Genomic DNA, 60,264 nt, shown 5'->3' with positions numbered 1-60,264 from the left:
TTTCCAGTCTGCTTGGCTGCTGAAATAGATATGAAGGGATTATTATTCTTTTCTGCTGTTCCTTCATTATGATCCAGTTTCTAATACTTTTATTGAAGCCAGTCCCAATGGGATCACTCATAGAATAAAATACTTCTTAGCTGAAGAGAGGGCACCAAATGTTAAGTTCCGCTTGCTTTGAATTTAAATACCATTTTAACTAAGAGCTGTTGCATGACTTATTTGTACCTCCCATGGAAGTACCCATTTTTCTCTTGTACTTTTTGAGGTGAGCCTGGAGATACAATGAGATTTGATCTGTAAAGCTCCTGACTGTGTTTTGTCCCAGTAATTAAAATATAGTGAAGAAGTTGTTTTAGAGTGTTGGTTCCTACCTGCTTTTCTTATAGCAATATGTATTTTGAAGGATGTGAGTGTGCAACTAGCCATCCTTTATTCACTGCTTACCTCTCTGTTTACCAGCCTTTTGGCTCAGTTAAAGATAACACTTACTGGCATTCCTGAAAAGATGGATGAGGAATGATTAAACTTCACAAGGAATAGTGCAGGAAATATTCCCCTGAGCTTCATCTGGCCTTCTGTTGTCTAAATCAAGAAATGCTGGCTCACCTGGTCTGTCCTGGATGTATCTGGCATATCTGAGTAGGTCTGAAATATCCTGCTACCACGCTGCAAAGTAATTTAACTCAGTGTCAGTTTAGAGCTCCCAGAAAACTGGAGATCTAGATCCTGTCAATGTAAGAGAGCAGAGGTAAGCATCCTCTTTCAGCCCTAGTGCTGTTTAACTTTCATTTGGCAAAACTCAGTAACATCAAATTTAGATTGGAAAAAATGGGATAAAAGTCATATTTGCACAGAGCTTCAGTTTGATAAAATATCCCTCTTGCTGGGAGAGTTTAGAAAAGAAAAGAATTCAAGCAGCGTTAGTGAGTTCAAACTTTCTAGCGTGAAAACATATATTTTTATTATTTTCAGATAATAATGGTGCAATTACTAATAATAGCAACATATCTTAAGGCCTATGAATACTATGTACGTTGATCTAAATTTCAAGATCTAAATCAGTTAACTACAGTGCAAAAAAAATGAAAGAAATACGTAACTTTTGAACTTTTTCCTAACCAATTGCCATTTCTTTCTTTCTCTCATTAGCCAGCTAGCATAAAATTATTTGATTTCTACTTTTGAAAAGTCAGAAATTATTTCAAATTATTAAATACCATGCGAAATGGATTTCACAGATTAATGGGAAAGCATGGAATAAAGATTCTAATCATAGCTGTTTTCCAAAGCCCTGTAGGAGTTTGTGGTAAATGAATTGTAATTGATCAGGATGAATTTTGTTATATGGTTTAAATGTTACATGAAGTGGTGGGACAGAAGCTTTATCCGAAGGCCTTTGATTTAATATTTCTGAATTTTTGATTGTGTTAATTAAAGCTGGTGGTTATTAGTGAAATAGGAAGCCACCCTTTATGAGATAATTTGGACAAATCCCTATCTGGTAGCATAATTACTGAAACACAATTTATTTTTTTTTATCTGCTGCTTCTGTCTGAATTTAAAGAAGACATTTTATATTAAACAAGTAATATCAGCTTGCAGGATGGCTGAATTATTTTTTTATGTTGATAAAATTATTTTATGTATTTATTTCTGAAAGAGAGGACTAGAGATAAGGACATAGATATTCACCAGATTTCCTCTGTATTTCAATCTTAATCAGGTTTTTAATATTCTTGTATCTCATTTTTCTCAAACCATTAAAAGACTGTAATTGCCAGAGCAGAATGCTCCGTCTTTAAAAATGGATTATAAAGTCAATAGGATGATATTAATTTATACAAGCTGTTGGCTGCTTTTAATTAGAAACACTTAATGAAATAATTAAGTGGTTTCATATCGGGACTTTGATGTGATAGGTGGCCAGGTTTATGTGGGTTTGTTTGTTATTTTACAAGCGCTGGTTCTGTCCCGTCGCGCTTCCTTCCACTTCCGTCGTGTACAGGAGGTTTACGTCAAGGTGCCCTTTGTGTTTGTGTCCTTATCTTTAGGTTCTTAACTACTTGTGGTGTGGCAGCACGTGCCAGAGTTCAGTAAAACCCCGTGGTTTTTTCCTGGTACCCTCTGGGCTCGCAGCCTGACGGTGGGTTTGGGTTTGTCCCTGACGTGTGTCTTGTCGGGGGAGGAGGTCTGAATGCGGAGCTGTGCACTAAAGGCACGGGGTGATCTGCAGAATTCCTCCTGAGAAGGAGCCCTGGAAGGGGCCGATGGAAGGAGAAGCTCTACCTGGCTGGTTCCCAAGGTCTGCTCGGTGCCTCTCTCCTGGTGCCAAGGGGTGACTTACACGGGGAATAACCTTTTATCCTATTTACTTGTGACACGAGACACTGTAAACAGGAAGGCTTCTTTATTTTGCTTTATTTTGCTTTGCTTACTAAAGAAAGAACCTTTGTAAACAGGAAGGCTTCTTTATTTTGCTTCTGAATACTGCTCTTTCTTTAGTAACTTTTGAGTATACTTTGAAAATGCCGACAGAACTTTAATAATTTGTGGGCCACTAGTGAATTTAAATCAGGTTTTAATGAAGCACTGCCTCTGCCCTTTGCCGGTTTTGGGTACCATTTGAGAGGGGCCAGCCAATACAGGGTAGACTATGAAGAAAAGTGAGTAATTTATGGCTTTTTTTTTCTGTAAATGATGTAACAAACAAGCTACAAGAAGGCATCCATTTATTTTGCTGGCCAGCAAAATCAGTATCCTGTTTCAAATGACTTCTGAAAAATTGAGCATCGCCATTTCAATTTTAAGCCTTTTGGCTGTGAAGTTGAGAAAACATACTTTTGTTTTTTGGCGCTCTTTCTTTAGTAACTTTTGAGTATACTTTGAAAATGCCGACAGAACTTTAATAATTTGTGGGCCACTAGTGAATTTAAATCAGGTTTTAATGAAGCACTGCCTCTGCCCTTTGCCGGTTTTGGGTACCATTTGAGAGGGGCCAGCCAATACAGGGTAGACTATGAAGAAAAGTGAGTAATTTATGGCTTTTTTTTTCTGTAAATGATGTAACAAACAAGCTACAAGAAGGCATCCATTTATTTTGCTGGCCAGCAAAATCAGTATCCTGTTTCAAATGACTTCTGAAAAATTGAGCATCGCCATTTCAATTTTAAGCCTTTTGGCTGTGAAGTTGAGAAAACATACTTTTGTTTTTTGGTTTTTTTTAAATTGTGAAGAAAACAGTGATGAGGAACAGAGAAAACTCGTTAAAGGGCTACCCCAAATGAGAGTTATGAGGCAGGGTTGCAAAGCACAAAGTCATTTTAAGCCCGAGGAGTGTAGGAGTGGGATGTTGCAATCGGCTCAGCACGCAGCGTGTAAAGCATTACCACACCGGTTAGACCTAATGCGTTTAACTGGAGTATTTCATAACGTGAGTCCAGCCCAACCTCTTTTTAAGTCAGCTGAAGCTATTGCCATTGTTTTCAATAAGCAAGGGGAGAAGCCAGCGTTGCAGTGTTGACTTCAGGCTGTATATGGTGGTGGCTTGTATTTGAGGAGAATGCAAATGTCTGAAGAAGATGTCAGATTTTGGTAATATTTCATTAATCTGCTGCTGGATGAGCACGAAAGGCAAAGTGTGAAGAACTGGAGAGTGAAAAAGCTTTAGGACTGGTTTACGTATGGGCTTCGTACTTCTGCAAACCAGTTGGGAGGTTGGTGAACATGTGGCTTGTAGATGACTGCAGCGTGCAGGCCTTGGGTTTTCAGGGAGCTGTGCTTGTTTTGGGATTATTTAATAGTTAGATCTTATGAAACGAGATAGCTATTGGGCTTCCTTCTAAGCTGCATTTTAACAACTATGTGACAGAAGGATAAAATCTTCCAGTGGCAAATAAGGGCTTCTAGGCAATTAGTCCTCCTCAGCCTCATGAGTGGATGCGTTACAGCTGCAGCGTAGTCAGTTTGTGTGTGCAGAGCAGGCTGGATGCATTGGAGCACGTCAGATGTGCTCTGCACTGTGCCTGTGTCCATCCCTGTCTCCTCTCCAGGGCAGAGGATGCTGAGACTCAGCTAAGGACACACTAACCATGCACTGATTCGAGCGACGCTGGTGTGTGCAAAGGAGGCGGCACTGATTATTCTTGTCATTTTCAACGTCAGTGATATACAACGTATGTTAATGTTTTTAAACAATCATTGTCTGCTTTCTGTTAGTGTCAGCCAGCCTGCAGTTTAGGTTGGTTGAGATTAATGTGAAACATGTAAGGATCAAAGCTAGAATTATCAACAGATCATTCTAGATCAAAGCTAGAATTACTACAGGAGGCGAGAGCCAAATGACGCCCAGGCTGTGCACGGGATCAGCCTTTGCCAGCCTCTTGGCAGGACCACTGCCACCACTGGGACAAACGACTTCTTGCTCTGCTGCAGTGTTTCACTGCTGGGTGACTGTGCCAGGCTCTGTTATCCACGGGCAAGGCAGGCACGATGGACTGAGTTTGTGTCTGGGCAAAGGGGAGCCTCGAGCCCTCATTCGGGGTGGGAATGCACCGCAGCCAGGCAAGTCAAGTTTGGAAGCTGGTGGTTTTCACAGTGCCCAGAGATACTGGGATATGAACAGTGGTCAGAGCCTGCATCAGATGGGATAAAAAGTAAGGGGTCTCCAGCCAGACTGCTCCATCACCTCCGGCTGAGCCCGGTGATCTCACTGAGCCTGGCCTGAGAAGATGGTGCGAATGGCCAAGAAATCAAAGGCCATCCTCATCACTGGCAGTTTCATGGGTTCTGAAAAAAACAGCTCTTATGCTTCTCTGAGAGACTTCCTGCCAGCCTTGAAAACACACTTCAAAGGGATTGTTTTTCCTGGCTTTCGTCTAGCTGCTGTCACTTCTTTAAGTAATAATACTCTCTTTGCTATAAAATTTACCAGGTGGAGTAAGCTAATACTTTTTTTTTTTTTTAATTTACAATTATAACACAAAATGAAGGCAATAAAGAAGTTAAAGGCCTTTTTACTGTGTTACACGGTTGGTATAATAACTGGCAGCGCATTCACTGGCACTTAAATATAGTGGAAATGGCACTTCAGGAGTTCTCGGGTTTGCCTTTATAGATTTTTCTCTGCTGCACCCTTTATCACAGTAGGATTTCATCATTGAAACTTTTCTCATGCCCTGCAGAAATACTTTACAAACTCCTGAAATTTAATAATCTAAATTACTATTTCTTATGCACTATGTTCACGTGTGCCTTTTAGCCTGTTCACTGAACTCTGTCTATGTGGGTCTGTATGATAAATGAATGAGATATTTACTGGGCGTAATTTTTAATGCCACTGAAATGAAGTCATTCAGGTGATAAAAAGAGAGAATTGTCCTCAGACAGAAGGCCGAATACGTAGGCAGAGAGTGAGTTAGGTATGTGCTTTCAAGATCTACACAGTCCTTTGCTCCATTATGTAAATGTTGATTACAGGGAGCTCTGGGACCCAACGAGAGGCAATTACAGCCCTCCCAGTCTGCCAGGAGCACATGCAAGACTCCCATTCACAATGGCCAAAAAAGTCATGGCATGCTTGGTATTCCATTAGGTGATAAAGTGTTTTATTAATGAAACATTCCCCGTGCCCTGCCCATAAATAAAAAATACCAGCAATGAACAGCTTCAGAACAGTGAAGTGCAGAGGAGTAATGGTCTGGGGTACTGAGACAGCAGAGGGAACAAGCCCCGAGTTCCTCCTGCCTGTGCTATAAACCTCTGTGTGCCTCAAACTGATGGCATATGTGCATTTAGAGAATTGATAAAAAAGGGTAGTATGTCTCAAAAAATGATTATTTGTAAGCAGGATCAGGGTCTCATTTGACCAAGGGTAGTATGTCTCAAAAAATGATTATTTTGTAAGCAGGATCAGGGTCTCCTTTCAGAAGATGTCAGATTTTGGTAATATTTCATTAATCTGCTGCTGGATGAGCACGAAAGGCAAAGTGTGAAGAACTGGAGAGTGAAAAAGCTTTAGGACTGGTTTACGTATGGGCTTCGTACTTCTGCAAACCAGTTGGGAGGTTGGTGAACATGTGGCTTGTAGATGACTGCAGCGTGCAGGCCTTGGGTTTTCAGGGAGCTGTGCTTGTTTTGGGATTATTTAATAGTTAGATCTTATGAAACGAGATAGCTATTGGGCTTCCTTCTAAGCTGCATTTTAACAACTATGTGACAGAAGGATAAAATCTTCCAGTGGCAAATAAGGGCTTCTAGGCAATTAGTCCTCCTCAGCCTCATGAGTGGATGCGTTACAGCTGCAGCGTAGTCAGTTTGTGTGTGCAGAGCAGGCTGGATGCATTGGAGCACGTCAGATGTGCTCTGCACTGTGCCTGTCTCCATCCCTGTCTCCTCTCCAGGGCAGAGGATGCTGAGACTCAGCTAAGGACACACTAACCATGCACTGATTCGAGCGACGCTGGTGTGTGCAAAGGAGGCAGCACTGATTATTCTTGTCATTTTCAACGTCAGTGATATACAACGTATGTTAATGTTTTTAAACAATCATTGTCTGCTTTCTGTTAGTGTCAGCCAGCCTGCAGTTTAGGTTGGTTGAGATTAATGTGAAACATGTAAGGATCAAAGCTAGAATTATCAACAGATCATTCTAGATCAAAGCTAGAATTACTACAGGAGGCGAGAGCCAAATGACGCCCAGGCTGTGCACGGGATCAGCCTTTGCCAGCCTCTTGGCAGGACCACTGCCACCACTGGGACAAACGACTTCTTGCTCTGCTGCAGTGTTTCACTGCTGGGTGACTGTGCCAGGCTCTGTTATCCACGGGCAAGGCAGGCACGATGGACTGAGTTTGTGTCTGGGCAAAGGGGAGCCTCGAGCCCTCATTCGGGGTGGGAATGCACCGCAGCCAGGCAAGTCAAGTTTGGAAGCTGGTGGTTTTCACAGTGCCCAGAGATACTGGGATATGAACAGTGGTCAGAGCCTGCATCAGATGGGATAAAAAGTAAGGGGTCTGCAGCCAGACTGCTCCATCACCTCCGGCTGAGCCCGGTGATCTCACTGAGCCTGGCCTGAGAAGATGGTGCGAATGGCCAAGAAATCAAAGGCCATCCTCATCACTGGCAGTTTCATGGGTTCTGAAAAAAACAGCTCTTATGCTTCTCTGAGAGACTTCCTGCCAGCCTTGAAAACACACTTCAAAGGGATTGTTTTTCCTGGCTTTCGTCTAGCTGCTGTCACTTCTTTAAGTAATAATACTCTCTTTGCTATAAAATTTACCAGGTGGAGTAAGCTAATACTTTTTTTTTTTTTTAATTTACAATTATAACACAAAATGAAGGCAATAAAGAAGTTAAAGGCCTTTTTACTGTGTTACACGGTTGGTATAATAACTGGCAGCGCATTCACTGGCACTTAAATATAGTGGAAATGGCACTTCAGGAGTTCTCGGGTTTGCCTTTATAGATTTTTCTCTGCTGCACCCTTTATCACAGTAGGATTTCATCATTGAAACTTCTCTCATGCCCTGCAGAAATACTTTACAAACTCCTGAAATTTAATAATCTAAATTACTATTTCTTATGCACTATGTTCACGTGTGCCTTTTAGCCTGTTCACTGAACTCTGTCTATGTGGGTCTGTATGATAAATGAATGAGATATTTACTGGGCGTAATTTTTAATGCCACTGAAATGAAGTCATTCAGGTGATAAAAAGAGAGAATTGTCCTCAGACAGAAGGCCGAATACGTAGGCAGAGAGTGAGTTAGGTATGTGCTTTCAAGATCTACACAGTCCTTTGCTCCATTATGTAAATGTTGATTACAGGGAGCTCTGGGACCCAACGAGAGGCAATTACAGCCCTCCCAGTCTGCCAGGAGCACATGCAAGACTCCCATTCACAATGGCCAAAAAAGTCATGGCATGCTTGGTATTCCATTAGGTGATAAAGTGTTTTATTAATGAAACATTCCCCGTGCCCTGCCCATAAATAAAAAATACCAGCAATGAACAGCTTCAGAACAGTGAAGTGCAGAGGAGTAATGGTCTGGGGTACTGAGACAGCAGAGGGAACAAGCCCTGAGTTCCTCTTGCCTGTGCTATAAACCTCTGTGTGCCTCAAACTGATGGCATATGTGCATTTAGAGAATTGATAAAAAAGGGTAGTATGTCTCAAAAAATGATTATTTGTAAGCAGGATCAGGGTCTCATTTGACCAGAGGGCTCCCTGAGTAGCTGAGCTGTCCTTCCAGAATGAGGTAGGTTGATGTGTGAATACCAGCATCTCTGTCCATAGCTGAATTTGTGAAGATGCTCTGATCCCTAATTATATGTGATGATTCATCTGGAGTCGCAGCCCCAGGAAGGAATGCTTTCTGATTTCTAGGCTGGGGTCTGTGCTCTGGCAACGCTCTCATTCCATGTGGGGGCGAGACCCAGCACCCACCACCCCCTTTTCACATTGCAGCCAGCTGGGAAGAAAGCACCACAGACTGCCCCAGTCTACAAAACTAAAGAAAAAAACAGCTTTCATTTCATTGCTGAGCAGCATCACTACTTCATTATTGCCTTAAAATAGTATAGTCTTGAACAATGCATTAATTATTAGCTTCCCTCATTAGTTAGTCCCACTAGATACTTCATTATTGCCTTAAAATAGTATAGTCTGTGAACAATGCATTAATTACTAGCTTCCCTCATTAGTTAGTCCCATTAGACTGATATATGCAGGCATTTTATCAGTAAAACTGAAAGTAAATTACTAGGAACATCACTTTTCCAGTTGCATTTTAGATTGGAGAGTAGATCAATAGATGGCTTGAAAAGGCCCGGCTTTAGTGTAGTGCAAACTTGGCCTCCTAATTTCTTGTCTTCAGACCAGAGGGCGTTTGTTGGTTGAAAATGATGCTTTTGCGAAATGATGTTTTGGGGAAGAATAAGTTAAGTATATAAGATGGTAGCACTGGGCATACATTCTGGTTTTATTACCAGTTTGCAATACTGACGTTCCTGGGAAGCTTTGCTTGAAGCAGGAGTGCTTCACTAGCTGCCTAAAGGAAAAATACTTTAAAATGTCTACTTAAAAATAATTTGCAAGTAGTTTTTAACATCAGATATTAATTTCAAAACAGTATCTAAGGGCCTGAAGTACTGAAACACTTAATAAGGGTTTAGAAATGATAATAAAATATAACAGGCATGTATTAATCAGAGCAAGACACTCCTGTGAATTGAACTTGGTGGTTTGGGTCTTGAAATGTGCTTGGAGTTTCCTATGAAGCTAATAAGTGTGATTACAGATGTAGAAACCCCTCCACAGAGCAAGCATTTTACTACTCAGGACAGGTTCACCAGCCACCTGTACGTATTTTATGCAGAAGAAAAAAGCTCAGAAGTTAATATGGAGGCTCGTGAAATTGAGGGCAGCTTTGCATACACTTTAAACTCCGTTTTATAGTGTCATTTCCATCACCCTTATTGCCAGTTACCTGCATCGCAGCAGCACCTAGAGGCACAGGCACGGAAGGGAGAGGTCTTGATGCTGATGCAACCGGTAGTGTCATTTCCATCACCCTTATTGCCAGTTACCTGCATCGCAGCAGCACCTAGAGGCACAGGCATGGAAGGGAGAGGTCTTGATGCTGATGCAGCCGAAATGAAGAGGAGGGATGGAGGAAGCAGAGACAGAGAGAGATGAACCAAGTGAAGTATGAGATGGTTGACAGCCGGTCATTGCTGCCTGCCTCGTTAGCTGTCAGCAGTTAATGGGATTCTCTAGGTAAAACTGTGCTGCAGCGTCTCTTAGGAGGATTTCAGGGAATCAGAGATGACAACTGGCCTGGCATTTTTATCCCTTCATATTTACTGTTTTATGACATTTCTTCTATGAAATTTATTCTCGTTCATACTTCTGTTCTCACATATGAAAAGCTAGAGCTGGTTGAATTGGTTGAATGTTTTAAGAATGGGAATCAAGGCTTAAATGAGATGAGCGACACTTTGCTGCTTCTCATGTCTGAATAATAAAACTGTAATGCCTTATTTCCTTGCAGAAATTGCAAGTGAGAAGTTGCATGTTAACATGTTAACTTGCTCAAAAAAAAAAAAAAAGGAAAAATCCCTCAAAACTACATTTTTGGTAGGAAGCAGATCCTGTTTGAAAACAAAATGGTGCTACTCAGTGGAGTACACATTCTACAGAAGTACCATATTTGAAATCAAATCAAATCTAGGAGTGTTGGCTCTGCAACAGCAATATTTGCATACAACCATATAGCCACAAATGGCTGTTGCATGTTGTTATTGGAGTTTAGGACATAAGTATGTAACAGTACATTTGAAATCTTTGAAGTGGCATATACAGGTGTACACATACAGGTGGCATATACTAGTATCTTCTATCTGGTAAAGAATTACAATTTATGTTATTTGAATCCTCCAAGGGAATAAAAAGCTCTATTTACATGCATTCAATTCAATGGGAATAAATCAGACCCAGAGCAATATGATCTTCAAATACGTCTGATTTCTTTTATATATATATTTGCTTGAGTATTTCCTGAGAAGCACTAGCATGAACCATTTGATTTAAATAATTGTATTGAAGATACAGTCGGAGACAACTGTATTTAAATGATTTTCACTAATCTATTGGTTGAGGTAGTTTCCCTGGAAACTTGAGAAGGATCCTTCACACTCCAGTCTTTTTTAATTATTATTATTATTTATGTGCGCTATTTTGTTTGATGAAATTAATGAGAATATATACTGATTGGATGAGTGTTTATTTTCATTGATTCTGGCATATTTACAGCCAGGAGCCAGAGTTAGGGTTTACATTTCTGAGCGTGACAAAGAGCTGGATAACAGCTGGTACTCAAAAATATCCTCCTGTGAGAGTGCAGGTTGGGTTTTTTTGTTTGTTTCATTGATAATTTTTCTTTACACCTGGTTACCTAAGGGAAGAGAACATGACTCTCTACTTAGTTTCACAACTTTATTATGCTCTTTGAGCTGCCCCAGTCACCGCTGAGCCAATAATGCCAGCCTTGATCTGTTTGTTCACCTCTCCTGCCGCGCACATCCTCCTACTAAGCCACTCCTAGTCCCAGAACTTGTGCTTGGTGTCTACTCTCCTCACTTATCCCCTTCCTACACATCGCCTGTGAAGCATTCCTCTGCTTCAGTTCATGTGTAAGTATCATAAGGATGCACTCGGCTCCTCTGGGGGCACCTCTGTAGCCTCACTACAGGAGCATCACTTGTCCTCCCGTTGTTGTGCACTTGTGCTTCCTGCTGGTGACTGAAATGAGATTTTTAGCTCTTCTGTGATGCCATAGAATAATGGAATAGTTAGAGTTGGAAAGGACCTTAAAGATCATTGGGTTGCAATCTCCCTGCCCTGGGCAGGGACACCTCCCACCAGACCAGGTTGCTCAAAGCCCCATCCAGCCTGGCCTTGAACCCCTCCAGGGATGGGGCAGCCACAGCTTCCCTGGGCAACCTGGGCCAGGCTCTCACCACCCTCACTGGAAAGAATTTCTTTCTAGTACCTAATCTAAATCTCCCTTTCAATTTAAAACCATTACCCCTCGCCCTGTCGCTCCACTCCCTGACAAAGAGTCCCTCCCCAGCTCTCCTGTAGCCCCTTCAGATACTGGAAGGTGCTGTAAGGTCTCCCCGGAGCCTTCTCTTCTCCAGGCTGAACAACCCCAGCTCTCTCAGCCTGTCTTCACAGGAGAAGTGTTCCAGCCCTCTGATCATTTTCATGGCCCTCCTGTGTAATGTGTCTGTGCCATAAATACATGTGAAGGCTCTAAATTTATAGGCAATACATTTTGTGTGAAGATTATGTCTGTGTCTACCTGTATAAAGAGTTCTAGTGCCCTTATGCATGTGGGGTGGCATCCAGGGACCTGCTTTAAAGTTTCTGAACTTCAGTGGGAAGTGCTGTGGTGGGGTGTTGGAGCTGAGCCACCATCAGAGAGGTAAATTTGATCCATTCTGGGGATCATACAGATTTTCCAAATCTTTTACATTCTTCTGAACTTGATGGTGGTGCTCTCTAGTGGGCGAGTTTGAAAAATTTGTTAGCATAAGCATCTGAAAGATGCCTAGAAAAAAAATGGTGCTGAGGATACAGGTAGGTAAGGGAAACAGAAAAAGAAAAGATGCCTAAAATAAGTGAGCAAATTTAGAAAACTCAGAATGAAAAAATCTTTTTGAAGGAGCCAAAAAAGGATTAAGGGACTGGAAAAAAGGATTAGAACTCATTTATGTCTTGGTCTCCTTCTTGTGTATTAAGCTTGTAAGTATTAAGGAATCATTAAGATAAATCATATATGCTTGGTTATAGATGTACAGGCATGAATAGAAGACAAGGCTGAGTTGTATATTTTGGAAGTTAATTTCTGAAAAATCTCTCCACTTGTTGGTATTTACTACTGCGTTCAGTTTAGTAGCTTCTCCTCGGTAAAGGATTTCTGGTTAAAGGAAGAAGTGCTGCAGAGTTTTTAACGAATATCACAACTATTACTGTTAATCCTAGACCATTTTCTCACGAGGCATAGGTTCATACCACCACCTAGTGCAAGTCATGTTTCAATGCAACAGAATTATACAGTATGATGTCTTTATTATTATTGAATTCCTCTGAATAATTAATCTAGCTGATGTACTTATTGACTAGAGTAATAACTCTATATTAATGGAAGAAACAGGACATGATTGTTCTTCTCCCTCTAAGCCCTCTGTAAATAGTTGACTGACTTCCATACTTTCTCTGCCTATTTTCTCATATGTCTATAGTAATTTCAAGACCATAATCATTCCCCTAGCACAATAATACACACCTACACTCCTGCTGGAATTAGGCAGCTTTGAGTTTAGACGAATGAACAGTGGTTGGTTTGTACAAGCACCCTGGCAATATTTGAAGTGTGATTTGAAAAAGGAGAGTGAATTGTCGTGATCCCATGTGCTGTGGAATGTAAAACCACAGTAAGTCTCTACGTTTGGAGGTATTAGCATTCTGATCTTAACAAAGAACAGTATGGATTAAACTGTTAATTCCTGGTGTGTGGCTATTACTTTGGTGCCATTCCAGTCATGAAACAGTCCATTTTTTTAAAAGGTATGTCAAAGAGCTTCCATATATTGTTTCTGGTTTGTATTTGGAAAGAAACATGGTAATGTGCTCATTCCACTGAATTAATTAATAAGGAAGGAAGAAGTTAGGCATCTGCTAGGGATAAGGTTTTTCAAAATGATGAAGTTTGGATCATTCACACTTGAAATTCAATAAAGAAAATCCTTTTGGCTGAAGCACTTCACATACGCTAACCAGCTTTTGAAATGAATTTTGGAGTGCTGGGGAAATTGCAGAAGCAGGAAAGCTGTGAATAGCTTACAAGTATTTGAAAAGGACTTGTAGCTAAATGGCCTGTTAACCTGACTTGAGCTCTGGGTGAAATAGTGGGAAAGGGCAAAGGATTTTGTTGGTAAAGAATTAAATGATAGGAATGCAATTAATGCTGATCGGTGTGATTTTATTGAAAATAGGCCTGATTTAATTCTTCAAGAAATTACAGATGTGATCATACTGCGTAGCTATCGTATGCTTTAACTGCTGGAAGAGGTTCAGCTGGCACATTATACTGCTGGTCATTTAAAATAAGTAGCCCTGTAGCACATACAGTCTATAGGCAATGAATTAGAATCTGAAACTGATGGTTTTGAAAATAATGCCACTGAGAAATAATAATCCATTGAAGGTGTTTACGACTGTGTCTTACAAAGAATGCTCAAGCAAAGTAATGCTTGTTTTATGCATAACCTGGACTTAATACAAACTCACCACTGATAAAATATGCAGGTAACACCGAAATTGACATTAGGATAGATAATGATGCTAAAGCCACACAGAGTAACATGGATACTTTGGTAAACAGAACGAACACGTGCAATTAGCTACTGTCTTAATATTCACATGCAGAGCTGTATATCTCAAAAAATGCAGTTTAAAAGCGTGGAGGGGAGGACAGCATCTTTGAAAACAGAAACTTTGAAAAGTGCTTATAAATCATCTTGAACAACTGAGTCAACATGGACTTCTAATATGAGGTGTGAGGTAAAAAGGTTTAACGAGGATTTGTAAATCTATTCAGGAGGGCAGTGTGGGGGAGGAGGAAGGCAGTTTTACCTTTATATAAGCACTGATGAAGCCAGCACTAGAATATTGCTTACAAGTCAGATGTCAGTGTTTCTATCAGCGCAAGAAATGGAGAAGGTGTAAGAAGAAAGCCACAGAGATTATCTGAGCACTAGAAAAATGCCTCACTGTGAAGGGCAGAAAGAATACAATTTGTTAAGCTTATCAAAGAAGAGTCTGAAAGGTAACTTGATTGTAGCACAGATGTATTAATACAGGGAGAACATACCGGGTATGAAAAGGCCTTTTAATCTCAGAGAAGAAAGCATCTTCAAACTATCAATTAGACAAAGATCAGCGTGCCAGTTCGTCAGCAGAACAGGTCTGATGCATCTCCCCTCTTGGGGTCTTCAAACTGAAGCTGAGTTCTTTCCAAAAGATGGGTTTTGCCTGGATGGATTATTGGTCTCAGCATCACAGTGTGGTTCCTCCCCCTTGTACAGAATATAGTTTATTCCCACACAGTGTGATATTTTTTCTATTTTTGCACATAAATAGTGTGTCCTTAGACAGAGCTAATAGAAATATTTCAAAGGTAATGTGTCCAACATCGTTATCTATAAAAGATGAGGAAAAATTAAGCATATAGCAGTTGCAAAAGGTGTTTTTTGATTACAATTATGAAATATAGATTGTCATATGAGGGAACATTTTTTTAATATGAAAAAACCACTAGATGGCACTAAAACATCCCTTTAAAAACCCTCTCGCTTTGAGTGATAGCCTGATTATCCATATTTTTAGATCAAGACTAAAAGGAATTTATGAACCATAGTATAAAGAATTCAATGGACAAAAGTGCCTGATGTTAGACAGGGTGCATTTTCTTTTTTCTGTTTACTGTACACAATATATCATTCATGGTTTAGTTTATGATGATCTTAATTATTTTTATGCACTTACACGTTTGGCCACTGTGTTTAAAGGAACTTAATCAGTACCAAATTACATCAAATGCTCCTTAGAACACAGAATCGAACACCTTTGCAATCCATAGTCTGATTGCTGGCAAGACCTTGTTCTCTTCCTGCTGGAGTAAATTTAGTTGAATAATTTACAGTAATTCTCTATTCTAAAGTGAATCAGAGGCTATGGGCTCCTCTCTCACTAGGACGTGGCATCAGGACTGCTTGGAAATTTGTTAGTACACAATAACAGGAATTCTTGTTTCAGTAAAACCCAAGAAATATGCTGTGTACTTATAAAGACCCTTTTGTGGTGTTTTATCTATTTGATAAATTATTTATATGTAAAATTGTTCACTGTAGAGCTGTTCCTTCCAAAAAAGTAGATGTTGTCTTTAAATACTCAAGACATTAAGTGGGAAGAAAGGACTTTGCTCCCACTTCGCATTTCCACAGACATTTTTAAACTCCTCTGCTCTTCAGGCTGACAGATTTGTGCTGGTGGGAGCGACTGTGAGTGGTGGAACTGGTAACATCTGGCAATTAGGTTATAGGTCTGGTTGAAGAAATTCAGAAAGTATATAGTTAAGTGTAACATATCTAGTGTTTTAAAATTGAAAGCCATGTAGTACTATCTGATGCAATTTTAGTCAAAAAAGAAATTAAATATAAGCTTTCTGTGGATGAGAATCTCTTGCTGAGAAGGCATTCAAACCCTCCATGTGTCAGCAGGGTGACCAGAGGTGACTGTGAGCGTATGGATGTGTCTTGAGTGTGGCTCTTCAGAAAATCAGAGCTCGCATGTCCCCTAATTAGAACTCAAAGTCTGTAAGTGTTTTTGACAGTTTGGGCTTTAGGAGGTTTACCAGTGAGCCAGGTGAGAACTGTCCTTCTGCAGATGAAGGTGTTACTAAATATAATTGGTTTTCAGCCCAGAATATAGATGCTTTGCTACACAAAGAGCTATTAACAGCTGCCTTGTATAAAAATATAGATAGATAGATTCTGTTCTATTATATAGAATGTAAAAAACACCTGACAAACTAGAAACTTGTTAAATTTAGCCCCCAAAATCCACCAAATGAATAATTGTTCAAGTCATTTGGCTGAGGGGCTGAGAAATCCTAGCAGACATAGTGAGAATGATGGGAGTTTGAAGGTGGGGCTGGCCATGCTTCTTTTGATGCAGCACAGGTTCAATATAGTAAGATCTAATGCTACATTTGATTGAATCTGCAGCAGAAATGCAGTGAATGGCAAATCCAAAAGCTGTACTCCTTTTCTTTTTGAAGGACAAGGAGGATCTGGTACAGGTGGTGGTGGTGGTGGTCAGTCATGGCAGCCTTAGCCAGGGAGACAGTGCTGGAACACCTCTTCTCTTCCTGGTCTTCCCTTGTGATCATTCTCCCAGGATCTGTGCCCTCAGGTTCCCACCACACCTTTGTGCCAGGGCTTGGCCTTGTAGGTACTTTTCCTATCCATGTTTGATCTATGTAAGTAATTCAGTCACAGGCTTTAAAAACAAATATTCCTTTCCCTTGAGGTCTAATTCTTTTTGGATTAGTCAACTGCCAAACTGTCAAGCTCTATGTAGAGAACCAGCCCTGCAGCTGGAGACTGTCAGTTGCCTCTGTGGGTGAGGACCACACAAGCTAGATCAGCTGAACGGGGATGCGTGACCTCAAGTGGTATGTTGCCCTCTGTGTCACACGTATGAATTTTTTCAGTGACTCAGGCTGTCATTCAGTTACAGGTCCTTTTTTTTTTTGTTTTGGTGTGACTTAGTCGTTTTTTCTTGCTCTTCTTCATTTTATAAAATTAATTTGGCACTATCGCCAATTCAATCATATTTATGTCAACCGCTTAGAGATAATTTGTGTGGGTACTGTTATATTAGCTAAGTAATTTTATTCTGTGGTCAGATATTGTAGGGTTTTTTGTGGTACTCTTTGAATTGGCTGTTAATAGTAAAATAACATAAAAATGTGGTCACTCAAGTCCTTTTTCTAAGAAACAAAATAATTGCATTTTGAGTCCTTTTTTTTCTTTTTTCTTCTCCCAGTTGTAGCTATTCCTGGCTTGACAAATAAGCCTCATCTTCACTGTGGTTTGTGTTCTGCCTGCCTGCTTGTTGGCTATTGAGGTTCTTGGGTCTTCTGCTCCTCAGCATGGCCTCTGACCGTGACTTTGGCTTAGTATACCTCCCCGATCCTGACCTTGGCTTGTCCTTCCTCTACCTCCAAACTCATTAAGGCTGATTTATAAACCCATAATCTTGTAGATTCAGGATTTAACAGACCTTCTTTTTTGGGCCTCTGTGGTCAGACCTAACTCACCCCGGCTGGTAATCTTTTTTAAAGTTCAGTGACTTTTCCCAAGGCACAACTACTTCCTCCAGCCTCAGAGGTTCGATTAGACTCTCATATGTAAGGTATATAATATATAATCTATCCTTTAAAAAAAATTTTTTTTAGTATGTCACCTGTGAAACTATTGATTCGTAACAACTCTGCATTTTCATGGCAATTTGGCAGTGTTCTCTTCTTTAACATCTTTATTAAACATGACAAAAGATTTTGTTCTTATACTCATTATTGAAAAGATTATTCAGCCCTGGTTTGAGAGTTTTAAAGAAAATCCACAAAACACAAACTTTTGGTTAATTTTTAGTTTGAGTCCTCCAAACAGAAATACTTTATTGGTCCCAAATTACATTAGACAGGGGTGACAAATGTATTTTTATACTTGGAGAAATTAGTATGTTTTACATTCACTCTGCAACAGCTGGTTTAATCTGGCATTATATTTTTTTCAGAGCTGTGGAGGGATTTTTTTTAGCCCAACAGGATTTGTATTGATTTCTGTTTCACTTTTTTTGGTGAGGTTTATTCTTGTTTTGCTGTTATATCGATTCTGAGAGCTTTAGCCATTTGGGTTATTACGAATTTCGCTATATTTATGCTGCAATTCTACAATAATCAAGAACTTAGACCTTCACAGCTATTAAAAACAAAACACACACCCCTCAACAAAGAAACCAACCAACCCCCTCCCCCCCAAAAAAAACTGAAGTTGCATTGAGTTTCTTGGAATCTGAAGTATCTCTGAAAAGGCCTTACCATATATCTCTTTTCCCCAGATTTTTTTTTCAGGTGACATAAGGACATTAATTTATATTATTTATTAATACTTATTGGATGCTATTACTCATTCTGCTTACCTAAAATGTATATGTAGAATGCTGCTATAAACCCATGAGTTCTGTCATAATTGAGTATTTAATCCAGATGGACCAAACAACTATATAAATATGAGTCCATTGCAAAAGAGATGCAAGGATTCTTGTAAATAAAAGCAACTGTGAGTGGATAAACCCAAAGTTCAAAAATACGTTTTTCCTGGCTGATTAACCAATACACTTAGCATAAGCAAGCTCCCTTAAATGAACAAAATTATCAGAATAAACTCAGCCATCCTAGTAAATCCCAAATTTGTGTCTGTTTCCAGCATTGAAACCCAGAGACAGCACTGCTTTAGCTGTCTGTAGACACTCTGATATGCAACTGCAGCGCTTTGCAATCTGCCCTGGATTTGATCAAAGCTCACAGCAGCAGTTGCCCAACTTTAAAAGAATCAGATGGTCCCACAGAAGTCGGAGGGACTAAGTTGTTTAAAGTTAAGCACATCCTAAGAGGATCTGTCTTAGGGAAGAGACAAAAAAAAGCCCTTATAAGGATGCCAGCTCCAACAGCACTGGTTATTAAGAATGATAATTCCAGCCTCTTGGAATTATCCTAGTTAGCCCAGTGGATCAGAATGCTCTTTTATACCAGTGCTGCAGATCAAACCTTGCCAGACTTCAAACTGCAGCTGAATCCCAAGAGGAAAAAACTTTCTCCATCGCAGGCAGAATTTGGTCAGCTTCCAAAAGCGATTTATTCCTCCCTTCTTAATAAAACATCTTTTGCAGTTTTATGTGTGACAGACACACTCTGTAGCTTGGAGAGCTCTGGGTGTGCAAAAACTAGTGAAGAACAATTATCCATCCCGTCCTCCATGTGGGAAGCAGATTGAGAATTATCTCCACCCGTGGTTGGACGTGGTGAGACAATGGCCACAGAGTGGGCTGTGGCTGAGCAGAGTCAACGTTTTTACATGGTCCTGTTGTGAGCACCTGAATCATAATGTCATTTCTTACAGTGGGGTTGGGAACTGCTGTAGCAGCTATACATCCTGCGTGCTTGAATGAGCAGGGTTCCTTATTCAATGGAAATTCTTCACTAATTCTCTAGAAATGTGGACTTTTCCACTAGGATATGGTTTTAACTTTGTTGTCACGTGCTGAAGCTCTGTATTACTGTACTCGGTATTTTGTGGAGTGCGGTAGAGGAAGAAACGAAGGCTTCTGATGTGATCAGAAGACAAGTGCTTAGTAATGGACTGGCTTACCATCAGTGGAGGCATCTACCGAGCAGTAGATTTGGAAACTTCTCTGGGCTGTCACGCAGTATTGCTGGAGTTGAGCTGGAGAGAGCTTGTTACAGAACTGCATTGTCAAGATATAAACTAAAGAGCTGTAGCTCCTGTTAAGTGTTTGTTAATGGTAATAGCAGTCTTCCTCTCAAATAAGACATCACTGTTGTAAAAATAGGAGAGTGTTCATTCTGAAAAATAGTCCATAGTGAACAGAGCTGGTAATACAGGAATTCAGCTGTAAGTGTAGTGGTCCATGGGCAACAAAGAGCAAACTGAAGATGGATAGCTCTTGAACTTGAGGATAAAACACAAAACCCGCACCACTTTTTTAAAATGAATAAACTTTTATTTTAATGAAAAGTAAAGGGAGATACAAACTGTGGTTTAATCAAACAAAAAAAGAAAAAATAGAAGCAAACCAATAGAGCCTGAGCAGAAAGGTTTTAAGAAGACTAACTTCTGTGACACTCCATATCATATACCACATATTCACTTGTCTGAAGACTTTTTTTGTGATAGATTCTGGAAAAGAGAAAGAATTGAATTGTAGAAAATGAAATCTAATGAGTTCAAGTGCATTCTTTACAGAGACATTTTTAAACGAGCTGGGTATTTTTGTTTCTAAAGTTTGACAAGCATGATAAAATTAAGGGATAAAGTACAAATAAGTTACATTCCTCCAACAGAAATTTGAACCTGATCATAAAAGTGAGTAACAGGAATTTCCCACGGCTGTTATTGTGCTACTGATGCTAGTGGCAGCTGCAGCGTCATACAGCCCATTCAGGGGCTCTGAAATGAACTTTTAAAAGCCCTTTGTTTCCAAAAATGGGACTTCAAAATATTTTTTATCTTTCTATTGTTACAAAGACTGACAATCAAGAAATTGACATTTAGAGAAAAAACACATTTTAATAAGTTTTTGTAAAGAATTTGTGATTGGACAAAATAAAATACTACATAAAAGCATGCTATTATAGTCCTATTTCTCCATATTCCCATCTTCCATTTAACTGACAGCTGGAGATAAAGATTAATTTAGCTCCTAAATGCATAATCTTTTGCATCTTTCAAGAAACTAATGATTAGTACTAGTCCCCAAATAGGTCTTTCTTGTGCTAAAAATGTATTTTTTAAATTCTTTTCTATGCTTTCCTTTTCCCTGAGAAATTATATTCCTGGACATTTGGAAATAATAGGCTAAAACAAATGAGAATTGAAGTGCACCTGCAATGCAAGGATGTTTCGCTGTCTCCATAGTATAAAAAATGCTTATCTAAAACTGCTCCTAATCATCTTAAATTACACCTTTAAAACTAAAATTATCAAGCACTTAAAATACATAATGAAAATGGCATACCATTTGCAGAATTTCAATTTCTGTTCGAAGAGTCTCACAGATACTTTCCCAATCATCATCTTTGCAATTTTCCAATTCTTTCTTAAGCCTGTGTCCGAAAACAAATAAATTTTCGGATAAGAGAACTGTTGCTTCAGTAACTACTTTTTCCAGCTTTGGTCCCAATTGTCAATTTGATTTATGTGAGAAAACCCTCATTGATCTATTTACATGATCAGGATTTAAGTTTGCTGGTTTTGTAATTGGCATAGATATGCTGCTCTCCTGAAATATCTCTGGGTTTCATTCAGCCCTGGCAGATGGGATGGCAACATGAGGAACTTCAGAAAATGATAGTTTGGGTTTTTACAAAGTATATCTTGACTAAGTACTTTGTTAGACAAATTTCTGGACCATGTTGTTTTCATAAACTGTGAAAGATTTATGGCCTCATTAGTCATCATTTTCCTTATTTAAACATGTGAATTTGAATGTTGATACTTGGGAAGTACCATATGTCACTGTTCTTACTTTCCCTGGGTATCTGCTTGTAGCTGCTGGTGGAGACAGACTCTTGGCTTGGACATGTCCTCTGCCTGACCCTGTGTGGCCATTCCCCTGCGGTCACTGCTCCGTACCCCTCCACAGACCCTTTGCTGGGGCTGCTGTTCTCTCCTCACTGCTCCTGTTACTCCTCAGCACTTACAGACTGTTGCCCAATAGTCTCAGCCAGGAATTCTCCAACTTCTCTATGATAAATACTAATTTTAACATAGTCATTTTTGCATTCAAAAAAGCATTGACCATTTTTTTCAAGATTATATGATATCCCCAATGGCACTAGTAGCAAGTATCTGTAAAAAATATAATTTAAAACTATTTGTAATGTAAAATATTGGTAGCTTAACATTGAAATCTGTTAGGAAATCAGCATGGAGCCAGCGCCATGCAGGGAGCTACCCCTGGATCCACAGGAAGTGGTCAGCAAAAGAAAATTGCAGTGTGTGGTTTGGTTTTCCTAAATGGGTGGAGGCAATGGCTGTTGTGTGGTTTGGTTTTCCTAAATGGGTGGAGATAGTCATAGCGGCAATGGCTGTAGGGATAGAACCTTCTTTTGTCTCTTTGAGGCACAAAGCAGGTTTTACAAACAGTTCTTGGCTAATTTTTGCTAAAAGTATGGAAACAATTGACAAAACAAACTTCAGCAACAGGATACTCAACTGTTGCAGCTCCTGAATGAATTCACTGTAGCTTCTCTACAAATGTTTCCACAGAATGAAAAAAGGCAAAAGAATAGACTTTACCTAACACTGTCTACAAACCAAGCTCACAAGTTTGGAGTTTTGAGAACCAGAAAAACGTAGTTTAATTGGAAAATAACCCTCTATAGAAAAAGGCTTTCCAAGGGAAATATCAGTGTTGGGAAATGTGTAAGACATTAGTCCTGCTAAAAGATGACACCTGAATTTTGCACATCAATGGCTGTAGTGGTTTAAATTAATACTCGGAAGGCCAAGAGGAATCTATGCCAGAGCTTTTAGTGGTCTGATAAATACAAGGTGATGAGATTATACTGAGTCTTTCCATGGCTGTCAAAAGAAAAGCACAATGAGAAAGCAGAAGTTGCTTACCCTTAATACAGTTTCAGCAAACAATGTGAATATTCTGGGACACAAAGACAGAGTGAAAAAGGAGGAAAATTATATATTCTGCTTCTCATTAAATAGGTAAACTGATGCATCAAAGCAGGACCCTGTTTATTCTGAAGTTGAAAGAGGAGGTAGCAACCATTTTTTCTTTCATATACTACAGTAGGGAGCAAATTATTTATCTGTAGAAAATGCACCACTTTAGCTGTCCTACTGAAGATAGAGTTTGTTTTCCACACAAGAAAATGGCTTTATTAAAAGTAAAAATATAGCTTCATATGTGAGGAATAACTTAGTCACCATGTGGCATTAGAACAGTAGCATAAGACTGGACAGTAAGTTGGTTTTGCTGTTCCTATGGAAAATGTAAATATCTGACCATCAATATGGAAACAGTATGAGGTCTGTGTGTTTGTATTACACAGGAGTAAATGCCTCTTCTTTCAGAAGTATTTCTCCTGCATTCATAATACATACAAGTGTTCAAACAAAAGGAAATTTTGAACTACACTTTAAGAAATTAAATATTCACTGTACTGTAGTACATTGTTTGCTTACAGACCATTTTCATTGAGAAGAGTTCATTTCAAGGTCTAAGATCAGCTTCTGATCTTGATTAAATCAGTTTAACTTCAGTGCTTTGCCTTATTTCTTTTCTCTACGTGTTCTCTGTTAGCGTGATATTAGAACCCTAATTTATTTAAGACAAACAAAAGCTCTACTTTGCCTAATTTATTTTAGAAAGAGACATGTCTGTTAATCTTAGAGAAAATGCTCTCTCATTGTCTTCCACACTGTAAAAGCGATGCACAGTCTGTTGGCTAGTTGTCAGCTGAGAATGATACCAGTCCATGTTAGGTGTACTCTAAGGAGAGAACAACTAGAAGATAAGCAGTAAAAGTTGCTTATCTGTGTCTTGGGATTGTGAATTAATTACTATTGATGATGTGCTTTGAAACTGTAATGTTTTGCGTATGGATTTTAAAATTTTATTTAGAATATTTTATAAAACTTTTAGATGTGGTGACAGCACAACTCCTTACATAGCATGGGGTAGCGGTGATAAAAGACATTCATTCAAATGTGGTGTTTAATTTTTACATTAATCAATTGATTCTGCTTTCAGGTCTTCCTTCTTTCTTATTTAGAAGCTAGATAATTACAGTATGTGCCAGGAATATTACACTCAGAAAACAAGGGCTGTCTGTTAGGTTACAGTCTCCACAATTAATGCATCGGAGACGCCTGAGTTACTGAATAAATGATGAAGTTTTACCAGAAGGAATGTGAGACAATGGAACTATTAAAAAAAAATGCTTAACCTGGAAGCAGATTTAGCTTTTTCATTTTACATTTGAGATAAGCACTATATTCATATTCATCTTTCCACTATCAGATAGAATGTGCAAACCAATTATTCATGCAACTATACTGTCTAGATGGAGGGCAGGTTTTCTGTCACCTTCGGAAACATAAAGAGACGTTCCTTTTGCCAGACCAAGGATTAATAAGACAATTATACCCTCCTTACGACTATGATAAAAAGTAAACCTCTTAAAAAAAAAAAAGCAGTAATCTGAAAAATCATGCTAACATTTGGCTATCTCTGTCCTTTGTTTTTATCTTATTTTTAGCATTTTGCTCCCTTTGATGATAAAAAAATATATCTTTCAGAAAAGTCATTGTGCCAATTAACATTGTGTTGGTAAGGTGCAGCATCACAAGCAATGGGCTCTAATGAGCAGCTGGAGTTGCAATGCCATATTTGTGAAAGGAGGCTTGACTGTTCCTTTGAAAAACATTCAAGAGCAAAAGCAATAGCAAAACCCAGCCTTAAATCAAGCAGAAGGGACAACAGCCTCAGCAATTTTTGGGATGCCAGCTTGCCCTAGACTGAGGTCTGCTATCAGTGGTCCATTTTCCATTACTCTTGAATGCCAGAAGCGACAAAGAGATGAAGAAGGAGGAGATCACTGAAGATGATCGATTTTGCAGCTTTGAAATGAGCACAGCTATTAAATGTCATTGGCATTTGTGGTTGATACGCACTCTTCTTGAATTTCAGCTGTATATGCAGAAGGCAAATAGGAAAAATAATTGTCAAATCAATACATGCTGGTATTATGAATTGACCTATGATGAAAATAATGTTATTGTCAAACACATTTCTCCAAAAATCATCCACAGATTCATGTTACCGGATAAAGACTTCAGTAGCCCAAAATTGCATTCCAGAAATAATTGTATGCAAAGAGTTCTCAAACAAGAAATAGTTTGTGCAGAAGGCAGGGGGAATATGTGTTTTTAGAGCCTTTTTTTTTTTTTTTTTTTTAAAGTGGGGATGGAAGCCTCTACCTGGTTATTGTTGGAATAGCAGAAAGAGCAGACTGTCTCTTGGTTAGGTTTTGCTGAGGCAAGTAAAGCATTTTTTCTTATTTTCCTTCTTGTCTTTGCCTTGTTTATGACTGCCATTTTATTTTTTAACCATAAATACAAGGAACAACATTAGAGTGTATTATAAAACGGAATGGCTTGATGCTGATATACAGGGCATAGAATTTATGGTACAAAACAAAGTTCCCTAAGAAGTTATATGTAAACTTGAGAGCATGTGTGTTGATTTTCCTGCATTTTATCATAAAGGTCAGGAGAAACGGTTATCAAGGTTGTAAAACTTTACTGAGATTGGAGAAAAGTATAGAAGTCTTCAGTTTATTGTCTCAAGCCGAAGCAGAGCTAACGTGTTGGGGTTATTCAGCCTCAGCTCAGTACTGAATTAATGCCTATGTTTCTATAGCAAGAGCAAGATTTTGCTGGGTTTCTACACTCTGCTGACACTACTAAACACAAAATGCTATTGATACAGCCAAAGAAGTCAATAAATTTCAGACTATTATCTATTGATTGAGGAAGGGACAAAATAAGTCCTGAATGGAATTCAGTACCTCAAAATATAAAATCAAGCACCTGAGTTGAACAAATAAATTATAAAAGTATGTGCTTGATGGAGTAGAAATAGAATAAAAATTAAGAAAGTGAACTAGTAATAATTATAAACGCTAGCAAGAAGATGAAACATGAAAGGCAAAGGGGTACTAGGGTACATAATTATGGGAATTAAATGCAAATTAAAATAAATAGAAATACCTTAGTTAAAATAAGAAAATTTCAGCTTTTACTGTTCTGGATCAAATGCTGATTGTAAAATACATAATTATCATTGATTAAAGCTTGCGTTTTGTGAATGCTATCAGGCAAGTATTTATAGAAGTAGTTATAGGTCTTGAAAAGTGTGTTGGTTTTGGTTTTGTTTTTTTTTTTTTTAATGTATGTTCCCCAAATACATAAAACATCACAAGACATCTTTAAGGAGTATATTATTATAGATGAATAAGCATGGAAAGCTTAAGGCACACTGAATTAAACTGCACATTTAGGATTAGATTTGCTTTTGTGCAGACAGCAAACCAAAGTTAAATGGACTACTTTCCACAGGAGCTGTAAGAACTAGTTACATAGGAAAGAAAAACTTTTCAAGCATCAGAGACATCAAAACTGCAATACGTTTCTAGGGGTCAATAAGATTCCTGCTGAAAGGCAGGGAAAATAAATATGGGTCGATGATTCTTCTAGTTCAAATATCTTGATTTCTCTATTGTACAGGGAAAACTAGATCTCTGGATGCGTTAATATGGCTACTGTGTTGCTGAAATTAGCATCTCTATACTCTACTGCTTTGCTTCATGTGAACTATATAATTTTCTCAGAGCTAGAGAGGATTTAGAAATGTCCTTGTTTTCTTCTGCATTATGGGCTCTCCACTCTCTGCTCATCTTCCAGGTTGAATGCACCTTTCTTGAAAAGTAGGTGAGAGATTTGTATGCAGTATTCTTACACCCTTCTGGTTTTTGTTGAAAATATCTCTTACTTATGTCTTTTCCACAGCTATATTTACTTTTGGTGTTTACGCTTGTTTTTTGATTGCACAGTATGCTAGGCCTTTGCTTCCAGGTGCCTATTATTGAAGTCCTTAGTTGTACATAAACTTGCACAGTATATAATTACATTCCTCTTCTTTTTTAGTTACTTCACTGTACAACGTCTAGAGTGTTTCAATTACAATAGTGTTACACTATTGTCTTAAAGTACTTTCTATTCCAAAGTCATTATTTAAAACATTAAGCAAGACTAGCGGTGGCTGTAGTTACTTTCTTCCAGCCCCAAATTTTCTTTTTTCAGACCTATTACTGTTGTTACTATTAGTAATTTTCTTATTCAATTGAAATTTCTAATTTGTGTTCCTTAAGTTAACTAGTAGTTTGCTATGTGGGATAACATCAAATACTTTGCTAACATCTAGATGGGTGGCATTTGCATTTTCTTTGACTAACCAATCAGTTGTCTTATCAAAGAAAGATACCATTGGTCAGACTTGATTTACTTTTTGTAAATCCATACTGCAATTTATAATAGAAACCTATTTTAACATAATTCAAACTATAATAGTTCCACTGGGCACCTCTATTAAAAAGAAAAGCTTAAAAAATCGATGAGCAGATTGTCATTAAAAAACTCATTTTGAACCACATATATTACTCCAGAGATTGATATTTCCTGATTATAAAATTTAACATAAAATTAAATTGCAAATTATTCTTTTTTTTAAACCACCAGACCACGCATGGCCTCAGGCAGTACGCTGCCAGTGTGAAACATTCGTTCAGCTCTAATGAACATATTTCCTGTAAGATTTGTATGAAAGAAAGCATCATTTTTTCCTTCCTAGTTTTGGTAATGGAGTTTCTTTTTCCGTATTATAAAGTATAAGAAGCGGTACTATATTTTTAGGAATTAGGCAAGTATATAAAGCCTTGAACTATTTAAAAAGTAAGCTGACTTCATGCATTTCCCTTCTGCTACTGCTTTTCTGAGGTAGAACAGAAATTCAGGTTTCAAAGACATATTTTACCCTTAGTCTACCTTTAGAATAGTGTGAGAAATATTTTCAATTTTAGGCAGAAACTGTCTGTTCTTAGTCTAAATAAACTTTAATTAAAATTATTCCTGGGTTGCTTTGCATAAGGTAACAGATAAATTTAAAATTAAAATGTGAAAGGAGATAAATAATTAATGTTGTAAGTAATTACAATGAATATAATAGTGAAATGATATAGCTAGGAATTTACTGGTATCAGTCAGTCTCTGCTTGACTCCTGTATTGTTCCACTTAAGTGATGCCACTTGCGACCTGCCAGGGAAATGTGATGAGAGCTGATGCCAAAGTTCTTTCCAGCTGTTTTGTGTCTGAGGTTGGCATTGGCAGAATGGATAATTAAAATAAGGCTTTTGATTTTACTGCAGATCTTTTCTGAAAAAAAGCCCTCTTTTCTTAAGTATTTCTCTGAATTATGCACCTGTATCATGAGACGTACCATTTTCAGGATGCCTACTTTGAGGAATAGGGTACAGTGTCTTATCCATAACTGGAAGTGTGTTAAACATTAATATTTTGGTTAGCTTTCTGTGTCTGATATGTATCAGAACAAGCCTATAACTGCAGCAGCAACAGCTGTTGGAATTACCGGTGTGTGCTTCTCATGACCTTTTATAATTCTTTGATGGATTTGGGAGAAATTTTATGAAACTGCAGACATGGTGTAGGGCATTTTTCTCAGATCAAAGATGAATTGCTGTAATTTGAATTAGCTGGCTACACTCTTCAGCTGAAATGCAATTTACTTTAAGATATATACTTAATTGTAATGAAGATTCTTGCCTTGCCAGCTCCTTTTGCTATTGATTTTTAAGCTGGGACTAGTTATGTGATACAATAACAGACTTACAGGGTGGTCTGGGAGCTACATATATCAGGTTATTGATGCTGACTGTCTCTCACATTTGTTCTAAGGAAGCATTAAAAACACTGGCATTTTTACCATTTAAAGAGTGGTGTGGTTTCCTACTCCGTAAAAAAAGAATAGAATTTTTTAATTCTTTCATAGAAGAAAATATGTGGTTTTGATCCATGTTTTGTGTCAAAATATTCCTCTTTCTATATATACTAAATATGATTTTCAGTAAAAACTGAAACTCTGTTCTTGCAATAGATGCTACATGGTGGGGAAAGCTTATCATGTTAGGCTAAAAAGGGTTGTTTCTCCAACGCTATAGCTTCAGTCATATTGATTTTAACAGGACAAAATCTGACTTCTATTAAGATATACACTAATATATGTAAGATTGCATTGATTGGCACTTTGGCTGCAAAAAGTCCTTCGCTAGTGGCAAAGGTGTCTGTAGACCATCAGCAGGGCTTCCTGGTTCACCCCAGGTGCCTGGTACTTGAGTTTTCCTCACTGATCCTGCATGAATGCTTCTTTATTCTCAGATTCCCCTCAGTGGGCACCCAGGGGAGCAGCCAGGGTGGTTCACTCGAGAATCTGCTCCAGAGAGACTGTTGGCATGGAGTGCATCAGTATGTGCTCTGCTGCAGCAGCTCTGGTCCTTCAAATGCTCCTGTGGCACATCACAGGGTATGTAACACACATGCTAAATATTGTCATCTTGAACCATTTGTCCACCACTCTGCTGAGCCGGACATACGTCCTTCTAGTATTTAATGCATCTTGAATGGAGAATATGTGCATATATGTGATGTTATATCTAAATGACACAGAGACACTACAAAGAGACCGGAGAGGATATGATCTCATCAGATGCTGGGCAGTGTGGAGATGACTGGTTTGTTGCAAATAATGCCGCCTCTGAGCAGTGTAGGCAGAAGCCAGTGCATATGTGTTGATCTATGGGTTGTTTTATTCCCCTTGTGCGACCCACAGTGATAATTGGTTCATTGGATAATTCAGGCTGGAAGAGATGTCAGGAGGTCATCTAGCCCAGTGTCCTTCTCAAAGCAGGGTCAGCTACAAGGTCAGACCAGGCTACTCAGGGCTTTATCCAGTTGTCTGAAAACCTTCAAGGATGAAAATTATGCAGCCTCTCTGGGCAACTTTTTCCTTTGCTGTACTGTCCTCATGATTAAGTTCTTTTTTCCTTAAATTCATTCTAAACCCCTCTTATTTTGACTTCTCCTTTTTGCCTTTTGTCCTCCCAGTATGCAGCATTGTGCAGATCTTGGTTTCATCACCTTGATGACCACCTTGTAGGTCCTGGAGGGTGACCAGGTACCTCTAGGAGGTACCTGCACTATTTATATAATACAATACCTTAAATTCCCTTTCATTCTCTTAATGCAGTAGTCCAAACCAAGAAGTGAAGAGTAGGTTTTGTTAAAAAAAAAATAATAGAATAAAAGTTTATAGAATTGTATGAGTCTGGTAAGGTTTGGAATAATTCTGAAGAACACAGTGCTATGACATACAGAAGCAGACAAATGAGGAATGCCTGCTTGGCTCTGCTGAAAAGCAGAAATCTATTAGTGGTGACACAGAAATGCAGTAACGTAGCTACATTGCTTCTGGCATCTGAGTTAACTTGTTCAGCGCTATCTCCCTCCATAAAGCATCGAGCTTTTCTGAGTATATATGAGATCAAAAGCAAGTACAAGATAAAAGCATGATTTAGGCAGATCTGTCCTAAATTTTGTCCAGTATCTGAAATTAAAAAATATTTCAATGTGAAGAAAATTTCTTCAGTGTATTATTGCATTTTCAGGAGCACTTGCTTTTGGTTATAGCAGCAGGAGCACTTCATATTTTGCACTACATGCATTATCAAATAATGTAAGCTTATCTTGACCATAAAATAGGGATTTTATGAAATAAAAAAAAATGTCATCATCCTTCTTGCATTGGTTGTAAGTTACACTTGCTGGATTTGTCGTTAACAGAATTTAATATATTTTATCTGCTGTTGTGTTTTCCACCCAGATAAAACCAAATGATCATTCCACAGAGCTGTGAGTCAATTTCACTGTGCAGAAAGACAAAAATACATGGATTTGAATGATTTCCCTATGATCTCATAGCAATTTGTGGTAGAGCTGGGGATTTAAAATAATCTGTGGCAGAGCTGGGGATTTAAAATAATACAACATTGCTACTTCTGTACCGTATACACAGGAAACCTGTGATAGAAAACTAATTACACCAATTTGAATATTAAGTGGCATCATGGCAGTAAACTACTCCAAGGGAAATATGTTATTTAGAAGGAAGTTGACAACCTCGTGTATCACAAAACGTAATATATCACGATGGGATGAATAATGTAAAAGAGTGAATTATAACATACTGTCTTACAGAATTGCTGCTGTTATTATTATTTATACCATGTCTTCTACGTATATGTTGAATGCAAAGGTTTTGCTACTGTATACAGAATTGTGAGCTAATTAATTTTTATGCTGAGGGAATTTTGGCCGTGTCTCAACACCATGTAAGAGGTTGAAGACAGTTAATAATAGGGCTGATATATCATTTTCTTTCAAAAGCCAATATTCAGCAAAAAATTACCAAATTGTCTTTCAGAAAAAATGCTCAGGGTTCTCTGCAAAACTTTATTTTTCCATGGAAAGTTTTCAGGAAAACAATACTATATATATTTACTTTTCTCAAAAACTCAGAAATGTATAGGGAAAAAATCCGTGATGGTAACAAATGTGTTTTCTTTAACAACTTTTGTTAGAGAATATTTTTGACCAGATTTCTCGGAGGAGTTCCTTTGCATTGTCTATTAAATATTTTTAAATATCCACAGGTATTTTCATCCTGTATACCATAGAATAGGAAAAAGGATGGTAAATTCTGTGACAGGGTTTTCTGCATTGGAAAATTTTTTTGTTGAAAAGCATTTCTTCATAGTGAAAATGTAAATGTCACACTTGAGCAAACAGACAAGAAATGAATCATTACCACTCAGTTCCTGGGAAGTAATATTCACTATTAAGGGAGATTATGCAAGGTCTTCTGTCTTGGTTAAAACTTCTAAATTTTGTTCTGAACTAGCTTGACTAGGAGGCAAACTAATGGCAGGGTTCATAGGGGAAACAAATCTACGTGTAGTAGCTTCACCACAAGGCCCACGTGACCCAAGGAGGTTATTGTGGCCAATCTGTTCCATTGAATCGGGCTCTGGGGAAGGTTGTAGAGCTGTCAGCAGAAGTATGAAGAGCACTGGGTAGTTCATCAATATTCTGTGTGCCACTGCTATTTTTATGAAAACTTAAGAATTAGCTTTCCACCTAAGGAGCAGTCTCCTGCTCTTCCTCAAAGTTTGACTGACTTGCAAACACTTTCAATTTTTGGTTCACTGGAATATGCATATAAAGGTGAAAGTCTGTAATAAACCACAGGAATTCGCGTTCTGTAATAAAAATGAATTATTCTTCTGATTTCAAATGAATATTGTACAGGAAAGGTAAAATAATCATTACCACCAGGACCGGTCTGCAGTTACAGACCTAAAATTAAATTTAAGAACTTATTAGCATGAGACTCTCACCTTAAACATTCAGGATCAGTCTGAGGCTTTTTACTGACTTGGACTTTTTCTGCTTCCAAATCTTTTGTCATTCTTTCAGCCTCTCTGATTACTTTCTCAAGATCTAAACATAAAATAACAATTACCTTCTAAATGCAGATTAATCATCCATATTTGAAGACTTCTTACATTTTCTAAATTTATCTTTTCTAATATTTCTTCATGAAACTGTTTGTAGGGTAAGGGCATCTGAGTAATAACATGAATTATTTTATTATTGTAATTGGTATGCATATTGAAATCTTGTAGAAAATGTCATTCCTTCATTCCTTTTCCATACAAGTTATGACCATATTTATGGCCGGTCTTTTCTGGCTCTCTTACTGTGACAAATTATTTACACATTGTAAAAAAAGTTACTAAAACACTTAAAGATTACTTTTTTTAATCCAAATTTCAAAATCATCTCTATGGCTTGTGACCCCCTTTGACACAGAACCTTTTTTAGTTCCTTCTGTCTCTTTTTAGTTGTTTCTTTCATAGGGTTTCCTGTGTATTCAACACAGCTTTGTGTGTAGACTTCTTTTTTTTATGCACAGACTTTCATACATGAAATGTGTACTTTCATACACAAATGTCCATAAAGAGATGACAGTTGAATTTTCAACTCGGAGATTTACACCTAGGCCAAGTCTGTCTTTATTAATCTTTATTATCTACAAGCCATGTTGCTTGTTAAACATTTAGATTTTAATGACATTCATTCATTATAGGTTAATGAGTTTTAAACAATATTTATGTTGATTCTAGTTTACTTTGAAACACTAAGTTCTCCATTTAAGTACCAGGGAAACTAAAACTTCCCTTTTCATATTTATAAGTTATGATTCAGCAAATCTGTAGATGTCAGTAACGCTGATATTTAAAATAAACCTTATAGACATCCATAATATTTCTTATAGCCATGTTTAAAATGATGTATTACATAATGTAAAAATATACTAAAATCTTGTTTCTATGAGATCTTTTTCTTGAGAAAAATAACTTGACAGAAAAGATTTTTCAGAAGCATTTGTCAAGACGCAAATAATTATCATAACAAGTGATTATCAGGCATACCTTTGAGCTCACTTTGGAGGGTAAATAAATCCTGCTTTAATTCACTCTTCTGCAGCTGCAGTGCATTTAACTGAACATTTTTATGTTCCATTGACTCCATTTCTAAGGGGAAAAAAAAACCATTTAAATTAAAATGCATTGCAGTTTTAGTCTTCATGATATCTTAAATTTTCATAACTTCTACCAATCTTCAGCTAGTCAAAAAGAACCTCAAATATAAAACTAAAATCGGTCATATAAAACCCAGTTCACAGGAAATTACATGTCATATAATGTGTCCATAACTGTGAAAGAAAATATTTTTTTAATGTTATTAAGATGTTTGACGTATTTTGTTGATTGGGCATAAAATGAATTATAAATATTTTGCTTTAGAGTTACTTGAGCTATAAAGGAAGATGACTTATTGAGTAGGTGGTGAACAAATACCTCTCAGCAGGACCAAAAAGAACTTGTTGTGTTTAGTGTTATGGACATTTGAACCTGACCGTTGACAGCATCTGGAATTAATTGTGATTGTTTCCCTGACAACTGGAGGTCCTCACATAATTTCCTTGTTATGAATTACTTAAACTTTTCTCTTTAGTGTTGTCAGGATGCTCAGTACTGTAGCAGTCAGAAAGACAGAGAAGTTATACTTCAAAAAAGGTGCAATTTAAAAGGATGGTATCAAGACAGCAACTAAACCCAGAGCAGAGTGTTAGTCACGTTTCATGTCCTACTCATCTAACCTGTAAGAGTCCATTTGGCTGATCAGATCTCTTTGCATACATAAAAATTAATCAACAAAAGTAACAGGTGCTACCAAATTAAAGCTTTATTTCAGAATCAGAGACACAGGAAATATGGAAAGAAGTCACCACCAAGTACACTTAAACAGATAGTCTTATTTCAGTACCTTTACACCAGATATTGGGAATTTAAAGTGCTGGCACTTGATGAATCATAGAATCACGAGACTAGAAAGGACCAGGAGGAACATTGAGCATTCCTCCTCCTGAAGGCAGGATTGGCTGTACCTCTGTGATTTCTGACAGATGCTTGTCTAACCTTTTCCTAAAGACCTTTGGTAGGGGAGACTCCTAATTCATTTGGTATTGGAGTGTTTCAGTAGTTCACTGTTCTGAGAGAGATTTCTGAACAGTCAGTCAGACTCTTATTGTGGTGTATGCTTGGTTTTATTCAGTTTACTGCAGGTATGGAGAATATATTAATTTCTTTTTTGCAGTATCCTTTAGCGATTTGAAGACTGATATCCATCTACCATCAGTCTTCTCTTCGATATGTTAAATAGTCCCAATTCTTTAATTCTTTTCCTTCTCATGTTCTCTGGATCTCTGATCACTCACTGGGTGCATGTGGATTCTCTCCAGCTAGTCCACATTTTTCTTGAAGTGCAACATTGAAAACCAGATGCACAGTACTCCAGCTAAGAGCTTAACTGCTTTAAGTAGAGTGAAGGATTATTTTGCATGTCTTAAGGGTCAGAATTACATTTATGTCTCAGTATGGTGTCAGCATTCTGATGTCATTGGCTCATGTTCAGCTTGTGATCCCTGATGACTCCTATTTCCTCACTGAAAGATTGTGTTCCAGTCTGACTCTCTGTTCTGAGAAATCTCATATTCTGTATCTTAACTCAAAGACAAAGTTATGTGGTGGCAATAAAGGATCAGTCCTACAAGATACCTGTGCATATAATGCTTTTGAAGTTAAGGAAATTTACATAGCTCCACCACAGGTGATTATAATCTTTGCAAAGACAGTGCAACAGTGCACCTTTGTGCTGGTTGACGTTAGACATTGGGAGCCACTTCTGCAGGTCTGCTTCTTCTCCCCATAGTGCTCATAATAAAAGGACTGAAAAGGCCAGGGAACAGAAGAGGCTTTAATTGTGCTTGTGTGATGTGGTATGTCAGGCTGCACTCTCTCAGTTTAGTATGAAGAGGAAGTTCCAGACAGCAAGGGAATAGAATTAAAATGATTGTTTTGCACAGCTATTTTTTACTGATTTTTATTCATGCTCTGGTAATCCAAGATAAAATAGTTTAATATAAGACTTACCATTTTTCAACAGAGCTGCCTCATTCTCTAAATCATTTATTTCAGTCTTTACTTTTTTTTTAATCAGAAGATCTCTATTACTTGTTAGTCCATACTCATTATTAAACTCTGTTACTTCTCTAGTAAAATTGTCTTCCTCTTCAGTCATTTTTCTCTTTACATCTGTCTGAAAAAAAGAAAGAGAAAATTGAATGTTCAGTTGAAAATAAAAGAAAGCCTTTGTTAAGCTAGGCAGGCAGACTGAAACACACTGTTGTTGTTTATCTGTAAAGTTATAGTATAAATGTATTAGATTTACTTTTCCTGATTTATGAGAACATGAAAATAATCTACACCTCTATCATTTTCTCTGCTGCTTTAACCTTTTTTTTTTCCCTGAAAAAGTGAAGGATATATTCTTAATAATAAAACATTTTAAAAATCACTACATTATGTTACAGACTTGTGCCGGCAGTTTTCAGTTTAACTTTTTGTTGAAATTAGTATAAAGATCTGTATAATGTTAGAGGCTTCCCCAGGCTGAGGGGAGACCTCATCACTCTCTACGACTACCTGAAAGGAGGTTGTAGAGGGGTTGGGGTCGGTCTCTTCTCCCAAGTAACAAGCCATAGGACAAGTTGTGTCAGAGGAGGTGTAAATTGGATATTAGGAAAAATTTCTTCACCTAAAGGGTTGTCAAGCATTGGAACAGGCTGCCCAGGGAAGTGGATGCATCACCATCCCTGGAGGTATTTAAAAGATGTGGAGATGTGGAGGCTTCGGGAGATGGTTTAGTGGTGGACTTGGCAGTGCTAGGTTAACAGTTGTGCTCAGTCTTAAAGGTCTTTTCCAACCTAATGGATTCTATGATTCCTCTGCAGAATACAAGCCTAGTTTCATTACGCACATTTAGGATTAGATTTGCTTTTGTGCAGACAGCAAACCAAAGTTAAATGGACTACTTTCCACAGGAGCTGTAAGAACTAGTTACATAGGAAAGAAAAACTTTTCAAGCATCAGAGACATCAAAACTGCAATACGTTTCTAGGGGTCAATAAGATTCCTGCTGAAAGGCAGGGAAAATAAATATGGGTCGATGATTCTTCTAGTTCAAATATCTTGATTTCTCTATTGTACAGGGAAAACTAGATCTCTGGATGCGTTAATATGGCTACTGTGTTGCTGAAATTAGCATCTCTATACTCTACTGCTTTGCTTCATGTGAACTATATAATTTTCTCAGAGCTAGAGAGGATTTAGAAATGTCCTTGTTTTCTTCTGCATTATGGGCTCTCCACTCTCTGCTCATCTTCCAGGTTGAATGCACCTTTCTTGAAAAGTAGGTGAGAGATTTGTATGCAGTATTCTTACACCCTTCTGGTTTTTGTTGAAAATATCTCTTACTTATGTCTTTTCCACAGCTATATTTACTTTTGGTGTTTACGCTTGTTTTTTGATTGCACAGTATGCTAGGCCTTTGCTTCCAGGTGCCTATTATTGAAGTCCTTAGTTGTACATAAACTTGCACAGTATATAATTACATTCCTCTTCTTTTTTAGTTACTTCACTGTACAACGTCTAGAGTGTTTCAATTACAATAGTGTTACACTATTGTCTTAAAGTACTTTCTATTCCAAAGTCATTATTTAAAACATTAAGCAAGACTAGCGGTGGCTGTAGTTACTTTCTTCCAGCCCCAAATTTTCTTTTTTCAGACCTATTACTGTTGTTACTATTAGTAATTTTCTTATTCAATTGAAATTTCTAATTTGTGTTCCTTAAGTTAACTAGTAGTTTGCTATGTGGGATAACATCAAATACTTTGCTAACATCTAGATGGGTGGCATTTGCATTTTCTTTGACTAACCAATCAGTTGTCTTATCAAAGAAAGATACCATTGGTCAGACTTGATTTACTTTTTGTAAATCCATACTGCAATTTATAATAGAAACCTATTTTAACATAATTCAAACTATAATAGTTCCACTGGGCACCTCTATTAAAAAGAAAAGCTTAAAAAATCGATGAGCAGATTGTCATTAAAAAACTCATTTTGAACCACATATATTACTCCAGAGATTGATATTTCCTGATTATAAAATTTAACATAAAATTAAATTGCAAATTATTCTTTTTTTTAAACCACCAGACCACGCATGGCCTCAGGCAGTACGCTGCCAGTGTGAAACATTCGTTCAGCTCTAATGAACATATTTCCTGTAAGATTTGTATGAAAGAAAGCATCATTTTTTCCTTCCTAGTTTTGGTAATGGAGTTTCTTTTTCCGTATTATAAAGTATAAGAAGCGGTACTATATTTTTAGGAATTAGGCAAGTATATAAAGCCTTGAACTATTTAAAAAGTAAGCTGACTTCATGCATTTCCCTTCTGCTACTGCTTTTCTGAGGTAGAACAGAAATTCAGGTTTCAAAGACATATTTTACCCTTAGTCTACCTTTAGAATAGTGTGAGAAATATTTTCAATTTTAGGCAGAAACTGTCTGTTCTTAGTCTAAATAAACTTTAATTAAAATTATTCCTGGGTTGCTTTGCATAAGGTAACAGATAAATTTAAAATTAAAATGTGAAAGGAGATAAATAATTAATGTAGTAAGTAATTACAATGAATATAATAGTGAAATGATATAGCTAGGAATTTACTGGTATCAGTCAGTCTCTGCTTGACTCCTGTATTGTTCCACTTAAGTGATGCCACTTGCGACCTGCCAGGGAAATGTGATGAGAGCTGATGCCAAAGTTCTTTCCAGCTGTTTTGTGTCTGAGGTTGGCATTGGCAGAATGGATAATTAAAATAAGGCTTTTGATTTTACTGCAGATCTTTTCTGAAAAAAAGCCCTCTTTTCTTAAGTATTTCTCTGAATTATGCACCTGTATCATGAGACGTACCATTTTCAGGATGCCTACTTTGAGGAATAGGGTACAGTGTCTTATCCATAACTGGAAGTGTGTTAAACATTAATATTTTGGTTAGCTTTCTGTGTCTGATATGTATCAGAACAAGCCTATAACTGCAGCAGCAACAGCTGTTGGAATTACCGGTGTGTGCTTCTCATGACCTTTTATAATTCTTTGATGGATTTGGGAGAAATTTTATGAAACTGCAGACATGGTGTAGGGCATTTTTCTCAGATCAAAGATGAATTGCTGTAATTTGAATTAGCTGGCTACACTCTTCAGCTGAAATGCAATTTACTTTAAGATATATACTTAATTGTAATGAAGATTCTTGCCTTGCCAGCTCCTTTTGCTATTGATTTTTAAGCTGGGACTAGTTATGTGATACAATAACAGACTTACAGGGTGGTCTGGGAGCTACATATATCAGGTTATTGATGCTGACTGTCTCTCACATTTGTTCTAAGGAAGCATTAAAAACACTGGCATTTTTACCATTTAAAGAGTGGTGTGGTTTCCTACTCCGTAAAAAAAGAATAGAATTTTTTAATTCTTTCATAGAAGAAAATATGTGGTTTTGATCCATGTTTTGTGTCAAAATATTCCTCTTTCTATATATACTAAATATGATTTTCAGTAAAAACTGAAACTCTGTTCTTGCAATAGATGCTACATGGTGGGGAAAGCTTATCATGTTAGGCTAAAAAGGGTTGTTTCTCCAACGCTATAGCTTCAGTCATATTGATTTTAACAGGACAAAATCTGACTTCTATTAAGATATACACTAATATATGTAAGATTGCATTGATTGGCACTTTGGCTGCAAAAAGTCCTTCGCTAGTGGCAAAGGTGTCTGTAGACCATCAGCAGGGCTTCCTGGTTCACCCCAGGTGCCTGGTACTTGAGTTTTCCTCACTGATCCTGCATGAATGCTTCTTTATTCTCAGATTCCCCTCAGTGGGCACCCAGGGGAGCAGCCAGGGTGGTTCACTCGAGAATCTGCTCCAGAGAGACTGTTGGCATGGAGTGCATCAGTATGTGCTCTGCTGCAGCAGCTCTGGTCCTTCAAATGCTCCTGTGGCACATCACAGGGTATGTAACACACATGCTAAATACTGTCATCTTGAACCATTTGTCCACCACTCTGCTGAGCCGGACATACGTCCTTCTAGTATTTAATGCATCTTGAATGGAGAATATGTGCATATATGTGATGTTATATCTAAATGACACAGAGACACTACAAAGAGACTGGAGAGGATATGATCTCATCAGATGCTGGGCAGTGTGGAGATGACTGGTTTGTTGCAAATAATGCCGCCTCTGAGCAGTGTAGGCAGAAGCCAGTGCATATGTGTTGATCTATGGGTTGTTTTATTCCCCTTGTGCGACCCACAGTGATAATTGGTTCATTGGATAATTCAGGCTGGAAGAGATGTCAGGAGGTCATCTAGCCCAGTGTCCTTCTCAAAGCAGGGTCAGCTACAAGGTCAGACCAGGCTACTCAGGGCTTTATCCAGTTGTCTGAAAACCTTCAAGGATGAAAATTATGCAGCCTCTCTGGGCAACTTTTTCCTTTGCTGTACTGTCCTCATGATTAAGTTCTTTTTTCCTTAAATTCATTCTAAACCCCTCTTATTTTGACTTCTCCTTTTTGCCTTTTGTCCTCCCAGTATGCAGCATTGTGCAGATCTTGGTTTCATCACCTTGATGACCACCTTGTAGGTCCTGGAGGGTGACCAGGTACCTCTAGGAGGTACCTGCACTATTTATATAATACAATACCTTAAATTCCCTTTCATTCTCTTAATGCAGTAGTCCAAACCAAGAAGTGAAGAGTAGGTTTTGTTAAAAAAAAAATAATAGAATAAAAGTTTATAGAATTGTATGAGTCTGGTAAGGTTTGGAATAATTCTGAAGAACACAGTGCTATGACATACAGAAGCAGACAAATGAGGAATGCCTGCTTGGCTCTGCTGAAAAGCAGAAATCTATTAGTGGTGACACAGAAATGCAGTAACGTAGCTACATTGCTTCTGGCATCTGAGTTAACTTGTTCAGCGCTATCTCCCTCCATAAAGCATCGAGCTTTTCTGAGTATATATGAGATCAAAAGCAAGTACAAGATAAAAGCATGATTTAGGCAGATCTGTCCTAAATTTTGTCCAGTATCTGAAATTAAAAAATATTTCAATGTGAAGAAAATTTCTTCAGTGTATTATTGCATTTTCAGGAGCACTTGCTTTTGGTTATAGCAGCAGGAGCACTTCATATTTTGCACTACATGCATTATCAAATAATGTAAGCTTATCTTGACCATAAAATAGGGATTTTATGAAATAAAAAAAAATGTCATCATCCTTCTTGCATTGGTTGTAAGTTACACTTGCTGGATTTGTCGTTAACAGAATTTAATATATTTTATCTGCTGTTGTGTTTTCCACCCAGATAAAACCAAATGATCATTCCACAGAGCTGTGAGTCAATTTCACTGTGCAGAAAGACAAAAATACATGGATTTGAATGATTTCCCTATGATCTCATAGCAATTTGTGGTAGAGCTGGGGATTTAAAATAATCTGTGGCAGAGCTGGGGATTTAAAATAATACAACATTGCTACTTCTGTACCGTATACACAGGAAACCTGTGATAGAAAACTAATTACACCAATTTGAATATTAAGTGGCATCATGGCAGTAAACTACTCCAAGGGAAATATGTTATTTAGAAGGAAGTTGACAACCTCGTGTATCACAAAACGTAATATATCACGATGGGATGAATAATGTAAAAGAGTGAATTATAACATACTGTCTTACAGAATTGCTGCTGTTATTATTATTTATACCATGTCTTCTACGTATATGTTGAATGCAAAGGTTTTGCTACTGTATACAGAATTGTGAGCTAATTAATTTTTATGCTGAGGGAATTTTGGCCGTGTCTCAACACCATGTAAGAGGTTGAAGACAGTTAATAATAGGGCTGATATATCATTTTCTTTCAAAAGCCAATATTCAGCAAAAAATTACCAAATTGTCTTTCAGAAAAAATGCTCAGGGTTCTCTGCAAAACTTTATTTTTCCATGGAAAGTTTTCAGGAAAACAATACTATATATATTTACTTTTCTCAAAAACTCAGAAATGTATAGGGAAAAAATCCGTGATGGTAACAAATGTGTTTTCTTTAACAACTTTTGTTAGAGAATATTTTTGACCAGATTTCTCGGAGGAGTTCCTTTGCATTGTCTATTAAATATTTTTAAATATCCACAGGTATTTTCATCCTGTATACCATAGAATAGGAAAAAGGATGGTAAATTCTGTGACAGGGTTTTCTGCATTGGAAAATTTTTTTGTTGAAAAGCATTTCTTCATAGTGAAAATGTAAATGTCACACTTGAGCAAACAGACAAGAAATGAATCATTACCACTCAGTTCCTGGGAAGTAATATTCACTATTAAGGGAGATTATGCAAGGTCTTCTGTCTTGGTTAAAACTTCTAAATTTTGTTCTGAACTAGCTTGACTAGGAGGCAAACTAATGGCAGGGTTCATAGGGGAAACAAATCTACGTGTAGTAGCTTCACCACAAGGCCCACGTGACCCAAGGAGGTTATTGTGGCCAATCTGTTCCATTGAATCGGGCTCTGGGGAAGGTTGTAGAGCTGTCAGCAGAAGTATGAAGAGCACTGGGTAGTTCATCAATATTCTGTGTGCCACTGCTATTTTTATGAAAACTTAAGAATTAGCTTTCCACCTAAGGAGCAGTCTCCTGCTCTTCCTCAAAGTTTGACTGACTTGCAAACACTTTCAATTTTTGGTTCACTGGAATATGCATATAAAGGTGAAAGTCTGTAATAAACCACAGGAATTCGCGTTCTGTAATAAAAATGAATTATTCTTCTGATTTCAAATGAATATTGTACAGGAAAGGTAAAATAATCATTACCACCAGGACCGGTCTGCAGTTACAGACCTAAAATTAAATTTAAGAACTTATTAGCATGAGACTCTCACCTTAAACATTCAGGATCAGTCTGAGGCTTTTTACTGACTTGGACTTTTTCTGCTTCCAAATCTTTTGTCATTCTTTCAGCCTCTCTGATTACTTTCTCAAGATCTAAACATAAAATAACAATTACCTTCTAAATGCAGATTAATCATCCATATTTGAAGACTTCTTACATTTTCTAAATTTATCTTTTCTAATATTTCTTCATGAAACTGTTTGTAGGGTAAGGGCATCTGAGTAATAACATGAATTATTTTATTATTGTAATTGGTATGCATATTGAAATCTTGTAGAAAATGTCATTCCTTCATTCCTTTTCCATACAAGTTATGACCATATTTATGGCCGGTCTTTTCTGGCTCTCTTACTGTGACAAATTATTTACACATTGTAAAAAAAGTTACTAAAACACTTAAAGATTACTTTTTTTAATCCAAATTTCAAAATCATCTCTATGGCTTGTGACCCCCTTTGACACAGAACCTTTTTTAGTTCCTTCTGTCTCTTTTTAGTTGTTTCTTTCATAGGGTTTCCTGTGTATTCAACACAGCTTTGTGTGTAGACTTCTTTTTTTTATGCACAGACTTTCATACATGAAATGTGTACTTTCATACACAAATGTCCATAAAGAGATGACAGTTGAATTTTCAACTCGGAGATTTACACCTAGGCCAAGTCTGTCTTTATTAATCTTTATTATCTACAAGCCATGTTGCTTGTTAAACATTTAGATTTTAATGACATTCATTCATTATAGGTTAATGAGTTTTAAACAATATTTATGTTGATTCTAGTTTACTTTGAAACACTAAGTTCTCCATTTAAGTACCAGGGAAACTAAAACTTCCCTTTTCATATTTATAAGTTATGATTCAGCAAATCTGTAGATGTCAGTAACGCTGATATTTAAAATAAACCTTATAGACATCCATAATATTTCTTATAGCCATGTTTAAAATGATGTATTACATAATGTAAAAATATACTAAAATCTTGTTTCTATGAGATCTTTTTCTTGAGAAAAATAACTTGACAGAAAAGATTTTTCAGAAGCATTTGTCAAGACGCAAATAATTATCATAACAAGTGATTATCAGGCATACCTTTGAGCTCACTTTGGAGGGTAAATAAATCCTGCTTTAATTCACTCTTCTGCAGCTGCAGTGCATTTAACTGAACATTTTTATGTTCCATTGACTCCATTTCTAAGGGGAAAAAAAAACCATTTAAATTAAAATGCATTGCAGTTTTAGTCTTCATGATATCTTAAATTTTCATAACTTCTACCAATCTTCAGCTAGTCAAAAAGAACCTCAAATATAAAACTAAAATCGGTCATATAAAACCCAGTTCACAGGAAATTACATGTCATATAATGTGTCCATAACTGTGAAAGAAAATATTTTTTTAATGTTATTAAGATGTTTGACGTATTTTGTTGATTGGGCATAAAATGAATTATAAATATTTTGCTTTAGAGTTACTTGAGCTATAAAGGAAGATGACTTATTGAGTAGGTGGTGAACAAATACCTCTCAGCAGGACCAAAAAGAACTTGTTGTGTTTAGTGTTATGGACATTTGAACCTGACCGTTGACAGCATCTGGAATTAATTGTGATTGTTTCCCTGACAACTGGAGGTCCTCACATAATTTCCTTGTTATGAATTACTTAAACTTTTCTCTTTAGTGTTGTCAGGATGCTCAGTACTGTAGCAGTCAGAAAGACAGAGAAGTTATACTTCAAAAAAGGTGCAATTTAAAAGGATGGTATCAAGACAGCAACTAAACCCAGAGCAGAGTGTTAGTCACGTTTCATGTCCTACTCATCTAACCTGTAAGAGTCCATTTGGCTGATCAGATCTCTTTGCATACATAAAAATTAATCAACAAAAGTAACAGGTGCTACCAAATTAAAGCTTTATTTCAGAATCAGAGACACAGGAAATATGGAAAGAAGTCACCACCAAGTACACTTAAACAGATAGTCTTATTTCAGTACCTTTACACCAGATATTGGGAATTTAAAGTGCTGGCACTTGATGAATCATAGAATCACGAGACTAGAAAGGACCAGGAGGAACATTGAGCATTCCTCCTCCTGAAGGCAGGATTGGCTGTACCTCTGTGATTTCTGACAGATGCTTGTCTAACCTTTTCCTAAAGACCTTTGGTAGGGGAGACTCCTAATTCATTTGGTATTGGAGTGTTTCAGTAGTTCACTGTTCTGAGAGAGATTTCTGAACAGTCAGTCAGACTCTTATTGTGGTGTATGCTTGGTTTTATTCAGTTTACTGCAGGTATGGAGAATATATTAATTTCTTTTTTGCAGTATCCTTTAGCGATTTGAAGACTGATATCCATCTACCATCAGTCTTCTCTTCCATATGTTAAATAGTCCCAATTCTTTAATTCTTTTCCTTCTCATGTTCTCTGGATCTCTGATCACTCACTGGGTGCATGTGGATTCTCTCCAGCTAGTCCACATTTTTCTTGAAGTGCAACATTGAAAACCAGATGCACAGTACTCCAGCTAAGAGCTTAACTGCTTTAAGTAGAGTGAAGGATTATTTTGCATGTCTTAAGGGTCAGAATTACATTTATGTCTCAGTATGGTGTCAGCATTCTGATGTCATTGGCTCATGTTCAGCTTGTGATCCCTGATGACTCCTATTTCCTCACTGAAAGATTGTGTTCCAGTCTGACTCTCTGTTCTGAGAAATCTCATATTCTGTATCTTAACTCAAAGACAAAGTTATGTGGTGGCAATAAAGGATCAGTCCTACAAGATACCTGTGCATATAATGCTTTTGAAGTTAAGGAAATTTACATAGCTCCACCACAGGTGATTATAATCTTTGCAAAGACAGTGCAACAGTGCACCTTTGTGCTGGTTGACGTTAGACATTGGGAGCCACTTCTGCAGGTCTGCTTCTTCTCCCCATAGTGCTCATAATAAAAGGACTGAAAAGGCCAGGGAACAGAAGAGGCTTTAATTGTGCTTGTGTGATGTGGTATGTCAGGCTGCACTCTCTCAGTTTAGTATGAAGAGGAAGTTCCAGACAGCAAGGGAATAGAATTAAAATGATTGTTTTGCACAGCTATTTTTTACTGATTTTTATTCATGCTCTGGTAATCCAAGATAAAATAGTTTAATATAAGACTTACCATTTTTCAACAGAGCTGCCTCATTCTCTAAATCATTTATTTCAGTCTTTACTTTTTTTTTAATCAGAAGATCTCTATTACTTGTTAGTCCATACTCATTATTAAACTCTGTTACTTCTCTAGTAAAATTGTCTTCCTCTTCAGTCATTTTTCTCTTTACATCTGTCTGAAAAAAAGAAAGAGAAAATTGAATGTTCAGTTGAAAATAAAAGAAAGCCTTTGTTAAGCTAGGCAGGCAGACTGAAACACACTGTTGTTGTTTATCTGTAAATTTATAGTATAAATGTATTAGATTTACTTTTCCTGATTTATGAGAACATGAAAATAATCTACACCTCTATCATTTTCTCTGCTGCTTTAACCTTTTTTTTTCCCTGAAAAAGTGAAGGATATATTCTTAATAATAAAACATTTTAAAAATCACTACATTATGTTACAGACTTGTGCCGGCAGTTTTCAGTTTAACTTTTTGTTGAAATTAGTATAAAGATCTGTATAATGTTAGAGGCTTCCCCAGGCTGAGGGGAGACCTCATCACTCTCTACGACTACCTGAAAGGAGGTTGTAGAGGGGTTGGGGTCGGTCTCTTCTCCCAAGTAACAAGCCATAGGACAAGTTGTGTCAGAGGAGGTGTAAATTGGATATTAGGAAAAATTTCTTCACCTAAAGGGTTGTCAAGCATTGGAACAGGCTGCCCAGGGAAGTGGATGCATCACCATCCCTGGAGGTATTTAAAAGATGTGGAGATGTGGAGGCTTCGGGAGATGGTTTAGTGGTGGACTTGGCAGTGCTAGGTTAATGGTTGTACTCAGTCTTAAAGGTCTTTTCCAACCTAACGGATTCTATGGTTCCTCTGCAGAATACAAGCTTAGTTTCACTATTGTGGAGATGTGGAGGCTTCGGGAGATGGTTTAGTGGTGGACTTGGCAGTGCTAGGTTAACAGTTGTGCTCAGTCTTAAAGGTCTTTTCCAACCTAATGGATTCTATGATTCCTCTGCAGAATACAAGCCTAGTTTCATTACCTTAATAACTGCCAAGAAAGCTATAGTTGATAGGAAACCACTGTTTTATTTTCTGGAAAAAACATTCTAAAGAGAAAGGCAATCTTGAATTCCTTTAAAAAAACTTTTAGCTGATTGTGATTGCTAAATTAAATAAAAAGAAATTATCCTTATATACAGGAAGAAAGAAATGATAATCTATATATCTAACTTGACTGGTTACACTTAACAGAAACATCACACTTCTTCAAAGGATATTTAGCTTTTATAGTCAAATATTTTTTCTACAAAAATTAGAATATTTTTTTTCTTTATGTACTTAGGATTGGGAATGCTTTGGATGCTGAAGCAATATTATTTAATTAAAAGGATATCTGCTCAAATATTTTGGGTTAATAATGGTGATTCATGCTGAATGTTTAAAATTTAGCTCTGCTCATTTAAAGTGCAAATACATATGCAAAGACTGCTCATCCGTGGTCAGAATTGGAGTTCAGTCATAACAGTAGATATTGGAAAATGGCATGAAGAATCTTAAGTCAGTTCTGTAGATAAACTGCAGCACACATTAGGTTAGATCATGTTTTGAATTAAAAGTGAGAATTTTTCTACATTTATATTGTTATGTATGCTAGAGTAAAAAAAAATAAAAATTGATTTTCCAGGTTTAAAATATTACTTCCTTCCATATTTTCAAATTTTAAAGCTAACTGCTCTTATACAGTAGACAAGAGCTGTCTGAATACTGTAGCTGGAAACATACGAAGATTTTAAGAAGATGACTTTTTTGATTAATTAGTTCAGATTTCTGTTTTTCTAAGCTGTCTTCACGTTTCTTCAGCACTTCTAAGTAGAACCTTTTTTCAGACAGATGCTGAACCTTCCAAGAGAGAAAAAAAAAAAAAAAGGTTATAAAAATATGTTACAAAGTAAGACTTTTTTATTGTTTCATATACTTTGATATTGTATATAAGGATCTTGGTCCAGTTAAAACACAGCTGGCACAGCTGCTGGACTAGTGAAGCAAAACAGCTCTTTCTTTCTCAAGTAATCTCCCAATATACCACTAGGTTTTTGAAAAGTATCCATTCTTTAAAAGACACGTTTAGTGCTGGCCCATCTTTTAACATGGCATTTTAAAGTCTGTTCAGTTTAGGAGATATTTTTTCAAGTTCAAACCAGGAAAAATATTGATCACATGGGAGCTTTTATCCAGCATAATGCAGTGTCCTCCATCTAATGATGTAAAGCATATCACATACCAAATCAGACAATAACATTGGAGGGACAGGGGTCCAACATCATTGTTCTGACTGAATGGCTGTACATATCATCAACTCTGCAACGCTGCTATTGTGTAGGCAAAGGAGGGAGGGATATGTTCATATTCTTTTGAGCACAATTTCTGGAATTCTTAGCCAAGAAAGTGTATTGGAAATTAGCTCATTGGTTAAAGACAGCTTAGACAGTTTGACCATAACACCTCTCTCTCTTCCCCGTCAACCCCACACTCATTTCTTTAATATAGTTTAATATTTAGCTTTGTTAATTTTAAATAGTAGTTTATCTGATAGAAGGGAATGCTCTTCAACCATTGCATTTTCAAAATTTACTGAAGAGTTCCTCTTCATTTTCCATCCCATCCACTGTATCATAACCTAAGTTAAGATATATGGTGGGTTAAACTATGACAGCGGATAAATAGGGAACAGCTAAGTGTTGAAGAGTCTTAAAGGATGAGAATCATTCATCTGATGAAGTGGAGAAAAGGAGGTCAAGAGAATGACTCAGACTGCAATACTCAGAAGAATAAGTGGGGAAAGTAAAGTTAGCAGAATTGCCCACAGACTGTAAAGGCACAGGGTAAGTATCAGAAAGTAAATTGAATAGTCAAGCTGATACATGACTGTATGTGCAGAAGCAGGAAAAAACCAAATAATAGTAATATTGCAGAGGTAAAAAAATTAAAAGATCGTAAAATGAAATAACGCAGATGATCTTGGAGAGGGTGCAGATGAAGTGCATCCAATCAAAAAAGGAGGATGATAGCGGAATCAAATGCCCAAAGACTAGAATGTGAGAGTTATAAAGGAAAGGACCAGATTTTTTCCTCATCTTTGATATGTCTGGCATGCTAAATATCCAGGAAGTGCTTGCCTCCGAAATATTTATTTTACATATGAATTCAAAGATCGGATGGTCTTATACCACTGTATTTCTATTACTGAACATAACTAGCTGCAGTACAGTTTCTCCACCTGTAAGATGCCAACTTAATCTATGCACTTACAACAGATTTTTTTTTTTAAGAAATCATTGAGCCATGAAAAGCAAAATGCTATAATTTGGGTTCTAATCACATGCTACCTCATTTTACAGAGGGAAGGAAAAAACAGCATTTCCTAGGAATCTCTGATTGACCACAGGCAGTCTCTGTGCAATAGATGTCAAAACACTTTTGAACTCACTCTCATCTGCTTGGTCAGGCATAAAATGCTGTGCATGCATGTGCTTGGATATGTATGCTTATAAAGAAGCGTAGTTATTTGGTGCAGGACAAATTGAATGGCACTAGCTGAACAGCATTATTTAATATTATTTGAATTACATTAACTATTGTAGACATATGTAAATGTAATTCCTGTACTGAAAAATAAATTGCTTTAAATAATTTCAATAACTATATAATCTTTAAAACTAAATACAGTCTGATTGAAATGCATTTTCCCTTTCCACTTGTTTTCTGTATCATTTCCTATCTATAAATGAATCAATGCCATACTAAGCAAGGAAGTAAAATGTATTTTTGTGGACATCAGTGAGAATATTATTAATCCTGCTGGGTAAAGCACATAAGATTTAATTAGGAATAGTTCTTCATCTCTTCCCATTAGTCATTTACAATAATGGCTCTACTCTTGGGACCTTCTATACCTACCTCATAAACCTTGATTATAAATCACAGTGCATCAATAACAAATTAGTAGTATAAACATAAAATTGTGATGTTCATAAATAAATTTATGAGCAAGACTACAAAGGGCTTTACCTAACAAGCAACATCAGGATATAATCTGTGTTGGTTAAATAAGTTACCGTTTTAAAGTGCTTTTGGGCTCTGAGATTGTGGCGGGCACAAATGCTAGCACTTAAGTAACAGCTTGCATGATTATAGTCTGACTTTGCAACAAGTAAATATTTGTAAATGAGTAATTTTGTTACTTATTATATATATTACATAGCCTTCCGCAAAAGGCAGAAGAACCTGTTTTTGGAAGGATGAAAATCATCCCCCAAACATCTATTTCCACAGCTAGGTGAGGTAATCCCCCAAAGGTTCTTGAAGATGTTTATTTAAGTGATAGGATACAACACTTCTGACTTCAAAGGAGGCTCCATATGTTTTCCTGTTGTGCATACACGATCTGCCAGTGCAAATACTTAAGAGAATAGGGGATGATACTTATTTTTAGGCACAAACAAATGGATTTTTAAATCATTTGTAACCGCAGGTATTAATGTCAAAAAACTCTGCAAAACTGGAAGCATAATCTAAAAATATGTCTGCAGTTTGATTACATGGAAATCATAATAAAATCTTAAAAACATTAAATAGATGCAGACACTTTCCTCTGTCTTCAGTGTCCCCAGAAAAATTTCTTAGGCCTTGTCAGCCCTAACTGTGAGCCCAGGCCCACAGGAGGAACTTTAGTAATGACTCAAGATGATGTGAAGTAAACACAGGGAATGTTCCCATGTATCTTCTGTGAAAGGCCTTTAGTGAATGGTAGTGGAAAGCTAAGGAATGGTTTCCAGGCCTCTGAAGGAAGTCTTCTCCAGGACTGTGAAGATAGGGCCACTCACACCCTGCCTGAACAGCTCGTCTGTCCCCAGCTGAGGTCTGGTGGCTCCATCTCGGGGACAGACCGACCTGACATGACAGTCACTCCCTGCCGAGGCCTTTCCACGGAGCAGGAGATGTATGTGTCTGTGCTGTCTCCAGTGATTCCAGGTTTTTAGGTGGGTTATCTGGAAATGTTCCTACCCCTGAGGTGAGCGAGTCCCTGAACATGCCCAGGGGGCAGCCTGAAGGGTGAGATTTGTGAGAGGGAAAGCCGTCGACAGACCTTTTTTCACTACGGACATGCACAGAGTAAATATTCTCAATGCTGTGTTATTCAGCAGGTAAAAGTGTTTATGAATCTATTCCTGACACAATAGGTCATATATTTGTAAATATAATGTATTCCGTTATTATGTATACTATAAACATGCCTGCTTACCTTCGTTTCTAATTTCATTTTTGCAGTGCTCAGCTCTTCTTTTATTTGGTTAATTTTTTCATAACTTCTGTTTATGTCGAATTTAGCTGCAACACAACGAAAACCGTGTGCTCAGTTTGTAAAAAGTTACATTCTTGTAAAAAGGTGCCATTGGCAAGAAGCGGCCAGCCTGGCTGCCTGCAGAGCTTTCACCGGCAAAGCTCTCCTCATGACAGCACAGAGGGGCCACTTTGCTTTTCCTCAGGGAAAGGGAGATGTGGGAATTAAGAAATGGAAATTAAGTGTGGCTGGTTCTACCACCAGACCCACAAGATGGCGGCCATGGTACAGACCTTGTTGGATGAGGCGCCTCTTCTCCCCCGCCTGCTTCTCTGTGAGCTGTATTTGATGGAACAAAGCATCCAGGTTCATTCCCGTTGTCTCACGGAGTCTGTGGGCTCTCTGAGCCTTGTTGTCTTTGTGGAGGGCTGGTTGATTAAAGCTGGGAGGCCCTGGTGGAAGGGGAGGCTGGGTGCGACCACAGCCCTTCCCTCAGGGCTCTGCACCCTGCCAGGCCTTGGCTCTGGCCTCTGCCTCCATGGGGTCGGGAAAGAAGCCCCTGACCACGGAGGGAAGAGATCATGGTAGATGGGACGTGGCTGAGGAGTTAGAGGTGACAGAGTGGAAGGTTTGGGCTGCCCAAAGTAGAGGGCAAGAGTGAACGTTGGCAGTTGCTGGGGGAGCCAAGATGGGAAACATGCGAGATGGGAACGAGCAGACAGAGAAGCAGCACAGTAGAAGCAGGAGAAAGAAGCTGTTTGGCTAGGCAAAAAGCAGCTGATGCTCTGAATCTCCGCAAACTTCTGCGTATTTGTGAAAAGTTGGTTCTGACTCGGGGTTTAGGGAGTTTTGGTCAAAGAGCTCTGACCATTTCTCTGGGGCCACAGGATTGAGTTGTTCAGAAGATGCTTCTTTATACCCCTTCCTATTTCTACGGAGTGATCACCATCTTTCTTAAATATTATATCTGCACAGGTTTATTTGTCATTTGAAGGAAGGTTGATGCCTAACCTTAGCAGTTAAGGAAGTAGGCTAAAATCTGCTGTCATACAGAAGAAGGTGGGAAAGCTAACTTAAATAACAGTGATCAGACTCAACTCAGTTGCATTTCACCATTAACATAAAATTACAGTGTTTCTGTTCCAGTTGGTCTTAGTAAGCAAAGATCATAATGTAGACCGTTGTATACTCTTCTGGAGCCTACTTGTGTATGAGTTTACTATGCTCTGAGCTTCTGCAGCTTTCTGGTTTGTACATTACTGAATGGAATACCTGGAAATGCAAATACCCAGCTGAAAATACAAATCATATTACAGGGTTTGTTCCTACATCTTGAAAAGGATTAACTACATGCCCCGAAGGGAATACCTATGTGAAGTTGGCCATTTTGCTTTGAGGAAGAAAAAGCCTGGAGGAATGGAACTTTATACCCTTTCAGCCTTTTTAACGTTGAAAAAGATTAGGATTATTGACAGTCCTGTCTTATTAAAGAGTTCTCCTGAGAGGAGATACTGTCTTGGAATAGACTGCAGCAGCAAAATTCAGAAATTAGAAAGAGAAAATCTTTGACCACAAAAAAGCAAAACAATATATGTGAGAGTGTAAATGTCTCATTAGTGAAAATGCTGTCCTAAGTTAGTAGAATGAAAAAGAGAATTCTGGAAAAACGTTATGTTATAGCATTGGCTGCTTAAAAAGCATCATGTTATAGCTGATAGTGTGCTATAAAATGGTGTGTTTTAAAGAAAAGACATTGCCCTATATTAGAAAGAAAATGTGGGTTCTGATGAAATTTTAAAACCTGAAACTAGCACATTATGTTGCAGGAAATGAAATTATTTTTTTAAATGGAACAAAGTGCAACTGAGGAAGAAGAGTTCACAAAAGTGAATTTAGAAAATGTTTCAGAAGTGAAGCCTCCTACCCAAAGGCCAAAAGAAAAGTGGATGAGTCAAACGGGAACATTTGGTGATTGAGACAGTGATTTGTTACACAGGTCTGATGACTGAAAAAGTCATTTTACAAAATTCAAGAAAATGAACTGTTCTATCAGTGGATCAAGGAGAAAATAAAATGAAAAGCTTTCTTTGAAGTTTTTGAGACTTGACTGCTTTTGTGTTTCAAACTGAGAAAGCTGCTGTAGGCTGGGATAGTGTTCAGTGTCACTTATTAAAGGAACGACTGTGTTTGGTGGAGGGTGCTTCAGTGCCTCTAATTATGGCAAAGGAACTGCTCTCCCTAGAAAGAAGAGTCTGGCTCCAACTACACTTCTCACTGTCTGAGAATGACCATTCAGTGCGATTAAATTCTGTAAAAGATTCCTTCAGAGACTGAAAAAACTCAGAGTGGGACAAGTATTTGACATTAAGCTTCATAGTTTTTGACTCTTGCAGCTATTTGCCATGTGGCTGATTTTTACATGGTAAATAACTCACAATAGTAACTCAGGATTCTATAACATGAACCATGCATGTGAAACGTATAAAAGTGCTTTCAGAATCAGGATCAAGGCCACTACTTCAAAGGTGTGTAGTTGCCTAGCTCCCATAGAAATGGATGAGATGGTATGAACCTAAATGCTTCAGAATAAAAGTAAAATGTGAATTACCTTCACTCGACACCGACTTTTGCCAAGTATAAGATCTTTTTTAAATCACTAGCTGCTTGAAAGGTGACACTAATTTTATTCTGTTGGTCATATCAGTGCATCCTAATCTTAATCTATATCTGTATCTTAATCACCGTACTGTAATCAAGTCATGTCTTTCTAGTGTACTTCAAAATTCGTAATTGCCCTTTGTAATCAGACTGCTGTGCTAATAGTAAAGTTTCTTCTACAAGTTTCTTCTCTAGTTTGTGTAGGAAGAAGAAAAGAAAGATTTTGTTTGTAATTTCAAGTCACAATATAAATATTTATTAGTATGATTTACTTCCAAATTATATATGCTCAAATTCCTTCAAAATTTGTTTTTCTGAAAGCCAAAAATGAAAGAAGCAAGTTAAAGAAGTGGCAGCATAAAGATTAGATGATGCAATATGGTCTTCACCATCAAAAATTTATAGTAGAAGCCAGAAATTATAGGTTTATAGTTAAAAATAGATTTCCTCTTTTGTTCTTTAGCACTGTTAGTATTATTTTTTCCATATACAAACTACACTGCTTTTGAAATGTGTTGTCTATAGCAAACTTTCTTCCCCTACTACATCTCTTTGGTCTTTTTTTGCTCTTGGTGGTCTTTGTATTTGTTATCTACTCTTGCATTAACTTTTTTTCTACCCTACATGAAGGAATAAAGCCAAATTATTCTGTGGCATAAATTCACAGCTATCATTTTGTGTTCAGTGCTGATGTCTGAGCTATTCTTTACTGAAAAATAGCATATATACGCATGTGTATATATATAAATAAAGAGAGAGCACTAAGCACTTGGAATGCAGTGTTGAACACTGCGTGTGTTGATGGAGAGGCCACCACAAATAGTGAGAAACCCAGTAATCATTTGGCATAAGTAAGCAGAAGAAATAGCAGACTTATTCAAAATTAATTTTATGATGTGGCTTTTAAGATCAAAGCTTTATCTCTACTATTTAAAACTTCATCGTTAAAACAGAGCAAGCAGTGTAAAGTGGTAACATGTAATAAAGTGGTTTTAATGCAAATCAAGAACATTGTGTGTGGTTGTTCTCCCCCTCCCCCTGGCCAGCCATTGAGCTGCAGGGATGGATAGAGATGTTCTGCCTCTTCCATGGCCTGTCTCCTGCCCAGGCTGGGTGGGATTGAGGGGAACACAGGAACAGCAGAACAAGCACTTGGTGGCCTCTGCTTCAATATATTTGAGTTCCTAGTAATAAAAAGAAAGAAAAAAAAGAGAAAAAAAAAAAAGAACTCAATTACTTCTGAAAACCTAGAGTGAGAAACCTAGGAATAGGAATATTAAAGTGTAGTAATAACCTATAATTTACAACCTATCTCTAATTTCCTGAGGAACTCAAGTTAAACACAGTCTAGTTATTATCTCTGGAAGAGTGAGAGCAAATCACTGACCCACGGGCTGGAAGCTCTCCATTTCTAGTAGACTGCTCAGCAAGGGGCTCATGAACGGACACTCCTTTTCCTCCTTGTAACAGGGAGGAAATAAACTACAAAAATCCATATAATAAAAGACAAAATACAGGAAACTGTAGAAATAAATCCCTGGCAATTATATGCAAATGAATACAGAATGTTTCACTGAGCCCCAAATCCCTATTTGTCTGTTTTTTCAGGTAAAAAAATTGTGAGTTAGGGAAAAGCTGTGTGTGTTTATAATGTGTTAACAAACACTGAGAAGTAACTTTGTACTCCCCCAGCATGTCTGGCTGCAGTGGAGAATTAGCTATACTCTTTTCCACTTTGGTAGGAATGTAAACAACTTCACAACAGATGTTCTTTATAAGGACAGAGCCTGCTGTTTGCATTGTGATAGCTCCGTTTGAGTCTTATATCCAAGATTTTGTTTAATTCCATCTGGAAAGGCTTCATTGGATTCCTTTGGGTTACAAAAGTAAAGATTACTCTTTCAGGTTTTTAAATCGAAGTTTTCTACTGTCTTTGGTTATAATCACACAGCACCTGCTTTCTTTGCTGATCGGTAGCTGTGCTGTTATATAGGTATGTCCATTGCTCCTCTGTAATCATTTAAATATATTTCAGTTGTCTCTTTTACTGGATCTAAGAGTCTATCTTAAAACTTTTTTGCTTTGCTATTCTGTAGTATTTGGATAAGCGAGAAATGAGGCTCGCGTTTTGAAACATTCATCAGAGCTCTTATTTATCTTGGCATAATGGTAGTAACTTTTCTAATGGAGAAAGAATTTTTCAGATCTGGAGTGCGTATCACAGTACAAAATACTGCCTTGGCTTTGCATTTTCATAGTAAATTTTCTTAATTATTTGGCTGGAAAACTGCAGTTTGTTTTACATCAATACCAGTTATCACTAAGTTGGCAACCAGTGGAAGCTACAACAGAAACAGTGAAAAAATACTTTTTAGATTTTATTTGTTTGTATCTTCCATTTAGAAAATAGATTTTGTTTTTTTGTTTTCTATTAGCAGAAATGTAGATGAATGATCCATAATGTTGTAATGTCCTATAAGAAGATGGGTGCCATTAGGTCCTTTGAATAAAAGTCTGTTAAAGAAACATTTTAAGGACTGAGACTTTTATGCAAGAGATGTAATCTTGAAATGCATTAAAAAAATCGGTTGAAAATACTTCATTTTAATCAATGGTATGGTATATTTCCAATAGCCATGTAACACCAGTGTGCTAGCTTATCTCTTTTTGTCACACAAATTTTATCTTAATCACAGAAAAATCTTAATGAACAGTGAAACACAGAAAGTAACAATTTTACAGTTAGTTCATCAGAGACATAGAAATTACTTTATTTTCCATTTCAATTGATTCTCAGAAGTTCATATACAATACTGCTAAATTATTGGGTAAGCAGCTGTCACTATTTCTTCTAAAATATTTCAGGAGATTTTAAAATGTTTATGTTTGTTCTTTAGGCTTTATTTCTACTTTATGATGCAATTATAAGAAAAAGAATATGTGTAGGTGACAGAAATTAAACTGCTATATTGTCTTTATTCATAACAGGAGAGTTATTTAGTGCTAGGTTAGATAACTGCTACACTTTACCTATATGCATTAAAGCCAAATGAGTTTCTCTGCACGCTGAAAATAATTCTTATGTGAAACCAAAAGCTGTTCATTACACTTTTAGGCTTCTGTGCTAATAGTTTATAAAGATTAATTTTTTGGTTCCATCCACATTTCTGCTTAAAAATATGGCAGTTTCTTGAGACATTTTTGAAGACTTGGATACATGCCCATGGCCTGAATTAGGCAGCAGTGGAGATTATTCCACGTTCCATGCAAGTGCCCAAGCCCAAGGAAGTACTACCTATTTGAGAAAGGGCTATTTCAGTTTGACTAAAATATATATCCTGAATCTGAAAACCTTCTCTTAATGTAGCTATTGAAACTGCATTGTCTCATAAAACCTCTCACCACAATTAGGCCAGATGGTATTTTTTAGTGACAAACTGTTTTGTAAAAAGTTCCCAATTCTAATTATTTATTCACAAAATAAGCTGTTGTCCTTACTCCTTTGAAACAACTTGAACAGTTTTCAGAGTAATTCTTTCCTCCAGAATGTTTTGGAAAAGGTATATTCTACCTGCAGGTTTTAAAAGCTGCTCTGTAAAATCCAATCTAATAAATAGATCTCTATAAATCTGTGCCCTCTATTTTCTGTACAGCTCTTTGGGGGCAGAGGAACATATTTAATGATGACTTAACAATGATAAATAACACTACATAAACTTAACTGCCTATTGAAACAGATGTTATGCTGTGATTTTGTCTTTTTTGAAGATGACATAAAAATAGAGAACCTATAGGTGTGCTTCTATCCCTTCCATATTCCTTCCCACCAATGCTCTGGGAGATTAGCTATCTTTAATCCTGAAATTTTCAAAGGCTTCATGGCACACATCTGCATACGTATGCCAGGACTCAGCACATAGCCAGGATAATAAAGGCATTAAATTCAAGTAGAGTAGAAAATCACAGCTGCGGTAAGCATGTATTAGCAATTGTGCCACATTCATAAATTAATAATTTGCATTGTATTACAGTGACTTCTTTTCAGAAGCATTAAACCTGTCTCTTCACAGATTGTGTGAAAAGTATGTAAATAATTCTTGCAGGTTTGTCTTTTTACAGCTTGTCTTTTTAGCAAGAAGATAACAGAAGGAAAGTGAATTAGAATAAATAGCAAAAATATTACTTCATTTTAAATAATTACATTTTTCCCTATTTTCAGAATTAAGTCTGAATATTTAAAATACCCTCCGTAAGTCAGTTCTTTGAATACAAAAGTAATAACCGTAGTTGAAGCTGCAAAATTTATAGAAGTTAATAATACAGAGTTTTTATATGTTTTTTCATATATGCTTTGGCCTGTTCCTTTTTCTTTTAAAAAACAAAATCATACCATAACTCTGCTTCTGTTGATGGCACTTTTAACCTTCCTCTTCCATTGCTAAAAGAAAGAAACAAAGCTTAAATTCCAGTTCAGAAGCAATTGTTGTTGATTGTGAATGCTGCTAGATCTTCCAGTGCTAAAAAGAGAAGAAAAAAAAAAAAAAAAGAAAAGTTCCTTAATCAAAGGACTTAATGATAAAGAGCCTGATGCACACACATTTATGTTTGTAATCTTTATTTATAGGAATAATCCAGTCAGACAGACAGAGCAGATGACAGAGGGCATGGAGGGCTGAAAAGCATAGCAGGGGATGGTCTGCTGTAACTCTACAGGTAGGACAGAAAAATATCACCAGGGGCTGCCTGACTGACGGGGACAGGGAACTGCTGCCTGGGCAGAACTTGTCTGGCAGATTGCTCTCCTGCCTGGCTCTCCCTGGCCTGTGGGTTTATCTAGAGTAAACACGGCCAATTCCTTCACCCTTTCTGCATCAGTTATTCTTTCTCAGCCTCTGGGCTTTGTTTCTTTCCCCATATTCTCCATCTTTGGTGTTCTTAGATCCTTTTCTGCTGGGCAGCTTCTTGGCCAGACATTCCTTATCCTGCACGTGTGCATTAGATTTATTGTCATTAAGTGTAATGTGCTGCTTTTGCCCTTAGTGAATATTCCACACAATCTTTCCCTTTTGTCAGGGCATTCTGAAATCTGATTCTTTTCTCCCAAACACTCTCTCCTCCCCTTCTCCAGCTTCTGTCTCCCCTCCACAAGACTATACATGGAGTTGTGCACATTCTGTAAGTACAGTCCCTAGTCCATCTTCCAAGATGTTAAAAACACTGAATAGAGTTGCACATGCCTCAGACTTCCTTGGCATCCCTTTTGTGAAGTCTTGATGAGTAAATAATTGAAAACTGTTCACCAAGAGCAAGTTTTTGATTAGCTTTGCACTCTGAAAATAGTGAGTACTGTAACCCACACGGAAGATCAGGATCACGGTTATGCTGGCTCAGACCGAAGGAGTACCTAGTCTCTCTACAACACCCAGCAGTAGAAGCCCAAGGATGCACATGCCTCAGACTTCCTTGGCATCCCTTTTGTGAAGTCTTGATGAGTAAATAATTGAAAACTGTTCACCAAGAGCAAGTTTTTGATTAGCTTTGCACTCTGAAAATAGTGAGTACTGTAACCCACACGGAAGATCAGGATCATGGTTATGCTGGCTCAGACCGAAGGAGTATCTAGTCTCTCCACAACACCCAGCAGTAGAAGCCCAAGGAATGTAAGAAGAAAATAGGCATGAGATGACTCTTCCCCCAGTATGACCACGAATGTAAGAAGAAAATAGGCATGAGATGACCAGTATGACCTTCTATTTTGCAAAAATTTGGATTTAGAAAATAGTTTACTTATAAGAATATAAGACAGTGTGAAAATCAAGGGTCGGTGTTAAAATCCTTTGTCAAAGTCAAGGTACAACACATTTACTGCTTCCTTTTCATCCTTCTGGCCAGATGCCACATCAGGGTAGAAAGTTAAATAGTGTGACATGATTTGTTCGTGACAAACCAAGGTTGACTGGTGTTTTATTTGTTTATTTTTCTTCCAAGTACCTGCAGTTTAAATGTTTATTAATTTTCCCAGTACCTTTCTTAAAACTTGATCTGTCTGGTATAAAATTCTGCCAAAGAATAAAGACAAACTTCAAGTTCAGCCTGTCATATTTTGCTGGGAACTTCTCAGTCCTCCATGAATTCTTTAAGACAAGCTCTAGCAATTAAGAAATGTCTTAGAATAGTTCCTGTAAATTTGTAAGCTGAAAAAGATGAGGTCCTATCAGCATGAACACACCTAAATATTTAGTAAATTCTTTCTATATTGTGGCCAATGCTCCTCATTCCTCTTTGAAGTTAGTGTAATGATGCATCAAGGCACAATTCACTTTTCTGGGGAACACTGAAGGAGATTACGGATAGAATTGTGTCAAGTCTTCTCAGTATCATACTCCACACCCTTTCCCAGTTCGTAATGGATCTTCTCAGGACTGATATAAAAATATCAGCATGGCCAAGAATTTAGATGACCTGGCTTGCACAATTAAACCAAAACGAAATGGTTCTTCAGACACGTGAGTAAAAGGGAACACAGAAGTAAGAAGTAAGGAAACATAGAATACCAGGAATGAAATGGAGATTAACTACAATCTGGGTATGAATGAAATAGCAAATGAACACTTTGTCCCATTTTTCAGTGGAGAAAATACAGTGACTAAGAATAGTAAAAAAGTGCTTAAGGGAATAAGACAGAGCAACAGAAGTCTCCATAAATGATCTATTGGCTAAACACAGCCTACTTACTGTGAAGAAATGGAGAGGGCTAAATAATACCTTTTTCAGGGCACTGCAAGTACCTGCAAATGGAAATGCTGATCTGCACGGATTGCATTTGTGGGGATTTTGTGTGTATCTGTTCAATTCAGAGCTTGGTCAATACAACTAAAGAATAATAAAGTTATTCTCTGTATTCATAAAAGGGAAAAAAGTGGTCAAATAAAATGCAGACATGGTAGTTTGACCTCAACATTAAGCAAGGTCTTAGAGTACAGTTTGAAGGAAAGAATTAT

General features: G+C 37.4%; 1 protein-coding gene across 1 annotated transcript; it reads right to left on the bottom strand.

The window, feature by feature from the left end:
- Positions 1–20,079: 20,079 nt before the first annotated feature.
- On the bottom strand, positions 20,080–50,977 carry CCDC172 (coiled-coil domain containing 172). The gene is made up of 8 exons (XM_014958417.1): positions 50,899–50,977; positions 50,567–50,652; positions 47,047–47,163; positions 45,282–45,447; positions 43,218–43,319; positions 42,120–42,222; positions 20,951–21,038; positions 20,080–20,112 (listed from the first exon to the last, which is right to left on the bottom strand). Exons 1-8 carry the CDS (start codon positions 50,975–50,977, stop codon positions 20,080–20,082), a joined length of 774 nt encoding a protein of 257 aa, XP_014813903.1.
- Positions 50,978–60,264: the final 9,287 nt, after the last annotated feature.

The sequence above is a fragment of the Calidris pugnax genome, unplaced genomic scaffold (genome assembly GCF_001431845.1).
Source record: "Calidris pugnax isolate Ruff unplaced genomic scaffold, ASM143184v1 scaffold4, whole genome shotgun sequence".
In the NCBI taxonomy this organism is placed as follows: Eukaryota; Metazoa; Chordata; class Aves; order Charadriiformes; family Scolopacidae; genus Calidris; species Calidris pugnax.
This window is presented reverse-complemented; position numbering and strand designations above follow the sequence as displayed.

Excerpts from the sequence above, each read along its gene's own strand:
- CCDC172 (XM_014958417.1), bottom strand. The coding sequence starts at position 50,977 with ATGAACCTGGATGCTTTGTTCCATCAAATACAGCTCACAGAGAAGCAG. Across the intron at positions 42,223-43,217 it reads CCTCCAAAGTGAGCTCAAAG|ATCTTGAGAAAGTAATCAGA; the intron begins GTATGCCTGATA and ends TTTTATGTTTAG. Across the intron at positions 20,113-20,950 it reads AAATTGAAATTCTGCAAATG|AATCTATCACAAAAAAAGTC; the intron begins GTATGCCATTTT and ends TCTCTTTTCCAG.